This window comes from Perognathus longimembris, chromosome 15, assembly GCF_023159225.1.
Source record: "Perognathus longimembris pacificus isolate PPM17 chromosome 15, ASM2315922v1, whole genome shotgun sequence".
Classification (NCBI taxonomy): Eukaryota; Metazoa; Chordata; class Mammalia; order Rodentia; family Heteromyidae; genus Perognathus; species Perognathus longimembris.
Genome location: NC_063175.1, coordinates 828255 through 883680, shown reverse-complemented (window position 1 = coordinate 883680; position 55426 = coordinate 828255). Strand labels below are relative to the sequence as shown.

General features: G+C 40.4%; 2 protein-coding genes and 1 pseudogene across 2 annotated transcripts; 2 read left to right on the top strand and 1 right to left on the bottom strand.

The window, feature by feature from the left end:
* Positions 1–1662: 1662 nt before the first annotated feature.
* Positions 1663–47203, bottom strand: Usp14 (ubiquitin specific peptidase 14). Its single transcript, XM_048363758.1, has 16 exons — positions 46997–47203; positions 35805–35950; positions 33932–33964; positions 28844–28948; positions 26732–26835; positions 22568–22626; positions 14708–14838; positions 12371–12451; positions 11690–11775; positions 10987–11101; positions 8584–8649; positions 8338–8430; positions 6337–6465; positions 4174–4234; positions 3540–3647; positions 1663–2389 (listed from the first exon to the last, which is right to left on the bottom strand). The coding sequence occupies exons 1-16, from the start codon at positions 47010–47012 to the stop codon at positions 2238–2240; spliced, it is 1485 nt and encodes a 494-aa protein (XP_048219715.1). The 5' UTR covers positions 47013–47203; the 3' UTR covers positions 1663–2237.
* LOC125364271 (tripartite motif-containing protein 59-like) lies at positions 18701–20072 on the top strand. Its single transcript, XM_048363759.1, is given in 2 exon segments — positions 18701–19462; positions 19465–20072. Coding segments are annotated over 2 exon segments (1197 nt in total). The 5' UTR covers positions 18701–18864; the 3' UTR covers positions 20064–20072.
* On the top strand, positions 39227–41785 carry LOC125364272 (annotated as a pseudogene).
* Positions 47204–55426: the final 8223 nt, after the last annotated feature.

Here is a 55426-nt window from a genome sequence, read left to right as displayed (position 1 = left end):
AACTGTCCAATGACACCCGTCCCACTACTATAGCAAAGTAGTTGTGGCAGCTGGTGGCTTGCAAAGCCTAAAATATTTGATGCTCTGGCCCAATACATAAAATGTTTGTCAGCCCTCAACTTTAAATGACATCTAAAACTTCATTCTCTAAGCCTTACAAAAATCATCTGACCTCTTAAATCCTTAACTACACAACAGGGATTATTGTGAAGTTCAAATGAGATGTGCAAGCACCTGTACACAGTACAACACTTTGTAGAAATGGCTGGACAAAGGTAGTGCCATCTACTACTGCCCCTGTTCCACACACAGCTTCCTTCAGGATCCTACGCTCAGGCCAGGAAAGTCTACTGAGTGCAGACCACTGTACTGCTCGTTTGGGCCTCACTCCACCATAGCTCTAATGTTGAAGGGACCTCAGTGGTAATGGCACAGCAAATAAGGCACTTTCAGGAATCAAGATGACTTTTGCCTACTCTTACTTTCTCAAAGATCTATACAAGGCTGGACTCTAAAATAGCCTTAGTTTAAAACAACACTGATAAAAATCCAACATCCACTTTAAAAATGCCTTTGGAATAATAATTTTGTGCTAAAATGAAACAGCTTGGTAATGACAAGGAAAAGTAAATACAGTTGTTTTTTTTAATTGTTAACACTATCTATACAAGGCTTTTACATACTTTGTTCTAAGCCAGCTTCACCTGAACTAGTAACTTCGTTGTTACCTAGGAGGTTAAGAAAATCTGATTATAAATTGCTAAATTTACTTCTAAAACTATTCTGACCAAATGAGACAATGAGTAAAAGAGCTGTAAAGTTACAAGCTTGACATAAGTCATAATTCTTAGGGTCTCTCTCCATTTTACTTTTCACCATTCCTACCTCTTCCCAAGAGATTATCGATTGCCAAGTCAGTTCAGGTGAGGACTATTTACAAAGCAGTATCCCTGAAATGTTTATCCCCTAGTTTAGTTACCGATTTGAAAGGAAAATGGACATTATTCCCCTAGCAGTCTTAATGATTACCAGTGTTGTATTCTGCAGAGCATTAAAACAACATAAGCAAAAGTATGAGATGCATGATAACTTTAAATATGTAACTCAAGCCAGTTAGCTACTGATTGATCCTTTACTCTTTCCTTAGCAATCAAGGCTCCAGAAACAATCAGTAACTAGTTAGGATATATTATATTAAAATAAAAAGAGACCATCATCTTGGTGTTTTCATCATAACTTTAAAACCACTTGTAAATTTTAAGATGGGTGTTTTAAGGTTTTGGAACATACCAAATGAGTCAGGGAATTAATCTGATAACATCACTGCATTGGCATCCACAGAAATCCATTAGCAACTTTTGTTTCTTTTTAAGTGGGGTGAGAGCAGGCAAAGAAGTTACCTCTTAACAGCATAGTAATATTAATCTGAAGAAGTTTTATTAAACATGTCTGAATCTTCAGCTGAACTCCAGCACTAAAAAGACAAAGACTTCGGGTCAGAAACTATAAGCCCTCTTTGTTTTTTTATTAAATATCCTCATTTTCTAAAAATACGTAACCAGAGCTCAACATTTTTAAAGCTGATTACTACAAAACCATTGCAGAGTTAAATGTACAAACCATAGTACTTCAGAGAGACACAATAATAAATGTATAATCAAATATAATCTTATTGATCACAATTTATTTTAAGTCATGAAAAGCCAGAAACAATCAGGCTGGACAAATACTTGATTGCACCCATGTTTCCATGGGACATGGACCAGCACTGAGTTACACAATGAAAGCAACACTTCCTTTTCCATCATCCTGGAAAATTTTTTGTTAGATAAGGCAAATGATGGGCAGCTACTTACTGAATGGTAAAGTGAACCATGCAAGAACAAATAGTAGTAGGTAATAAGTGCAATAAACATCACTACTGAGTCTTGGGCTGAAAAAGGATAAAAATGATCACAGAATGTAATGGTTGAAATACATTTCAACTAAAATTTTTTTTTAAAGAATTACTGTAAGAAGTTTAAAGAATGTCTTCCAGCCACTTTTATACAGGGCAGCATATCCAAAGTCAATTTTCTATAATTTTCAGATTGATGCACAAGTGGTCTGATTCTGCTCTCTTGTTCCAAATGAGGAAAACGAAACCACCTAAAACACTTCCTTTAAAGCTCTGGATTATAGAAATGATCAACAAACAACATTATCTCACTTCTAAGCATAAATAGCTAAATTGAGGATTATTGTTCACTTTCATCTTCCATCACTTCAACTCTACGAGGCCCATAGAGTAGAACATAAGCAATGTGCCAGTCTCCACCACCAGACAGCCGCAGGATGTCTTCTGGTGTTACGATGCTGACCTTGTCATCATCAAACTTGATCCATTCATCTGAAAGCAAGAAAATGCAACTCTTCAAAGTTGTATTTGTTTCCAAAAAAAGGCTTGATGTACAGCAATACTCCCACCTGCCTACTAACAGCCCTCAAGGTATCACCCAGAGACCGCATGGCTTTGAGAATATTAGGGCTTCCATGATGACACAACTATTCCAATACTAACTACAGCATTATTTGCCTTTTCTACCTTCCTCCCAGAGCCTGCATGACATATGATACTGTAACAGAGATGTGAGAGAGGATTGTGGTATAGCTCAGTAGCAAAGCTTATCTGTTACACATGTACAAGACCATGGCTTCTATCCCCAGCACAAGAAGAAGGAGAGGGAGGAGAAGGGAAGAGGGGGAGGAAAGGATAAGAGATGCAAGGCAATATGCTTATCTGAACTAGGGAAGGGAAAGAAAAATGAGGGAGAGTGTAACAAGACAAGAAATGTACTACCTATTATGTAACTGTACCCCTCTGTACATCACCTTGTCAATAAAATTTAATTTTTAAAAATGCAAGGCAGATATAGAAATCCAGCTATTTTCTGTTAGGACAGATAACAGGAAGGCATAAAAATGTAAACCAGTACCATTTACCCCCTTTAGTTTTCTGGTGCTAGTACTGGGGCATAAACTCAGGACTCTGAGCTATTGTTCAGTTTTTTTGCTCACAACTGGCAGTACTTGAGCCATGGATCTACTAGCTTTTTGGGTTGGTTTCTTTTTTGTTGGGTGGGGGCACATTGCTGGTTAATTGGAGATGAGAGTCTCAAGAATTTGTGTGTCCAAGCTGGCTTCAAACCTCAATCCTCAGATCTCAGTCTCCTGAGTAGCTAGGATTGTAGGTATGAGCCACTGGCACCAGCTCACTAATTTTTTAATTATGAAAAACACCATTCTCCAAAAGAAGTTATTTCTATTAATATGTAACAGGTTTATTACTGGTAATTTTTAGCAAATTTAATTTCTCTGCCTTCAATGCTAGAAATACTAGAAATATTAAGAAATAGAGACTTCATAAAATCTCTAGTGCCAACAATGAGGGGCGAAAAAACAGAAAATATAAAAGTCCTACAAGAAAAAACTTACATTGCTATAAAAATATGTTAACAAAACAGTACTCAACAACTGAAAAACACTGCAGTATTCTTTACCTTGTTTTCTTTTCACCCATGATACATAATGACCCGATGAACTGGACCTTCCCTGATGCGTCAGCACTGCTTGTAAGTCATAATATCCACAATTATTGGAGCCAATATCTAAAGAAGTATGAATCCATTAGTATCAGACAATGAATACAAGTATGTTTTCCCAAGGGAGGTCACAATAAAAAATAATTCAAGTTCAGAATGATTAGCAATCTGCTTTCTTACAATCCAGGAAGACAACTGTCTAATTAGAATGAAGGCCTCCTGAATGCTATTCTTTTTTTTTTTTTTTGTCATTCCTGGGGCTTGAACTCAGAGCCCGAGCATTGTCCCTGGCTGCTTTTTGCTCAAGGCTAACACTCTTAAGCCCACAGCACCATTTCTGGCGTTTTCTGTTTATGTGGTGCTGAGAAATCAAACCCAGGGCTTCATGCATACGAGGCAAGCACTCTACAGCTACGCCATATTCACAGTCCCTGAATGCTATTTTTCAAAGAGTAATTATACTGTTTGCAATGTTAAGGCAAAATAGTCTTTCAAGAAACTACTTTAAAAAGTTTATCTAAGTAAAGGCATGGTAAGATGTACTTTTACAAACAAACATATACATAAAAACTCAAATGAAATGTTGACTTACCATCAGCAAATGAAAAGGGTTCATATTTAACTTCTTTCTGAGGACTGCCCTTCTTGTCACACTGAAGAAAAATATCTGAAATCATTATACTTGAAAATATTTACATTCTTGTTGCGTATTCAACTTTGCATATTTACAGGCTACAAAGTATTAAGACAAAATAACAACTTATAAATTATTGATATTTTGTCTGCATAGAAGAATCCTCTTTTCCTTCATTTATTAACTTTTCATCAGTTCTTATCCATGTGGACTCTATGCTGAGAACGTGGAGACAGTGGATAGGTCACCTACTGCCATAAAATGGAATATAAAATGGTACAGTCATTCTAGGAAAATGTTTGGCGTAATTGAAAAACTAAACAGCAACTAACACACTCAAAACTACATACTTACACTGAAATTCGCACATGAATATTTGAACCATACAAAACAGACAAAAACCAAAAACAATCCAGATGTTCTTTAACCAGTAGCATGGCTAAGCAAACTATGATATATCCATACCAGGAAGTACTACTAGACAAATCTGGGGAAAAGACAATCCCAAAAGGTTGTATTTTGCTTTATTTTTTGCCAGTCCTGGGGCTTGAACTCAGGGCTTGAGCACTGTCCCTGGCTTCTTTCTGCTCAAGGCTAGCACTCTACCACTTGAGCCACAGTGCCACTTCCAGCTTTTTCTATATATGTGGTGTTGAGGAATCGAACCCAGGGTTTCATGTATACTAGGTGAGCACTTTACCACTAGGCCATATTCCCAGCCCAAAAGGTTGTATTTTAAAATGGAAAATCTTCTATTTCATATAGTGTTTTGGAAATAACAAAATAAAAGGAAAAGTGATTAATGGTTACAAAGAATTGAGGGAAGAAGGAAAGTAAACCTGTGGCTACAAAAAGCAACTGCGAAGGATCTTTGTGGTAACAGAAATGTATCAATGTCAACAAACTGGCTGTGATCATTGCATTAGTGTACAGCATGCATATTACCAGAGGAAAACTAGGGAAAGGGGTCTTCAGATCTCTCAGTATTCTGATAACTGCATGTGATTATCCCAAAATAAATTTCAGTTTTTTAAGTGCTTTTACCTCATACATGCAAATAAATTTTAAGACTTGTAGTATTAGCTCGGTAACAATGGCTATGCTTGTAATCCTTGCTACTCAGGATGCTCAGATCTGAAGGATCTTGGCTCAAAACCAACCAAAGCAGAAAAATCTAAGAGACCTCACTTCCAATTAACCAACGAATAGCCAGGTGGGAGATGTAGTGCAGGTGGTAACAACCAGCAAAGAAGCAAGCTGTGCAAGGTTAAGGCTCTCAATTCAAGACCTGATAGCAGGGTTGTTGTTTTTTTAAGTGATATTAGAGTATTTTTCATTCCAAAGAAAAAAAATTCAACATATAATTCAGACCTCTTAAAACTAAAATAACATAATTTATAAAATGTTATAGCTACTATTTTAGTATTTCCAAGCATACAAGCAGCACCTACCAAGATGTTGTCACAGTACCCATTCAGGAACCAATATTGTGCACCTACAACAATCTCATCTAAAAATGGGAATGATTCTAAGCCTAACAAGGGACACAATCACATACAGTGAAATTGCTAAGTACAATTATATGTGCAGTGTTCTGTAGGCAAATATAAAAGAAATATAGTCTGCATGTTATAGCAGAAAAGAAAATATTAAATTTATTCCATGAAAGACTGATTTTCTACATAATAAGAATTCTTGTTTCTCATGCTAACTTTAGTTTTACATCTGAAACTTTAATAAAGGCCTATACCGGGCTGGGGATATAGCCTAGTGGCAAGAGTGCCTGCCTCGGATACACGAGGCCCTAGGTTCGATTCCCCAGCACCACATATACAGAAAACAGCCAGAAGCGGCACTGTGGCTCAAGTGGCAGAGTGCTAGCCTTGAGCGGGAAGAAGCCAGGGACAGTGCTCAGGCCCTGAGTCCAAGGCCCACGACTGGCCAAAAAAATAAATAAATAAAGGCCTATACCAAATATATGTAGGATGTGCATACTTCCTAATTAATATAGGGTCATCCATTTACACTAATAGATTAATAATACAAAGTAATTGTTCAGGACTGCTTAAAGATTAAAATATTAAAAAGTTGGTAATTAAAAAAAAGTTAATAAGAACCTACTACATTTGGCTGCTGATTCACTTTTTTATCTTCTAGATCCTTGAATTTTGATCGAAAAGAGATCATTTTCTCTTGCAGTTCTGGAGTACAGAGTTCATAAACATCCAACATGAGAGGAAATTTAACATCCTGTATACAAACAAAAAGAAGGAAAATTTGTAATCAGACACATGCATTGATATATGATACATACCACATTTCTGAAGTTAATGAATCAACTAAAATTGGAGATAAATCTTGTGCAAACCATATGGAATACTTTTCAATTGTAAACTCTTTAGACTTACTCTTAAAATGACCAGATTCTAAGTTTTCTAAGGTAAACACTTAAAATGTGTTCTCATTACATCAAACTGAACAGAGAGAAAGATATTTAAACACCATTCATGAGGCTGAGAGCTGAGGACTGAGATTCAAGTTCATCACGTCAGACAAATCTGAGAGACTCATAACCAATTAAGCAGCAAAAAGCCCTATTTAGAGGTATAGCTTAAGCAGTAGAGCACCAGCCTTGACCAAGAACACTAAGCAAGTGTGTAAGATCCTGTGTTCAAGCCCCAGTGCTAATCGCAGAAATTAATTAGACAGAAGCAGAAATTCAGCAATATTAGACTAGATGCTGTGAAAATAATGAATTCCCAATACTGGAATCAATTTAGAACTTTTTTAATGTAAAGTTTAACACACACAGCACTGATGTGCTCTCAAGAATTTACGTTACATAATCTGGGTGCTGGTGGCTCATGATTATATTCCTGGCTACTCCGGAGGCTGAGATCTGAGGATCACAGTTCAAAGACAGTCCAAGAAAGTCTGTAAGGCTGGTTAGTGTTCAATGCCAGAAATGGAAGTATGGCTCAAATGTGCAACAGTTTTGTTTTGTACCAGTCCTGGGGCTTGAACTCTGGGCCCAGGTGCTGTCCTTGGCTCCATTTGCTCAAGGCTAGTTAGTGCTCTAGAGTCACGAGAGCCTCAGAGCCACTGCCAGCTTTTTCTGTGGTTAATTGGAAGTAACAGTCTCATGGACTTTCCTGCCCAGGCTGGCTTTGAATCTTGATCCTCAAATCTCAGCCTCCTGAGTAGCTACGATTAAAGGCATGAGCCACCAACACCAGGCTAAAGCACCAATCTTGTGTGAAAAAGTTAAGGGACAACACCCAGACCCTGAGTTCAAGCTTTCAAACCATGTTTTTTAAAAGTAAGTACTAGTATAGACACTTAAACTACATAAACTACTTTTATCCTTTTTTATATAACTCTATAGCTATCAGAAGATGTGTTACAAATTTCAGCTCAAGAGGTCAGATCCTTCCCAAAGATCAGGAGTTCCAGGGACATAATAATAAGCAAAGCTACCACTCAACACAGTTAAGTTGTAATGCTACCTTCTAAATCAAGGAGTCACAAGAATTACCATTTCAGTACTCTCCAGGCTCCAGTGTTTAACTTTTATCACCCTCAGAAAAGCCACTACCTGGAATACAGTGCAGTGTGCTTTACTGAACTCATTCTCATGCAAACATACTCAGTATTTCGGAAACAAAGAATGTTACCTAGGGCAGTATTTCTGGAAAGAACAGATCTATCAGAATTATCTGTGAATCTTTGAAAACTCTAAGACCCTACCTAGGTCCAGCCTAAGACGTCATCAGATATTGGGGGCCAGGAAGAAGTCAGCACATATATAATTAAAAATGAATCAACAGGTAATTCTAGTACACATTTTAAATAAAGAATCACATGTCTAATTTATACACAATGACACATGCTTGTACTGATGGCAATAGGGAGAAACAGGTAGATCACAGGTTCTGAGTCAAGCCTCAGCTACACTGAAAGATCTTGTCTTAGAAATTAAAAAAAAAAAGCAACAGTGCTGATGACTCCCATACATATTTCAGACACTTAGCTATCTCTAAAAGGAATTAAGAAAACTATTTTACATTACAGATGAATTTCAAAGAACTGTATTTTATGTATAAGCTAAAGTTTATTACTAACCTTAAGAACTTTGGCATTCACAGATTCCTTCTCTTTATAAAAAAATCTAACCATCTGAATAGTTAGGTAAGCAGGTAGTCGGCTGATCTTCGACTGAGAAGAAAAAATGGGAAAAAATATTTAACATCCAAATATAACAGCTTTAAATGCCATGGTGATAAGAAAAAATAAAGATTAGTTAAAATTTGTGAACTGGAAAACTTTAAATGAAACAGAACTCAAATTCAAAACAAATGCACCACTTACAGATTTGATGTACAAAGCATTTCTCTGCAACGTTGGAGACTGTTTGGTAATTTCTTCCTGAAGTCGCTAAAAATTGACATGACAAAATGAGTTTCAAAAAGAGTTTTTTCCTGCAACAAAGAAGTTGCTAAAAATTGACATGACAAACAAAATGAGTTTCAAAAAGAGTTTTTCCTGCAACAAAGAACCACACCTCTGACTCTTTAAAACAAAAGAGACAAAATAACAGCACTACTACTACAATAGATAGTATATAATCAATCAATGGACTTACATTAGTGAGAAAAAAACTGTAATAAAAACAATATTAAAAACTTTTAGATGTTGTTCCAATTCTTAGAAGGCATTAATTTCTTTAAATATTGTGACTCAATTTTTTTAGTTATAATCCAAATGTTGCTCAGACATATATATGTACATATATGTATATATTTATGTGTATATATACTCCACTAGTTTTATATCTGAGAAACCACAACACAGAAAACTTTGCAAGTCTTTTGCCATTATACTTTTTGTCGGTTGTGAGGCTTGAACTCTGAGCCTGGGTGTGGTCCCTGAGTTCTTCAGCTCAAGGCTAGCACTCTACCAGTTGAGCCACAGAACCACTTCCAAGTTTCTGGTGGTTCACTGGAGATGAGTCTCACAGACTTTCCTGCTGGGCTGGCTTTGAACCATGGTACTCAGATCTCAGCCTCTTGAGTAGCTAGGATTACAGGTGTGAGCCACAGCACCTGCTCATTATACTTCCTATAATCGTCATAATCGCCTTTCTACTTCCTGCAGCCTATGTGACACCTGGCAATGTTTTCACCCCTGTAGAGAACATATCTTAAATATCATATCTTAATGTATATAATAAAATCTATATTATAGTGTTGTGATCTCAGTATATGAATCAATACATGTGGAAAATCCAGAAAACAATCGGACGTCTAGTCTGTGTTCAATAAAATTAGTTATTTCTAATATTACATAGAAAAAAATGAGCACTACTAAACAAAACAAAAAAAGCTGAATTACAATTATTGATCATGCTTAAGTATATTACATTTTTATAACTTTTTATATTTAATTTTTTAATTACTAATGGCATAAAAAGGAATCAACAGTGGGACCTAATAATTAACGAATTCATTATCAAAAGAGAAGATTTAACCAAAATTACTCAAGAATGGAAAAAAACAGGACAAAAATCTTTAAATTACTTTGAAAAAACTTTTTTACTTTCTTTTTTGAGTAAATGTATCAAACTCATGATCATCCTACCTCAGTCTCCTAAGTACTGGGGTATGGATATACACCACCACATCCAGCTAAAAACCATTACAGTTACAATGGAAATAAATACAGCTCAGGAATATATGTCTTTTTGTTTTGGGGTTTTTTTGCCAGTCCTGGGGCTTAAACTCAGGGCCTGAGCATTGTCCCTGGCTTCTTTTTGCTCAAGGCTAGCACTCTACCATGTGAGCCACAGTGCCACTTCCGTTTTTTTCTATATATGTGGTGCTGAGGAATTGAACCCAAGGCTTCATGTATACAAAACGAGCACTTTACCACTAGGCCATATTCCCAGCCCCAGGAATATGTCTTTAAAAAAAAGTTTAGCTGGAGAGTGACATAGCCTTGAGCAAAAGAAACTCAGTGACAGTGCTCAGGCTCTGAGTTCAAGGCCCATGACTGGCAAAAAGAAAAGTTTAGCCAGGCATTTGATTCATTAACATTAAACAAAACCAATATTACATATCTCTTGCCTAAATAATCTTTCTCTAGCACATGTATTTTCTTGGTAAGGAATATCAATCTTCCTGAACTTAGGAATACTACATTTTGAGGATCATTCTATATACCAGTATCACAAACAAAAAACACACATATACACACACAGCGAAACACTAAAATCAGTGTGCAAAAAACGGATGTAAACTGAAACAAGAAGACAGAGCACTGTCTTCCTTGACCTGTGTGAAACCATGCATGTATGAGGCTGTTCAGTAACATGTCTGCAAATGACTATTAAAGAGCACAGTGAGGCGAGGCAATGGTGTAATCACAGCTACTCAGAAGCTGAAATCTGAGGATTACCGCTCCAAGCCAGTCTAGTTAGGAAAGTCCATCAGACTCTTATCTCCAATTAATCAGTAAAAACCCAGAAGTGAAGCTGTGACTCAAGGGATAACAGCAACAACATTCAGGAAAAAAGCTGAGAGACAGCATCCAGGCCCTGAGTTTAAGCTCCAGTACTGGCATGCATGCAGACATACCAATAAATATACACTATATACACTATATATAAATATATAGTGAGTTTTGTCTTTAGGTTTACAAACAAATTTTAGCATGTACACATACAAATGTGAAATTTACAAATGATGATAATTAATTAGCCACTACTGTCCTTACCAATTTCAGTCCTGTAAAAAGATATTTGACTTCCTGATTAATAAAACAGCTAAGCTGAAGCTGGTTTTCCTTTCCTTTGGTGACCTCTTCTTCTTCAGATTCTGTACATTTCATGCTTTGAAAAATAAGATAAGGAATGGCAACAAATATTCAATTTTTTACTCTTGAATAGAATGAGTTATCCTAATGCTATTAAACAATCATTACTTGGTATTTGAAATATTACCTCCGCATAGAATTCATGTCAACATACTGACATGTGGATAGGTACAAACACAGTTATCCAAATTTAAAGAAAGATCATGCCAAATTAGTGTCTTTTTATTCTTTATTTCAATTACACATTTTTAGAAATAAAACTCATGGACAATTTTTTCTTCTGGAGCTGGGAATGTGGCCTAGTTGGTAGAGTGCTTGCCTAGCACACATGAAGCCCTGGGTTCAATTCCTGAGCACCACACAGAGAAAGCTAGAAGTGGCACTATGGTTCAAGAGGTAGAGTGCTAGCCTTGAGCTAAAAGAAGCCAGGGATGGTGCTCAGGCCCTGAGTTCAAGCCCAGGACTGGCAACAAGAAGAGGGAGAGACAAATTTTTCTTCTACCCTACCCACTATGCCCATCAGACAAATACACTACTTATGTCAATTTACACCTTATCAGTTATGAATATAATAATCTATGCAAATCTTGGCTTATAAGGATACGTAGTTTCAAACTCAAGACCGAAGAACTGGTCAATTAAGCTTTTCTTTTTAGAAGGTGGCACCGCTGATGCAGATGAAGAATCTGTCTGCAAAAATAAAATTCTAGTTTTACTCAATATAGATATTATGTATATCTTCTAATATACAAGCCAATTTGATAATATATATTCAAGGTTTTTTAGTGTAATCTTTTACTTTAAAATCCTCAATAATTAAAAAAACATTACCAAAAGATTACACATCCCCAACAATATCAACACATACAGACAGCAGGTGATTGTGGGCTCTTGAGGCTATGGTTTCAAAAAGGCAAGAAATGACCCCCCACCCCTCCTTCGCCAGGATCAGGAGGTACAGGTAGGTTGGAAAGTTGCTAGTTGTGGTGGACTGCAGTAAGGAGGCATATGGGATTCTCTAGCTGTTCTTATCCCGATCCCCTATTCCCCTACCTGCAGACAGCCTCTTGGGGAACAGGGGATCTTGTGACATTTAATAAATAAATAACACACTAAATGTCAAATGTAAGCTATCAAATTCCAACCCTTAAGTGAAACACATAAAGTAGAACATCTAAACTATGCAAATACAAATCTATTAAGATAAATTTACTTCAAACTCTTGTGAAGAAAATAAAAAATGGTAATTTATAATCAAAAAATTTTTTTAATATATTTCAATTACCTCTTTAACAGAATCATCCTCTATGGCTTCTAATTTCTGTTGTAATACTCGCATCATTTGTATCCAACATTCATTAGCATCCTGTAATTTGAAATGTAATAATTAGCTGGGTGCTGGTGCCTCATACCTGTCTGTATTCCCAGCTAATCAGGAAGGTGATATCTGAGGATCACAATTTGAAGCCAGCTATACAGGAAACTCCATGAGACTCCCATCTCCAATTAACCAATTAACCACCAAAAAGCTAGAAGTAGAGCTGTGCTCAAGTGGTTGAACACTTTGCTCAAGGACAGCATCAAAGTTCTAAGTTCAAGTTCCAGGACTGGCACCAAAAAAAAAAATAAAGAAAAGAAAAGAAAATCTTGGCAGAGACTGACAGGCAGTTTATAAAACACTTCCAAAATAATCTGCATTTCCTTACTAGTTAAAATATTCAATCAAGTTTGGCATCAGATCTTCAAAGAAATTGAATTCTAGAATAGTTATTCATTGATAGATAGTGAACTCCTACTTCTGCTAAACTGTGCTAGATAGTCAAAATACATAATGAGAAAGAAAAAAATGGGTCCCACTGGGCAATACAGATATAGAAAAATACAAATTCAGCCACAATTATGACTGGAGAGAAAAATCCAAAATAGGAACAGAGAAAGTGTGCTATTTCAATAATGTAATCAGGGACAGCCATAGACATGTGAAACCTGAGGAAACAAATTATATATACACGGGACAACCAAAGAAAAAGGGCAAAGGCACCACAGGAAGAAGGCACTTGAGGCATGAGCAAGACCAAAGAAGCCATGTGGTAGAAAGGGTGTCTGGCAGGAGTACATGATGAACTCAGTGGCAGCCAGAGGCTTAGTGGTTTTAAGCCTGGGGCAGAAAATTACTATGGGGTACCAAATAAAAGCCCAACTTAATCCTATTTATTAATAATTTATTAATAAATATACATGTATGTATGGTGTGTTTGTGTGTGTGTGTTGGTACTAGAACTAGAACTCAAGTTTTGTTTTGTTGTTGTTTTTTGCCAGTCCTGGGCTCAGGGCCTGAGCACTATTCCTGGCCTCTTTTTGCTCAAGGCTAGCACTCTGCCACTTGAGCCACAGCGCCACTTCTGGCCATTTTCTATATATGTGGTGCTGGGGAATCGAACCCAGGGCTTCATTTATACAAGACAAGCACTCTTGCCACTAGGCCATATTCCCAGCCCTATAACTCAAGTTTCACTCATACTAAGGGCATGCTCTAGCACTGGGCTACAAAGAGAGACCCTAGTTAAATGTATAATAGTGAGCTTTGAACTCAAGGCCTTCTACTTGCTTGACAAGTACTCTATTAGTTGAGCTGTGTCTCTACTCCTTTTATCCTTTAGGTTACTTTTCATACAGGATCCTAGGCTGGCATCCAACTCCCATTCTCCAGATCTTCATTTTTCTGAGTATCTAGAATTACAGTTATGAGCAATCATGCTAAGGCCTCCATTTACACTTTTTTAAAAAAAAACACTGGCGAGGGGCTAGGAATGTGGTTTGGCGGTAGAGAGCTTGCCTAGCATGCATGAAGCCCTGGGTTTGATTCCTCAGCACCACATAGACAGAAATACCTGGAAGTGGCACTGTGGCTGAAATGGTAGAGTGCTAGCCTTGAGCAAAAGAAGCTCAGGAGCTGAGTTCAAGGCTCAGGACTGGCAAAAAAAAAAACAAAACAAACACTGGCGCTGTGCATTGGTGGCTCATACCTATAATACTAGCTAGCTACTCAGGCTGATTTATAGAGAATTTTGGTTTAAGACTAGCTCACATGGAAAAGCACACTAGAATTCATCTCCCAAATAACCAACAAGGGCTGGGAATGGGCTTAGCCCTGGGTTTGATGCCTCAACACCACAAAAACAGAAAAAGCTAGAAGTGGCACTGTGGCTCAAGTGCTAGAGTGCTTGCCTTGAGCAACAAGAAGCCAGGGACAGTAATCAGGCCCTGAGTTCAAGCCCCAGGACTAAAAACAAAACAAAACAAAAATAACCAACAAAAAGCCAGACCATAGGCATAGCTCAAGTGGTAGAGCACCAGCTGTGAGCAAGTAATTAAGCAAGCCAATAAAGCATGAGGCCTTGAGTTCAAGCCCTGACATGCACACAGACACATACAACCCCCCCCACAATGGAAGCTGTGTGGAAAAATACTTGCAAAAGCAGAAGGAAGATGATCAATTAACAGACAACTGTCCCACAACTACAAGAGATTAAGTATTGTGAACAAAAGCAGACTTACATCTGTATTTCCAAATATATCCCAGTAACTATGTTAAATGTAGGAAAAAACCTTGCTTGCTTACCTGTTGAAGATATTGTCCTTGTTCACCCTTTTCTGCAAACTGTGGGAAAGCCATATGCAAAAATTGCAGTAGAATAATAGGTGGAATACTAGAAGAAGTTTTATCCATGGAATCAAACAAATCTCTAAGGGCTTAAGCACAAAACAAACACTGTCTTAGAAAACTATTTATTTAATACGTGCTACTATAAAGATTTGATTTTTACATTCACACAGACCTGCTTAACTTTCTTATGTATTTTGCTTTTAGTTTTTTTTTTTGTTTTGTTTTGTTTTTGCCAGTCCTGGGCCTTGGACTCAGGGCCTGAGCACTGTCCCTGGCTTCTTCCCGCTCAAGGCTAGCACTCTGCCACTTGAGCCACAGCGCCGCTTCTGGCCATTTTCTGTATATGTGGTGCTGGGGAATCGAACCTAGGGCCTCATGTATCCGAGGCAGGCACTCTTGCCACTAGGCTATATCCCCAGCCTGCTTTTAGTTTTTGAGAAAGGGTCTTAATATGCAGCCTACGCTGGACTGGAACTCACAATCTTCCTGGCTCTAACACCTGAGTACTAGGATTTTATGGCTATGCCAATACATCCAGCTTACATTTCTAAGTATACGTATCTTTTTCCAACTGTTCAATTTACAGTAAGAAAAATGAATCTCAAAGGACCAAATTACCTTACAACTCAAACCTTAGCTATAAATAACCTCTGACACCTGTCCCCCCCACACCCCCTTTTCCTTGCCAGTCTTTGTTTTTTTTAAACAAAGCAGGGTATATTACCTCAATACAGAGAACACACAACTATTGTCTAAGGGATCAAATGGACATAGTAACATCAATGTTCTGCCACTCTGCCAATTACCAGACCATCAGATTACCACATTCTATTTACCTTCCTTTAAACCAGTAATTGGTTCTCACCTACTGAACTACGGGATTCAAGAACTAAAACTTCCTCACATTTCCCCTACTTATCTCTTCCCCTTAAATCTCACAGTCGTAGACTGAGCTGTGCTCTCAGAACTCAGAATACTTTTCCTCTGCTGATTTCCTGGACATCCTATCTCATCATGGGTAGCCCAATTCTTTTTCTTTTCTTTTTTTTCTTTTTTTTGCCAGTCCTGGGCCTTGGACTCAGAGGAGCTGAGTGCTGTCCCTAGCTTCTTTTTGTTCAAGGCTAGCACTCTGCCACTTGAGCCACAGCGCCACTTCTGGCCATTTTCTATATATGTGGTGCTGAGGAATCGAACCCAGGGCTTCATGTATACAAGGCAAGCACTCTTGCCACTAGGCCATATTCCCAGCCCAGCACAATTCTTTATATGACCTGTTTTGTTTAAGAACTCTTTTTAAAAGAGACATAACTGAAATCTAGGAATCTCTATCAAGACAATCATGTTTTGAACACAAAACCTAAAATTTCAAATTAGTTTGAATGAAAATGTGATATCTTAATTTGTATACATGAAAATAGAAAAATGAAACCTGCTGAAATTGTTTTAAGAAAGGGGAGATAGGAAAGAAAGTGATACAGAAGGTGACGTTGGTTGGGAAACAGTATGTATGTAAAATGTCACAATGAAATGCCCCTGAGTAGCCCATATTTGCTAATAAAATTATTTTAAAACTTGTGAAAAAAAGTGGTTCATCTTAAACAACAAACTTTTTTAAAAAGAAAAATGTAGGGGCTGGGGATATAGCCTAGTGGCAAGAGTGCCTGCCTCGGATACACGAGGCCCTAGGTTCGATTCCCCAGCACCACATATACAGAAAACGGCCAGAAGCGGCGCTGAGTGCTAGCCTTGAGCGGGAAGAAGCCAGGGACGGTGCTCGGGCCCTGAGTCCAAGGCCCAGGAAAAAGAGCAAATAAAGTACAATATGTGATCCTAAAGTGGATTCTGAAGAAAACAGAAATTCCTTTTAAACAGGCAATAGTGGGACAAGTGCAAAATGTGACGATTGGCAAATGCTTTCTTTTAGAGTACTACACTAGGGCTCAACCCTAGATTGTGAAAATTGAGTGACTGGCTTATAGTTATTAAATCATACTTCAGTTCTTTGAAATTCAAAATGAATGTTCAGAAATAAAAGACATGATGGTATTGAAAAGCAAGAAACCAAGTGTGACAAAAAGAAAATAAGCCCAATGCTAGTGGCTCATGCCTATAACCCTAGCTACTCATAAGGCTGCGGATCTGGGGCTGGGGATTTAGCTCAGCAGAAGAGCGCCACCTGGAGAGCACAAGGTCCTGAGTTCAGTCCTCAGCAGGGGGGTGGGGTGGGCGGGGCACACAACAACTATAAAAGGCTGAGATCTGAGGCCTGTGATTCAAAGCCAGTTTGGGCAAGAAAATCCATGAGACTATGATCTCCAATTGGCCATCAGAAAGCTAGAAGTGGAGTTGTGGCTCAAGTGGTACAGCACTAAACCTTGAGTAAAAAAGGTAAGGAACAGCAAGCACCTAGGCTTTGAGTTCAAGCTTTAAGACCAGTTCAAAACAAAACAAAAAAGGAACAAATGTACATTTAAATTTATTTCAAAATAAAATGTCCGAATGTCAAGAAGTAAAACTTTAAAGTAGGGGCTTAAAATTTAGGGGTAGTAATGTGGCTTAACAGTAGTGTGCTTGCCTAGCATGCAACAAGCCCTGGGTTCAATTCCTCAGTACATTAACAGGAAAAACCAAAAATGGCACTGTGGCCCAAGAGGTAGAATGCAAGTCTTGAGCAAAAAGAAGCCAGGGACAGTAAAAGAAATGCAAATAAAAACAACCCTGAGATACCACCCTACCACAGTTAGAATGGCCTATACTCTGAACTCAGGCAACAAAAAGTGCTGGAGGGGATGCAGAGAAAGAGGAGCGCTTCTGCCCTGTTGGTGGGAGTGCAAACCAGTACAACTACTCTGGAGAACAGTATGGCGGTTCCTCAAACAACTCAGCGTAAACACACCATATGACCCAGCCACACCACTTCTAGGCACCTATCCAGAACAACAGGATCCAGGACACCACAAGAACACCTGCACATCCATGTTTATCGCTGAACAATTCACAATAGCCAAGATATGTAAACTGTTACGGGAGGAAGGAGATTCCATGTCCCTCCAAGAGTCCACCACTCAGAGACAGTTTCAAGCAAAAAGATGGACCTATTGGGGAATCAAAAGCAAACAGACCGGCCAGGGACACAGTGCAGACACAGGAGCTGACACTATGACCCCTAACAGGTCCTCCAGCTGGGGCTTAGCACAGATGTAGGGGGTTGACCCAGGGGGTAGGGCAAGCAACAAACAAGTTAAGCAAGCTATTTACAGAACCAGAATTTTGCAGTCAGGTTGACCTAATATTTAACTTCATTTAAACAATTGCTACCATGTTTCCTTAATCAAGATGGAGTCAGCTCTACTTCCTACAATATCAACAACCCAGATGCCCCACTACAGATGAATGGATCCAAAAAATGTGGTACCTGTACACAATGGAATTCTACACAGCGATTAGAAATGATAAAATAATGGCATTCGCAGGGAAATGGACAGGTCTTGAACAAATAATGTTGAGTGAGACAAGCCTAAAACATAGACAACAAAGGCACATGGTCTCCCCAATATATGGATGCTAGGGAAAAAAGAACAAAAAAAGAGACATGACAAAGAAAAGAAGGGAAAAAATTAGAGAAAAAGAAGGAACAGATTACACAAAGCAAAAAAAAAACAACCAAAAAAACAGCAAAACAAAACAACAACAACAAAAACCCAGATTGTATATATAAATATAGACACACACACACACACACACACACACACACACACACACACACACACCACCCCCCCCCCCAACTGGAAGGAACTGTTCTACAGTTACCAATCATAGAGGTCATAAGCACTGTAGACGAGAGGGACAATGGACATTAAGGATACGATCTCTGTTTATTTTATTTCATGTTTTGGTCTCTGAAAAAATAATTAAGAAACCAAGGGAGGGGGCGTCCCACCGCCCTCCGCCGCCGCCTGTGCGCCGCCCTGGAGCCCGCCTCGGACTCCGCTCCGCCGGCGCCCCGCGCTCCCCGCACGTCCGCCTCGTCGCGGAAAAGAATAAAAGAATCAGGAAAAGGTGGATATAAAGGATATTCAGTACCCAAGCCAGGAAATCGACACAAAAAGGAAATGCACAATTTTGAGGACGAGCTAACGTATCCCATTTGTTACAGTATTTCTGAAGATCCTCGTGTATTACCATGTTCTCATACATTTTGTAGAAATTGTTTGGAAAACGTTCTTCAGGCATCCGGTAATTTTTATATATGGAGACCTTTGCGAATTCCACTCAAGTGCCCTAATTGCAGAAGTATTATTGAAATTGCTCCAAGTGGAATTGAATCTTTACCTGTTAATTTTGCATTAAGGGCTATCATCGAAAAGTATCAGCAGGAAGACCATCCAGATATCGTCACCTGCCCTGAACACTATAGGCAACCACTGAATGTTTATTGTCTGCTGGATAAAAAATTAGTTTGTGGTCATTGCCTAACTATAGGTCAACATCATGGTCATCCTATAGATGACCTTCAGAGTGCTTATCTGAAAGAAAAGGACACACCACGAAGTTTGCTTAAGCAACTTACTGATGCACATTGGACAGATATTACTTGTCTTATTGAAAAGCTAGAACAGAAATCCCATTCAGAGAAAATGGTCCAAAGTGACAAGGAAGTTGTTCTCCAGTATTTTAAGGAGCTTACTGATATATTAGAACAGAAAAAAAGAATTTCCTAACCACTCTCTGTGATGTTGGCAATTTGATGAGTCAAGAATATACTCCACAGATCGAAAGATTGAAAGAAATACGAGAGCAGCAGCTTGAACTGGTTACCATGACCACATCTTTACAAGAAGAGTCTCCACTTAAATTTCTAGAAAAAATTGATGATGTTCGCCAACGTGTGCAGATGCTAAAAGAAAGACCACTTCCTGATGTCCAACCTGTTGAAATCCAGCCTCGGGTAAGCAAAGTGCTAAAAGAAGAATGGAACAGAACGGAAATTGGAAAAATTAGGAAAGCTTTTATTCCTGAAATGAAGATTTCTTCTAAAAGGGTGCCCTGTTCCTGGCCTGATAAGGATGAAAAAGAGATTGAGCTTTTTAAGATTTTAAATATTGCTATAGTCACTCTGATTTCAGTGATATTAATGTTGATACTCCTTTTCAACCACCACATAATAACCTTCTTAAATGAAATAACTTCAATATGTTTTTCTGAAGTCTCTTTGTCTATTTAACAAAGTTTATCTAACAATTTGCATGATTTACAAAATATACTATGTCACCCTTTTTATTTTTTAAAGGAATTCATGTGGGGGAAGTAGTTTATCATTGAAAACGTAAATATGATTTGTGAAATGAGTTTATTTGGGTACAGCAGAGGCTAACTACTGCTAAATGGAGACGAGGGTAGCTAAAGTAGCAAACTAAACTTTCATAGACTTGCAACAAATATAAATATATAGAAATACAAAAAAAAAAAAAAAGAAACCAAGGGAGGTGGGGTGCGGGGCTAGGGGGAGGAAAGAAAAGAGACAAACAAGGAGGGGGATAAGTGGTATGACAAGAAATGTATATGTATCAATACCTTATGTAGTTGTAACCCCTATGTACAGCATCCTGACAATTAAAAAAAAAGAAAAAAATTGTAAGCCAAAAAAAAAAAAAGATAAAAATAAAAAGGCTAACGTTTAGTAAAAAAAAAAAAAAGAAGAAGAAGAAGAAGCCAGGGATAGTACTCAGGCCTGAGTCCAAGCTGCAGGACTGGCAAAAAATAAATAAGCTAGCATTTATTACCCACCAATACTATATGCTGCTGGAAAGTTGCTGAAGTTCGGCATTAGTCTTAGACACAAAACAATCTAATGAACCACATATAAATGATCACAATTTCTCATTAAAAACGTCAACAAAGGGGCTGGGGATATGGCCTAGTGGCAAGAGTGCTTGCCTTGTATACATGAGGCCCTGGGTTCGATTCCCCAGCACCACATATACAGAAAACGGCCAGAAGTGGCGCTGTGGCTCAAGTGGCAGAGTGCTAGCCTTGAGCAAAAGGAAGCCAGGGACAGTGCTCAGGCCCTGAGTCCAAGGCCCAGGACTGGCCAAAAAAAAAACTTCAACAAAGAACAAATCTACTTTTAGGAAAAATTTTTTATATATATATATATATAATATTAGTTGGGTGCCAGTGGCTCACACAATAAATCCTGAAATCCCAGATTTCAAAAAGCTGAAATCTGAAAATTTTGGCTCAAACAGCAGCCTTGGTAGATAAATCCAACGGACTGTTATCCAATTAACTAGCAAAAACCTGTAAGTGTAAGTGTAACTCAAGTGGCAGAGTGTCAGCCTTCAGAAAAAAAGTCAGGAGAGAACTCCACTTCCTGAGTTCAAGCCCCAGTACTAGCACCAAAAAATAAAGTAAATAGTATTCAAAAGCAAAGCAAATGTTATGGTGATTCCCCCAAGCCAAAAATTGCATATAATGTGCTTAAACAACACAATGAAAATTGTAGATGAGTTCACAAGGGCATGTCTAGCAGAGTGGGACAGTATTGCAGGAAAAGTGAATCAAGCATCAGCTGTACAGTATTAAATCCTATGCATCCTAAGCAGTACCAAATTTTTCTCAGTGGTAATCTCCTAGGAACAATACACCTGCCAATGCCAATGGTCAAAGTGTGACAGGATATGGAAACACCAGACCCTCAAATCCTATTAAGATTTAAGATAGTATAATGCCTTTGGGGGATAATCTGGCAGTTTCCTCAGAATATTTAATATAAAGTAATAAGATAAGCTAACAATTCCACTCCTAGATATGTACCCAAGAGAAATGAAAACTTATGACCAAAGATTAAGAGTAAATGGTTAACATAGATGAGATAGTAGGTTCCATCTCCAGCACTACACACATGCAATAAAAAGTATTTCTCCTCCTCGGGCTGGGAATATGGCCTAATGGTAAGAGTGCTTGCCTCATATTCGTGAAGCCCTAGGTTCAATTCCTCAGCACCACATATATAGAAAAGGCCAGAAGTGGCACTATGGCTCAAGTGGTAGAATGCTAGCCTTGAGCAAAAAGAAGCCAGGGACAGTGCGCGGGCCCTGATTTCAAGCCCCAGGACTGGCCAAAAAATTCTCCTCATAAACATCACTACTTTACAAACACTACAACTTTTTACAGTGATCATAACACATAAACAAACTTATTTTCAGCTATTCCCAAATCGGTTGCTAACTCTAACAGAATCTAAGAATAAATCCCAAAAAAAAATCTATTTTTCAGAATACCAAATTGGAATTTGACCTTAAGATGCTTCTCTTTCAACCTCCTGAGTACTAGGATGACAGACATGGGCTCCCATACCCAAGTTCCACATATTATTCAAAATGAATATCCATCACTGGATTATTCAATGTTAAGTATAAAAGTACCCCAAATGTGCCAAGTGCTGGTGGCTTGTGCTTATAACCCTATCTAGTCAGAGGAAGGATACAATCTAAGGTAGCAGTGTGAAGCCAGCCTGGACAGAAAAGTCCGTGTGAAGCACTTAATCTTCAATGAACTAAAAAAAAAAAAAGCCAAAACTCAAAGTATGGCTCAAGTGGTACAGCACCAGCCTTGAGCAAAAACGCTAAGCAAGAATGTGAATCCTTGGAACTCAAGACCCACTACCAACACAAAAAAATAAATACCCCAACTTTAACAAGTTAATGTTGTACACATTTTATGAATTAAAATAATTACTAAACAGATTATAGAAGAACAGCTTGCACTGACTATTCAACACCTCCCCAAAAGTATTCTGCTTAATATACTCACCTGCAGTGATATACTGTGCTGAAGCCATTTCCCCAGAAGCTCTCAAGGCACCTGCATATCTAGGGACACAAGTAATAGGATAAAGTCATCCTGAATCTCAAATATGAGAAGAAATCAGCTATCCCAACGCCCTCAACTATAAGGTTCTCAGAGTATTTTCCTCTTCTAGTTTTGCTCATTTAAGCATTATAACAAAGCAAAAATGCTGAAGTCAAACTTCATGTACCACCAGGTAGTGGTGGTGAAAGCGTGTTTACATTCTACATATCTGTTATACGAACTAAAACAATAAAAATGGGTAAAACCCAACATTGGCAAAAACATAACACCAAAACTAGTAATACAGTAAAAACAAAAAAAGAACACTGATAAAACTCAACTTTTTGCTTAGTAAATATGCTAAACCAAAAATAAAAAAACTATATGATTTAACTTAACATCCAGAATACAATCAATATGAAATCAGAACTTGTCAGGGCTGATTGGAGGGCATGAAGATTGATAAATAGCACAAGGAAACTTTCCAGAATGATGGAAATGTTCTAGACTTTGATAGGGAAAACAGATCATACAGAACATTTGCATTTGTCAAAAACAAACCCAAGGACTGGTAATGTGGCCTAGTGGTAGAATGCTTGCCTAGCATGCATGAAGCCCTGGGTTCAATTCCTTAGTACCACATAAACAGAAAAAGCTGGAAGTGGCGCTGTGGCTGAGTGGTAGTGGTAGCCTTGAGCAAAACAAGCTCAGGAACAGTGTGCAGGCCTTGAGTTCAAGCCCCAGGTCTGGGGGGTGGCGGACAGAACAGGCTAGGAATGCTCAGTGTTACAGAACTGCCTACCATGTGCAAGGCCTAAGATTCAATGGTCGGTTAAAAAGCAAAAAAACAAGTCCAACAATCAATAAAAACTGTATACTGATGTAAATTATCCTACAATTTTAAAAGCAAAATCTCTATGCTTACATAAGTAGAACAGAAACAATTACAGAAAACATTATTCTGAATTACATCCAATAAGTTATTTTGTTCTACTTTGGTGACACCCTCCCAAAATTGTAGTGACTAAAAATAAAAAACTTCAACTTAGATTCAATGGACCAAATGAAGTTCTTCCCAACAGAGCCTTCATGGCCTCAGAAAACAAAAGGGTTCACATCCGGGCATTACAAATGAGATGGCAGAAAAACAGAAGGGGAGAAGAGGGGATAGAAAAAAAGGCAGAGGCAGAATGAAGGAAGGAGAGATGGTAGAAGGGAGGAGAAGGAAGAAGGCCATGGTAAATAATGAAACAACGTAGCTCATGTACAAAGCAATGATACCATGAAGCATTCTGTCAGAGCACAGCATATAATTAAAATATACATAAAAAGTTAAGATTGGAGCATAGCAAAGTAATATATAATTTGCCTAGCAAGCACAAGCTCTGAGTACACGGGAGTTCAAATATAGTCATATTTTTTTAATGTTCCAAAAGCACTATGTGGAAATACCACAAGGAAGCCTCCTTAGAATATAAATGTATACGAATTCAAAAATGATTAGCTTTAGACAAGTCAGGAGGCATAAAAAGTAGATCTAGAAGCTCTGATTTTAGTCCTCAAACTAAAAATGTTTACTGAGCACCAAAAATGAATATGAGAAAAACCCACATTAAATTCTTGAAAATTTTTGAAAAACAAAATAAGAAAGAGAAATCCCTAAAACTACTAATTATTTTTTTTTAAAAATCAAGGGGCTGGAAATGTGGCCTAGTGGTAGAGTACTTGCCTGGCATGCATGAAGCCCTGCATTCAATTCCTTAGCACCACAGAAAAAGCCAGAAGTGGCACTGTGGCTCACATGGTAGAGTGCTAGCCTTGAGCAAAAGGAAGCCAGGGACTGTGCTCAGGCCCTGAGTTCAAGCCCCAGGACTGGCAAAGCAAACAAACAAACAAAAAAATAACAAAACCCATCAATCAAGACCTCTCATCAGTAAGCATGGACACATAAAAATAGTGAAAAATAACTATGAACTATTAAAGCAAAACAACTTTAACCTAAGACTCTTCCACCAAGCAATATTATCTAGAATAAGATGAAATATGTAAAGTAACCCATTAATTTTAAGTATATTACAAAAGGTATTAGGGTACCAGGTAATTTTTGTAACCAAGAATAAAAAAAAAAAAGTACTAACAGAATATACCCAGAATTCAGGATAATTTAAATGTTAGAACTCCACTTAAAATCTTTCTATGACTCCATTTTGCCTTCATACAAAGTACATACACTTTAAAAAAAGACCCCATCATCTCTGGCTTGACCCTGCTCATCTCGCAAAGACCACATCTCTATGCCCACTCTTTTCCATGCACTGTTTACTCCTGTCTCACTGCATATGTTATCATCTATGGCCTCCAGAATAGCTTAAATACTCTTCCCCCACCCTCATCCTGACAAGGTTAATGCTTGCTTACTTTAAACACAAATTTCTGACTCTTTAACACCGTTATTTAGGTACGTTCTAAACTCTCTTCAAGGCAGTTCCACAGCATTACATGTTTCATGGACAGTTTTTCACTATAAGACTTGACAGTAGCTATTATGTTCTACTGTACTTATATCCACTGTAATACAGCATACTGTAATATATCCTCTATAATCTATGTACATTCTCACAAACTAGTCACTTCACAGAAATCTAGAAATCTTCAAAGCTACTTTTTTCACGTTTTTGTATGATTCTTCTCATTTCTACTAAATTCCATGAAAGCATTCTGCAAGCCATGTAAGAAGCCAGGCACTAGGTAGCTCACACCTGTAACTCTAGCAACTCAGGAGGCTGAGATCTGAGGATCAAGATTTGAAGCCAACACAGGCAAGAAAGTCTATGAGATTCTTATCTCCAAATGACTTCCAAAAAAGCTAGAAGTAAAACTGTGGCTCAGGTACTAGAGTGCTAGCCGTGAGCAGAAAAGTTTGGACAGTATCCAGGCCCTGATTTCAAGCTCTAGGACTCACACACACACAAAAAGGCAGGAACAACATTCATAAAGCTGGTTAAAATCAAAACTGTAATTTAGAATTCTATCATAGATTAAGAACTGATCATTTACGTATCAAGTCAGTTGTTATAACCAGCCACAGGGGCTCACACTTGTAATCCTACTTGGGAATCTGAGACTGGGAGAACTGAGGTCCAAGGTCAGCTCATGCATAATCCCCAAGTCCCTTCTCAACCAAACAGCTGGATGTGGTACTGGGCAAATGTTTTCCCAACTACCTGGGAGGCTGAGAAGGGGAAGATTAAAGAGGTTCTGACTAAAGTCAGATGGGACAGAAAAGTCCAAAAGACTCCATCCTCTACAGCAGAAGCTGTGCATGATGGAGCAGGGCTATAATCTCAGCTATAACAGACAGCCTAAAACTTGGCCCAGGTGAATGCCTGGGCAGGAAACGAGACTTTGTCAAAAATAACCAGTGCAAAAAAGGGCTGGAGATGTGACTGAGTAGCGAAGTCCCTGTGACTTGGCAGTGGAATTCTTGTCTAGCATGAGTGAAATCTAGACTTTAAAGTCCAGGAATAGCCCCCACTACTATTACCGCATACACTCCTCAAAATAGTAATGAAAGCAAAAGGGCTGAGAGTGGGATTCAAGTGGTACTGTGCCTACCTAGAAAAAGTAAAACTCTGAATTAAACCCTAGTACCATAGATTTAAAAAAAAAAAAACAGAATTAGGTTACTTCTTTACATTCATAGGTTCATTCATTCATTAATTCATAGCTTTTTGAGAAAAAGGAACTCCATACATTCCAGGCTGGCCTGAAAACTGCTATGTAATATAACCTGGCCTCAGTTTCACTATCTTTCGGCCTAAAAATCTATAGATTATCTATCTATCTGTCTGTCTATCTATCTATCTAATTAATATAATTTAAATATTTATATATGCAAATATATATATTTGGGGCGGCTAAAAGGGTAGGCAAGATGTAGGAAGTGATTACCACTAAGTATGAGGCTTGAGAGGTAAAACTATTCCACTGAACATGAACACTTTAAACATGGGTGAATCAGTATGAATTGTTATGCTAAAAAGCAAAACACTACTAATCACCTAAGAGGGAAAATTACCCAAAGATTTAAATCACCAGATTTAAATAATTTCTCTTTAGTCTTACCTTTTAAGGGCATCTTTGAGTTCAGGCACAGAACGAATACACTGCACTGTGGCATTCATGTAACAAGTGTTACCAAGGTTTGTCAATCCACATGGTAATTCCATCTTATTTTTTAAAAAGGAGAATGATTAACTCATTTATAAAATGACATGGCAAATATAAAAAATCAGTAAAGTTCACACTTTCAGTCAAGGGCCATTTACTTGCCCCTACCAATTTATATTCCACTTTTACCCTAAAGCAATGTTCTAATTCCCCCCCAAAAAACATTTCACTTGCATCACACTGACAAAAATTCTGTTTTAGTTCACTTTTTGAAAATAAGATGACAATTATCAGTTCTGCTTTTCTACAAGCTTACAAAGAGCAAGAAAACAGGGGCTGGGGATATAGCCTAGTGGTAAGAGTGCCTGCATCGGATACACGAGGCCCTAGGTTCGATTCCCCAGCACCACATATGCAGAAAACGGCCAGAAGCGGCGCTGTGGCTCAAGTGGCAGAGTGCTAGCCTTGAGCGGGAAGAAGCCAGGGACAGTGCTCAGGCCCTGAGTCCAAGGCCCAGGACTGGCCAAAAAAAAAAAAAAAAAGAGCAAGAAAACATGTATAATAGAAACACTTCATAGAAAACCTAAAACAATAAAAAAAAATTAGAGCATTCAGGAGGTTGAAGCAGATGGATTATGTATTTGAAATCAGCCTAGACTACATACATAGACTTTGTGTCATAAAAAACTAAACAGAATTTTACACAAAGCAGGAGCTGGTGGCTCATGCCTGTAATCCTAAGAACTGAGTATCAAGGTTAGAGGTAGCCCAAAAACCAAAAGTGGAGTTGTGGCTCCAAGTGTTGAATGTAAATTATGAATGAAAAAAAAAAGGATGAGGGCTGGGAATATGGCCTAATGGTACTTGCCTAGCATGCATGAAGCCCTGGGCTCAATTCCTTAGCACCACATGTGCAGAAAAAGCCAGAAGTGGCACTGTTGGCTTAAGTGGTAGAGTGCTAGCCATGAGCAAAAAGAAGCCAGGGACAGTGCTCATACTCTTGAGTTCAAGCTCCAGGACTGGTTAAAAAAAAAAAAAAGAGTAAACGAGAGCAAGAGGCCCTGAGTTCAAGCCCCAATACTGATACAAAAAGAAAGAATTACAATATTTAAGTGCTAGATGTTAAGAAATAAGTTTGGTTTTTTAAAAAACAACAAAAAAACAAAACAACAGATACATGTTAGCTGGGCACTGGTGGCTCACACCTGTAATCCTAGCTACTCAGGAGGTTGAGATCTGAGGATCGCAGGTGGAAGCCAGCTGGGGCATAACAGTCCCTGTGAGACTCTTATCTCCAATTAACCACTCAAAAACCGGAAGTGGTGCTGTGCCTCAAGTGGCAGAGTGCTAGCCTTGAGCACAAAGAGGCTCAGTGACAGCACCCAGGCTCTGAGTTCAAGCCCCACAACCAACAACAACAATCAAGACATGTTTGGCCAGTTTCTAAAGTTAGTTTGCACTTATAGTCAGGGTAGAAGCTGGGACATAGTTTAGTTGTGGAGCACTTGCCTAGCATGCTCAAAGGCCTGGGTTTGATCCCCCAAATCACCAAAAAACACCAACCAAAAGAACTACAGGATAAACTGTAAGATTTTAAAAACTGAAATATCCCAGTGTTTAAGTTATTTGATCTTCATTTCTCATTAAAAATGGCAAATTTTTCAATAGTACTAACAGCCAAATACATATTAGATAATAATTTATATTATTTGTGTCCTCGTGTGCACATCTTATAACATCATCATCTGTAAAATCAAGTTATAGTCTACAACATAGTTTTGAGGCTTAAAAGTACAAACTCTGAATTATGCACTTATACATTAATAAATATATAAATTCACTTAGAATTTAGAACAATAATTAAAATGTACACTGTCAAAAATGTCTTTTAGGATTAAGTACAAGGGCTCTCTTAAGCTAATCAAAAATAAAACAACTGCATTAACTGTTAAAAACACATTTTAATATAGACAATTGAAAGAAAATATTTGGATGTTATTTTCTAAGATATCTCAACAGAAGTACTTAATGAAGTAGTGAGGAAGCATAAAATGTGGCATGTCTTACAGCAGATGCTAACTGTTCTTCGGTCATGTCCTCTACGAAGACCGTTTTAGCTGAAGGTTCCTCCGGAAGAGCATCTGCTGACCCCATCATTAGTACAGTCATACCCTATTTTTAAAAGAAGTCATGAAAATCCCTAAAAGTTAATGATTTTTATGTCCAAAAATGAAGAGAGACACAAAAGAACACATTGCCCTAAGACCAAAAAATCTATAGAAAATAGATTCACAGTTAGAAAGGCCTAGAAGTGGGTACAGGGACTGACTTTAAATAAGCCCGAGTTTCTTTCTGAAGTAGTGATAATATTCCAACATTAGACTGTAATGAGTTCCAAAACTCTGTAAATATATTTGAATAAAATATTACCAAAGTTAAAATATATTGGGGTGGCTTGATGGGACTAGGAGTGACCTACTTATCTGCAAAAGGGCACATGGGAATATGGAAGAGTGAATCTTGGTTGTGGTGATAGTTACATAACTGTTATTAAAATTCATTAAGCTTTACACTGGAAATAGGTGATTTTACCATATACACCTAAAGTTGAAAGAAAAATACATAGTCATAATTTATATTTACATTATTAGAGAGGAAACAATTCATTAGAGAGGAAACTATCATTAACACAGCAATATTATTTCTATGAGTATCTACTGTGTAATTATTATAATAGTTGTTTTCATTTAAAGACAAATATTTTCAGAGCAATGAAATCTCCACAATTGGAAAATATTAAATTAGACATGTAGAATAGTCAAGCACCAGTGGCATGCCTATTATCCTAGCTACTATTGAGGTTGAGACATGAGGATCATGTTTTGAAGCCAGCCAGGACAGTTAAGTCTATGGGATTCATATCTCCAATTAACCACATTAAAAAGCAGGAAGTGGAATTGTGGCTCCAGTGGTAATGAGCTAGCCTTGAGCAAAAAAGTTCAGGGACAGAGGCTAGGCCCTATGGTCAAGTCCCAAAACCAGCACAAGAAGGGGAGGGGAGAGGAGGGAAAAGGGAGGAAGGGACGGAAAAAGAAAAAAAGGAAGAAAGGATGGAAGGAAGGGAGGGAGGGAGGGATAGAGGGAGGGAGAGAGGGAAACATAAATGTACTTATTCCATTCAGTAGAAAAACAATGAAGATTAATAATCATAAATGTGTAGTCTTTTTTTATCTTCTTGTTGGTCATGAGGCTTGAACTCTGGGTCTTGGGCACTGATCCTGAGCTTTTACGCTCAAGGCTAATGCTCCATAGATTTGAGCCATATTTCCACTTACAGTTTCTTGAGGTTAATTGGAGGTAAGAGTCTCATTGACTATCCTGCACTGGCTAGTTTCAAACCTCAGACCTCAGATCTCAGCCTCCTGAGTATGGATTACAGGTGTAAGCCACCAGCGCCCAGCTTAAATATCTAATCTTGATGTCTAAACACCATCTTACTCTCTTAACCCAATATATTCTATTACTTTGGCTTATGAATAATCTGCTCTGAATATTAATTATAAGCTTTTGTGTGGACAAACTGTTGTCCTACCTATCCCTTGCTTAGGTTCATAGGAGTGGATTGCTCAGTCATATTGTAACTGGTTTTTTTTTTTTTTTTTTTTTTTTTTTGCCAGTCCTGGGGCTTGAACTCAGGGCGGCTTCTTTTTGCTCAAGGCTAGCACGCTACCTCTTGAGCCACAGCTCCACCTCTAGGTTCTTCTACATATATGGTGCTGAAGAATCGAACCCAAGGCTTCATGTATATGAGGCAAGCATTCTACCACTTGGCCATATTCCCAGTCCTACTGTAACTGTTTCAACATTTTAAGAAACTTATAAACTGTATTTCAGATGGAAGACACAGATGCAGAAGATAAAGGAAACTGTAGGGCCAGAAGTAGACATTTTTAAAAAGGGAATGGGGGCTGGGAATATGGCCTAGTGGCAAGAGTGCTTGCCTCCCATACATGAAGCCCTGGGTTCAATTCCCCAGCACCACATATATAGAAAATGGCCAGAAGTGGTGCTGTGGCTCAAGTGGCAGAGTACTTAGCCTTGAGCAAAAAGAAGCCAGGGACAGTGCTCAGGCCCTGAGTCCAAGGCCCAGGACTGGCAAAAAAAAAAGTGAGAGACATTTTTAAAAAGGGAATGAGGGGTGAAGGCATGGGTCAAGCACCAGCTGTGAATGAAAAAGCCCAAGCAATAAAGGTGCTGAGTTCAAGCTCCAATGTTGTGCCCCTCTTAAAAAAAAAAAAAAAAAGTGAGGAATAAGAGCCACAGCAGATTCTTCACCTGGAATACTAGCTACTCAGGAGGCTGAGCTATAAGGCTCATGGTTTGAAGTGAGCCCCAGCAGTAAAGTCTATGAGACTCTTTTGTCCAATTAACCACCAAAAAAATCCAGAAATAGTGCATGGTCCAAGTGGTAAAGTGCTAACCTTGGGCAAAAACTCTCAGTGATAGGGTGTAGGCCTTGAGTTCAAGCCCTACGACACCCCCAAAAAAGATTTGAAGTGAAGTAGAGTGTTGGTGTCTCATGCCTGTAATCCTAGCTACTAAGGAGGCTGAGATCCAGAGGATAATACTTCAAAGTCAGCCTATGCAAAAAAAAAAAATCAAATCAGTGAGATTCTATTTCCAAAATAACCAGTAAAAAGTTTGGCTGGAGGAGTGACACAAGTGATCTATCACTCAAAGTACCAGCTACGTGAGCAAACCAAGCAAATATAATGCTCTAAACTCAAATCATGGTACTGGCGAGAGGGGGGGGAGGAAGGAAGGAAGGAAGGAAGGAAGGAAGGAAGGAAGGAAGGAAGGAAGGAAGGAAGGAAGGAAGGAAGGAAGGAAGGAAGGAAGGACAAACAGATGAGGGTCATAACTAGAAAGTCATAAGATCAAAATCTCAAGTCTTAATACCTACATGGATTCCAGTAACTTTCAACCTATTATCTTTTCTTTTTGCCTACAAATTTTGTAAGATCACAGCAAAATAGTATTCAGCTATCCCAAAGACAGCTTTCTAACTAACCAAATATTATCAGATGTTTGTGTTTCATTCCTGTAATTCTAGGTACTCATAAAGTTTGCAGTTTAAAGCCCAGGCAGCCAAGGCCATGAAACTCTAGTATTCAATTAACCACCAAAATGTCTGAAGTGGAAATGTGCCTCAAATGGTAGAACAGTAAAAATCTAGGGATGACACCTAGACCTTGAATTCAAGCCCCAGAACTGGCACAAAAATAGATAAATAAGGGGCTGGGAATATGGCCTAGTGGCAAGAGTGCTTGCCTCCTACACATGAAGCTCTCGGTTCGATTCCCCAGCACCAGTATATGGAAAACGGCCAGAAGGGGCGCTGTGGCTCAGGTGGCAGAGTGCTAGCCTTGAGCAGGAAGAAGCCAGGGAAGGTGCTCAGGCCCTGAGTCCAAGGCCCAGGACTGGCAAAAAAAAAAAAAAAATAGATAAATAAAAAGCAAGAAGATGTGGCTCAAGTTGATAGAGTGCCAGCTTGAATGGGGAGTGGAAGGAGAAGTGGTGGCAGAACGCACGCGCACGCACACACACACACACACACACACACACACACACACACACAGAGAAAATAGTCAAAGAACAGGCCAACAATGAGCAGTAAAAAAAAACTAAGAAAAAATACCATCTATCCAATAAGAGTAACACAAAAAGAAACAATATTTTAATGAGAATAGTATCAAGCTCCACTTAGGATTTTTTTTTTTTTTTGGAAACTTTTTTTAAGCCAGTCCTGAAGCTTAAACTCAGGGCCTGGGTGCTGTCCCTGAGCATTTTTGCTCTTGACTAGTGCTCTACCACTTGTGTGCCACTGCTCCACTTTTGGCTTTTTGGGTAGCTAACTGGAAACAAGGATCTGATAGGCTTTCCTGTCCAGGCTGCCTTTGAACCACAGTCCTCAGATCTCAGGTAAAATAACAGGTGTGAACCATCCATGCCTGGCTGTAATGTTTAAAAAGGGGGGAGGGGGAGAAGGAGGGGAAAAGTGAGGAGAAGAAAGAAACAGACAAAAAACAGGAGGGAGGGAGGGAAAAAGGGAGAGAAAGAGGGAGGGAAGGAGGGAGGGAGAGAAGGAGGGAGGGAGGGAGAGAAGGAGGAAGGGAAGGAAGGAAGGAAGGAAGGAAGGAAGGAAGGAAGGAAGGAAGGAAGGAAGGAAGGAAGGAAGGAAGGACTTAAATATATGCAAGGACATGACAAGAATTTCAAACTAGAATTTGAAATTACTGTAAGATATGACTACAAAACAGTTTATTAATGATACTGTTTGTAAGCTTTACAAAATCATTCAAAAATGCAATAAATTTCTATCCAAGAAAATAATAACTTTCACTTTATGCTGGTGCTCACCCCCACCCCACCCTCAATAATCTTAATCTTCCTTTTATGTTCTTGGCCTCCTTTACATATGATTCATGCTCTTTTCGGTCTCAATACCACATGACAAAAATTGAGCTATTTGTCATTCTCAGTCCACCATAATAATCTCCATTTCCATCCATTTTTCCTAGAAATGACAATTGCTTTCTTCTTTATGGCTAATACTTGATGTATAATTGTGTACATGTTTTTTTTACTCAGTCACCAGTTGATGGACATCCAGGCTGGCTTCCTACCTTAATTATTGTGGATAGTGCTACAGTAAACACAGTGTGTATACCAGCCTTGGATATATATTTTTTTTAATTCATTTGGAATTTACTTTGTTGTGACAATTAATATTATATTAAGTGTTCTTGATACAGTTTTTTGAAATTATGATTTATTTATTGACTGTTTTTGGGGGGGGCAGTCCTGGGGCTTGGACTCAGAGCCTGAGCACTGTCCCTGGCTTCTTTTTGCTTAAGGCTAGCACTCTGCCACTTGAGCCACAGCGCCCCTTCTGGCCATTTTCTGTATATGTGGTGCTGGGGAATTGAACCCAGGGCCTCATGTATATGAGGCAAGCACTCTTGCCATTAGGCCATATCTCCAGCCCTTATTGACTTTTTTTGTTTCTGTGGTACTGTGGAATTGAACCCAGGGCATCATGCATGCTAGGCAAACATTCTACCACTAAGGCACAATCCCAGCCCAGATACTTACAGTTTTAATTTTGATGTTTCCCCAATCATCATCCTATGTGAAAAACAAAAGATATTTAAGTACCTCTGCAAATATACTTATTGTTAAGCTACTTTAATATAAAACTTACTCTGTATGCTGATTTTATTCAAAATTACTAAAATCAAGAAATTATTTCCTAATATATATGTATAAATGCACATATATATTTACAATTCCACAGCTAGGAATTCTAACAATTGTTTAAATTGTTATAAGGTATCAATCTGGGGAGAACCAAGAACTAAAAGCACAATTAAGTGTTAAAAAACACTTAGAAAATACAACACACTTTACTGATAACAAATGGCAGATGCTAATCTTTTGCCAAGTTTGGAATTAGGGGACTAATGAGTAACCAACTTATATGACAAGAAAAAGCGCAATTTATATAAAAGAAAGTCTAAGCAACTAAGGTGAATAAGGAATCATTCAAACAAAGAGACTCTTGAGAATGCCAAATACTATTAAAAATTATACCTGGAGAGTAAACTAGACAACCTAAGGTAAACTAACTCATAATATCTGCATAATAACATGTTTCTCAAGTTCTAAATTTCAACTCTATAAAGCAATTACTAAATAAGTTTACTTCAATGTGTAAATAGGAATCAAGATCTTTTAACTGTCATCTGTCACTATTGCACAGATATTTTAACTTAAATGCAGCTAAGATCTTCCGTTCTGAGCATATGCATAAAGACATTTCTGTATTACTTCTTTTTTTTCAGTTCCAGAGGTACAAATCTAGGTTGTCATGCATATACACAAGCTCTTTGCCACTGAGCTATGCTCAGAGCCCACTCATTTCTTTTCTTTCTTTTTTTTTTTTTTTTTTTTTGGCCAGTCCTGGGCCTTGGACTCAGGGCCTGAGCACTGTCCTTGGCCTCTTCCCGCTCAAGGCTAGCACTCTGCCACTTGAGCCACAGCGCCGCTTCTGGCCATTTTCTGTGTATGTGGTGCTGGGGAATCGAACCTAGGGCCTCGTGTATCCGATGCAGGCACTCTTGCCACTAGGCTATATCCCCAGCCCCCCACTCATTTCTTTTGAAAGAGGGTACCAGGTACTTAAGTTTGTCTCCTTTTCATAGGTGCCGCTAATTCTCTCTAGACACTTTTCTTTAAAACAGAACAGTAATTTCCAAAAGGCCCTTCTAGATTAAGGGCCATTACTGTTAATTATATTGTTAATTATAAAGAATTTATCAAGGTCAGACATGGCTAGTAATTCAACTCAGACCTTGTAAATCCCATGTAATCCCAGCTATTTTCAAGGCTTGCCTAGCTAAAGAAGTTAGCAACAACTCATCTTAATCAGTAACGTGTGACAGCTATTCTAGAGGAGAAGTTATTAGGAAGTTATGTCCAAGCTTGCCCAGGTAAAAATGTAAAACTTTACCTAAAAATAACTTAAGCAAAAGAAGGACTGAAGATGTGACCCAAGCAATAGAGTGCCTACCTAACAAACATGAGGTCCTGAGTATCAAAACCACTAAATACAAATATGTCTTATATTCCAGGGGCGCTGTGGCTCAGGTGGCAGAGTGCTAGCCTTGAGCGGGAAGAAGCCAGGGACAGTGCTCAGGCCCTGAGTCCAAGGCCCAGGACTGGCCAAAAAAAAAAAAAAGTCTTATATTATTCTAAGCAAAACAAAATTAATACTTCTAATGCATCCTTACAAGAAAAAAATCCAAACATTACAGATAATTAATTTAAATGATTCTTTTATGTTTTGAAATAGGCACAACAGCCATTAGCAAATAAAAATATTCCAAATGCTACAATAACACTAAAACACATCTGCTGTTTTTACTATTTTGTAACCATACATAATAAAAATCCAGACTAACTTTACCTTCAATGTTCCTCCTTTCACCATAACTTTCTGTCTGGCTGGCTGCACTCCAGTCAGTGCAAAAAGCTGAGCCTTGAACACCATTGGAGGTTCATCAGTATTCAATTCTACGCCTTCAAATTTCTCCTTTCCCCATTTTACCGTAACTGCAAAACAAACCATAATGTTTTTCTTTCGTTTATAAAATAATACCTTGGACTTAGAAAAACCTTAAGAGATCACTTACTAGGCTAGTTATTGAAAGCCAAACTGTTCCTTTGATTTTTTTATGTGCCTGTCTACCCAGGGATAGGGATATGGTTCAAGTGTTAGAACACATGCCTAGTATGCTTCAAAGGCCTAGGTTCATGCCCAGTCCAGCCTTATGACCTCCAAAAAGTCTATCTAATCAAGAATAAGTATGCAATAGATTCTGAATAAAAATCTATTGGATGTAATTCAACTTAACTATTCAAATAAAGGAATCAAGACAAACGAAAGTGACTTAGTAATGTCACAAACTCAATGATAAATATCTAAATCTTTGAAATCCCATTCTGTTGGGGATTCATGCTGCCCTTCCCCAGCCCTGGGGCAGTGTGGGAGGGAGCCCCTCCCACCTTCCAGCCTCAACCAGAAGAGAAGCAAGCGGTGCCCGCCTCTCGGCTCAGCCAAGTGTCTAATGGCGGAGGCCTGGCCCTTGGGGGATTGTGATCTCTGCCCAGAGGAAGTTTCATGACATCACCTGATGGGCAGCCCAGCTCAGCCAATCAGCTAGTCACCCCAAGTCCTTCTCCTTCCCGCCTTTGTCACAGTAATAAATTCTTCTGCCCTCCTTCTGGATGGGTGAGACTCACGGACCATCGAATTGTCTCCCCAATGCCTCTCTCCACCGCCGTTCCTGACACGTGAGGGGACCGGGAAGGGGGGTCTCCGCAACCTTCTCCTCAACTCAGCGCAGTCCATAAGAACATGCTTTGTTCCTTCCGCGGGCGAGAGGGATAAAGCCCAGTGTTCTTTCATAGTTTGGGATTCAGGCATCCCAGGGGGATGTCAGGGGGAAGGGGGTCCAAAGCCCCCAACACCATTCCAATATTCTCTGCAAACTTCAGTGATCATGCCAAACTAACTACAAGAACAAAGTTTATGCACCATACTGTGATCAATCATTCAATTAATAAATACAACTGGAAGAAAAATCTTTGGGAAATAAAGCACAGATTAAAGAAATACTACAATTGAGAACAGATTTCTGAATTATAGAAAAGTTATTGTGAAGTCATTCTCTCCCTAGAGATGAAATGTTTTCAGTCTATCAAGTATAATTCTTTCCAATAAACTTTCCTATCGTTTTCACTACTCTTTGGTCTTGTAATGAGGTTGACAACTACACTGACTTTCAGTAACAAGTTAGAAAATAGTTTTACTGTTCCTGTTTATGAAGTCATCTGTGGGGAATCCTACTCTGATGTCACATTTACTGCTATCTGCCTGGCCTCAACCTACTGTTCTGTTTCCTTCCTTCTGAAGCACAACCACGGCTGATCATGATCCCCAAAATATGTACCTCTAGACTGTCCAAGACCCAAGATCATCTGTCCCCATTGACAATGCAAGGGCAAGAGAGTTACCACCTATACCAGCAAGAAGCAGTCAAAGGCTGACTTGGGACTTAAGATCTTGTTTCCACTGCCTGAAAGATTTCAAGGGTCTTAAGTCATTGAAGGGGGAATGAAGGTAGGAGCTAGCCATGAACAATAGGAAAATGTACAAGGAAAGTAAAATGTAGGCTAAGATTGTAAGGTTCTAGAGTTAACATTATTGAACTTTCCAAACAGCTGTCCCATCCTAACACCTATAAAATCATGAAATGTCAAAGTGGACTCTCCTAAGGATTAATGATAGGCTTCATTCCAGCCCAAGGTAAGTTAACAAATGGATCTTACCAGACTAGTAAAACAGCCCTACAGACAAGACATAGCTGAGTAAATCTCCTCAACCTTGGGACAAGGACTCTGTCTGCACATTGGTCCTGGGAAGGTCCAATAATTTCTCTCCTAAGAGATGACAATTTTCCACTTGTTGAAAGTCTGAAGAAAATAAAAAGGTGTGAGAAAAATGATAATGCTGCTTAAGATATATTTAAATCATTTAGAAATATTGCCCAGCCCTAGTGACTCATTCCTGTAATCCTAGCTACTCAGAAGACTTAAGATCTGAGGATTGCAGTTTAAAGCCAGCTTAAGCAGGAAAGTCCTTGAGACTCTTATCCTCAGCCAGCAAAAAGCTGGAGACAGAGATGTGGCTCAATAGTAAGGCACTAACCTTGAGCAAAAAAGCTCAAGGACAGTGCCTAGGCCCTATGTTCAAGCTCCTCTAGAATGGCTATTTATTTTGTTTGAGACAGGGACTCACCAGGTAGATGGGACTGGTCTCCAGCTAATGAACCTCCTGCCCCTCAGTCTCTCAAGGACTGGGATCACAGCATATATCACTATGCTCAGCTTTTAAGAAAAAATGGTTTAAAATAAAAACACAGAAAACAACAAATGTTGGTAAGGATGTGGGAAAAACCTCATATGCACTGCTGGTAAGAATGTAAAACGGTACCTGCTGTGGAGACAGTACAGCATCTCCTCAAAATATTAAACATAGGGGCTAGACACAGCTCAAGGGGTTCAACACTTGCCTAGCAAGCATGAAGTCCTGAGTTCAAGGCTGGGAATATGGCCTAGTGGCCTCGTATACATGAAGCCCTGGGTTCGATTCCTCAGCACCACATACATAGAAAACAGCCAGAAGTGATGCTGTGGCTCAAGTGGCAGAGAGCGTGCCTAGAGCAGAAACGAAGCTAGGGACGGGGCTCAGGCCCTGAGTTCAAGGCCAAGGACTGGCAAAATAAATAAATAAATAAATAGATAGATAGATAGATAGATAAATTAATTAATTAATTAATTAATTAATTAATTTTTTAAAAGTCCTGAGTTCTCTGCACCTCAGGCCCCCGCGGCGCCGACAGCTCCGCGCCGCCAGTGCCCTCTGCTCGGGCGGCAGTGGGCGAGCGCACACAGGTGGAAGGAGCGGCGTCCTCCTCCGGGTCAGGAGTCCGCGGAGTTGAGGAGTCTCCCCTTTGTCGCCGCCCACCGCGAGACCGTGACTGGAGCCGGGTGTCGGGCCGCCGCGGCTGGAGGCCAGCATTGGGCGAATCCGAGGCGGGTAACGGAGGCGCGGGGAGGAGCCGAGGGGGGCGGAGTCGAAGAGGAGGAGGGGTGGGAACGCTCGGGAGGACTCGGTGGCTGCACCGACCAAAGGGAAAAAAAAGAGAAAAAAAAAAACCACCCGAATGGCTGGAGAGCGTTCAACAGTGAGCAGGCCTTTGGGGCAGAGCTCAGATTTGAGCAGGCATGCAGAAAGGTAACTGAAGGCTGTAAAGGAAAATGAAGTGAGGTGGGATGGATTGTGCAGCCGAGATTCAACGACTAGAGAAGCGGCACTGGAACACATTACACAGATCGTTTTGAGGAAAACCTAGTATCTTCGTTCGCTGAAAGAGGCAACTTTCAGTCCATCAGACGGGCTTTCAAATGCTGTTTCTTTGGATGAGTTGAACAAGCTTCTTGCTCATCTGCTTATGCTCTCTAAGAGGTGTCCCTTTAAAGATGTAAGAGAGAAAAGCGAGTTTATCCTGAAGAGCGTCCAGGAACTTGGAATTAGAATTCCTCGACCACTAGGACACGGACCAAGCAGATTCATCCCAGAAAAGGAGATTCTCCAAGTGGGGAGAGAAGACGCACAAATGCATGCTTTATTTGCAGATACTTTTGCTGCTTTGGGTCGTTTGGATAACATTAGATTAGTGATGGTTTTCCACCCGCAATATTAAGAAAGTTTCTTAAAAACTCAACACTATGTACTGCAAATGGATGGGCCATTACCCCTACATTATCGGCACTACATTGGAATAATGGCTACAGCAAGACATCAGTGCTCCTACTTGATGAACCTGCACATAAATGATTTCCTTCATGTTGGTGGGGACACCAAGTGGCTCAATGGTTTAGAGAATGCTCCTCAAAAACTACAGAATTTGGGAGAACTCAACAAAGTATTATCCCATAGACCTTGGCTTATTACCAAAGAACACACTGAGGAGCTTTTAAAAGCTGAGCACAGCTGGTCTCTAGCGGAATTGGTGCATGCCATAGTTCTACTCACACACTATCATTCTCTTGCCTCATTCACATTTGGTTGTGGAATCAGTCCAGAAATTCATTGTGATGGTGGCCACACGTTCAGACCTCCTTCTGTTAGTAACTATTGCATCTGTGACATTACAAATGGCAATCACAACGTGGATGAGATGCAGGTCAACTCAGCAGGAAATATTACGGTACGTGATTCCTTCTTTGAGGTTGAAGCCCTCATGGAGAAGATGAAGCAGTTACAGGAATGTTGAGGTAAAGAAGAGGCAAGTCAAGAGGAGATGGCTTCACATTTTGAAATAGAAAAAAGAGAGAGCATGTTTGTATTTTCTTCAGATGATGAAGCAGTTACACCACCAAGAGATGTGTCTCGTCACTTTGAAGATACTAGTTATGGCTACGAGGATTTCTCAAGACATGGAATGCATATTCTAACATTTCGTGTTCAGGACTATTGCTGGGAAGACCATGGCTATTCTTTGGTAAATTGACTTTATCCAGATATGGGACAGCTGACTGATGAAAAATTTCACATTGCTTATAATCTTACTTACAATACAATGGCAATGCACAAAGATGTTGATACCTCAATGCTTAGACGGGCTATTTGGAACTATAGTCACTGCATGTTTGGAATACAATATGATGACTATGACTATGGTAAAATTAACCAGTTACGGGATCGTAGCTTTAAAGTTTATATTAAAACAGTTGTTTGCACTCCTGAAAAGGTTACCAAAAGAATGTATGACAGCCTCTGGAGGCAATTCAAGCACTCTGAGAAGGTTCATGTTATTCTGCTTCTTATAGAAGCTAGGATGCAAGCGGAACTCCTTTATGCTCTGAGAGCCATTACCCACTATATGACCTGATGCCTTTCCTCCATTAAAGATGATTCTGGAATGTTGAGCAAATAGTCTACAAGGGGAAGGTACCAAGCCCCAGGACCAATGGTAGATAAAAGAATTCAGAATCCATTGTGCCATGATTCCATTAGTTTCTGCTATTCTACTGTGGAAATGCCACTGCAGGCACAAGCAGCGAGTACTTGGCAACTTACGGTTTAGAGCCACAAAGAAGAGCTGCTGTTCATAGTATTCTGCTTTTTGACAGTACAGGATGCTGTATAATTGTTTTAATACAGCAACTAGTAATTCTCCAAATCCTGTTGCTTTTATGTTAAATAAGATAAGAATTGGAGCATGCAGAGAATGGGACTTGGATAATGACTAAGATTTATACATAAAGAATTTTAGAAGAACTTGGTGCTGCTATCCTGGCTGGTGGAATGAATAGATGGCTGTTATAGTTAAGCCAGTAGTGACTCAAGTGAATACTGCTACTATCTGAGCCTATGTACAAAATTTGTGTGGTTTCCAATTAAACTCGCATATGGGGGGGGTGCATCTAAAAAAACATAAAATTATTACAGCTAAGACTGTTTCGATTATAACAGATCTTTTCTTTCATTGTAGTTTTTAAACTCAAGAGTTATTGGATGATACTAAATTACAGAGGCATTGTTAAAAGATTTTCTTCAAAAAGCAATCTTAAATGAAATTGTGTGAATTGTAGAAAAACTGGCTGTGTTTTGATAAGCTGTTTCACAAGGTTCTCTGGCATTGGAGCAGCTGTCTGTGGGGAATGTCCCTAACTGCTGTGCAGTGCCGGTGCCATCACCCCGTGCTCCTGCCTGCCTCATGGTCCCTACTTCAAAGGATGTGCAGCTCCTGAAATAATAAAAGCTGGAAAATATTTTTAGTCAGGTTATCACATTTGATTTACAGAACTGCTAACTTTGAAATAAATGTATTTGAAAAAAATGTATTAAGGGGCTGTGGATATGGCCTAGTGGCAAGAGTGCCTGCCTCATATACATGAGGCCCTGGGTTCGATTCCCCAGCACCACATATACAGAAAATGGCCAGAAGTGGCGCTGTGGCTCAAGTGGCAGAGTGCTAGCCTTGAGCAAAAAGAAGCCAGGGACAGTGCTCAGGCCGAGTCCAAGGCCAAAAAAAAAAATGTATTAAGTACTTTGTATTCTGGAAGCGTGAACTTGCTTTTGAAGTCTGTCAGTATTCTTGGTATTTTTCAATAAAGAGTAATTTTCTCCCAAAAAATAAATAAATAAATAAAAGTCCTGAGTTCAAACCACAGTACCACCAAAAATAAATACATAGAAGTATTCATAATGGCCAAGCTATAGAAACAGCACAGATGCCCTTGCTCTACAATGGGCACATGGAACAAAAAGTTTATGTATATGTATGTATATGTATGTATGTATATATACATATATATGTACTATACACACAATGGAATTTTATTCAGCCATTTTAAGAATAAAATTAGGTCATTTGCAGGGAAATGGATGGATCTACAAAAAGAAAAAAAAGAAATCACACTGAGTGAAGTAAGCCATGCCCAGAAAGACAAAGGGTGAATGTTTCTCACCCAGATAAACACAAAGAAAGATATGCACATATATATGACCAAGTTGACTTTAGTATATGCAGGAGTGAAACTCCTTTATAAACTCTTTGAACAATTAACAGATAATTTAGCCAAATGCACAGTAGGAAACTCTAACAGGTTTTGAACTAGGGAGAAAGTAATGAAATGTAAATGTAAAAGGTGGACAACTACAGACATAATACTCAATGTACTCGTGATATAATACTCAACATACACATATACACATGTGAAAAAGGAAATGGGAAACTCCATGTGATTGGTAGAAGAAGGGGCAGGTAGGAAGGTGAGGCAGCATGATGAAAGGGGTGACTGATCAAGATGAACCTTAAATAATCATATTAAATTGTTAAATTGTAACCCTCTTGTACAATCAATCATTCATAGATAAATAAACACTGAATTATCTCAACTCCTCCCAAGATTATTCAATGTAGGGACTGTTACTGGGACTCTCATATTCACAGCAACAGTACAACAGACAAAAACTGCACTTTTGAATATTATTCAGTCTCAAGAAAATTCTTTGTTTATTGGTTTTGTTTTTGTTGCCAGTCCTGGGGCCATGGACTCAGGGCCTGAGCACTGTCCCTGGCTTCACCAATTCCGGCTTTTATCTACATATGTGGTGCTGGGGAATCGAACCCAGGGCCTCATGCATACGAGGCGAAAACACTTTACCACTAGGCCATATTCCCAGTCCTCAAGAAAATTCTTACAACACAATATGTCTGTATCTTACAGACATTATGTGAAATGAGATAAGCCAGTCACAAAAGGACAAATACCACAGGATTCCATTTATATGAGTTATCTAGTGTAGTCAAGTTTATGGGCACAAAAAGAATGTTGGTTACCTATAGGTAGGGTAAGCAGAAATGACAGTTCTGCTTAATGGACATAAATTTTAGTATGAGATCATGAAAAGTTCTGGAGATAGATGACAGTGATGACTGTAAACAAACAAAAAACCTTGCACATTCTTAATTACGCCAAACTGTACACTTAAAAAAATGATTAGGATAGTACCTGGAGGAGCTGTGGCACATGCTTATAACCTGAGCTAACTACTCAGATTGCTTGAATCTAGGAATTCAAGCCAGCCCAGACAATATACTCATATACTCAGATCCAGTCAAAATGGGGGGAGGGGGAGGCCTGTGGTGTCTGACCCATAAAATAGCTAACTTCTGAAATTTAAATAAGAAACCCAAGGATACCCATTGTTTCGCTCAACCTTGGGAATTAGGAATAGATAAGGGACAGTGACCAAGTCCTGAGTTCAAGCCCCTGTACCAGCACCAACAAAAAGCAATACATTTTTCCCCAATATTTTGAGGTAAGAATTTGAAAACACTGGGGGCTTGGGATATGGCCTAGTGGCAAGAGTGCTTGCCTCATATACATGAGGCCCTGGGTTCGGTTCCCCAGCACCACATATACAGAAAATGGCCAGAAGTGGTGCTGTGGCTCAAGTGGCAGAGTGCTAGCCTTGAGCAAGAAGAAGCCAGGGACAGTGCTCAGGCCCTGAGTCCAAGCCCAGGACTGGCCAAAAAAAAACAAAAAAAAAACACTGCCGTCAAATCACAATTTTGCCATCAGTTTAATAAAGGTGTTCAGTATTCATTTAATACAAGCACAGCATTGAACATTAGGAAGTCTCGAAAAAGTGATGGGGGATTATAATTAGCAATGTAATACAGGATACAGGAGCACTGAGAAAAGCTTCTGGAGTAAAACGAATTTCTTTGGAGAAAGGACAGGATAAATGAGGGAGCAGGTAACAAGTTGAACAAGAAATGTACTCACTGCCTTACATATGAAACTAACCCCTCTGTACTTCACTTTGACAATAATGGGGGAAAAAAAATGAGAGGAACTGAGACAAGATGTTATATGGCCAAGGCTGGCCTGGAATTCAAGCCTCCTGTCTCAATTTCTTGAATGCCTGAATGCTGAAATTATAAGGGTACACTACTACACCCAGCTAGGAAGACTTCTTGGAAGAAGTAATATATGAATGACGGCTATCAACTTTCTATTAAGTCTTACAGAAAAAATAAAGTGTTACCCAGAAAATAAAAGTATTCCTAAAACAGATAAGAGAAACATTCAACAAGCTGGGCATCAGTGGCTCACACCTATAATCCTAGCTACTCATAAGGCTAAGATCTGAGAATCCCAAATCATAGCCAGACTGGGCAGAGAAACCCAGGAGCCTCTTAGCTCCAACTAACCAAAAACCCATAAGTGGAGTAGTAGTGAATGTGGTTAAGCACTAGCCTTGAGTAAAAGGGCTCTTACTATGCCAGGAGAGTTCAAGCCTCTGAACTCTCTCTCTCTCCTCTCTCCCCTCCCCCCCCCCCACGAGCTTATCTCTGTTTTAATAACACAGTTTGTGTTCAATCTTCTTTTTGTTAGTCCTGGGGCTTAAACTCTGGGCCTGGGAGCTGTCCCTAAGCTTTTATGCTCAAGGCTAGTGTTCTACCACTTGAGCCACAACTCCACTTCAGGCTTTTTGTAGTTAACTGGAGCAAAAACTCTCATGAACAGTCCTACCTGGGCTGACTCTGAACCTTGATCCTCAGATCTCAGCCTCCTGAGTCACTAGGATTACAAGCATGGGCCACCAGCCCGAGCTTGTTCAATAATCTTTACTGCATTTATCCCTAATTTAAAATCTGGGAATACTTCTCTGCTAAAATGTATTATGTAGTAAAAATTTATGAAGTAGTACTTAAACTGTCCTCTTCATTTTCTTTTTTAATGGTGGGCCAGGGCCAGGGTTTGAACTGGGGGCCTTGCTCCTATCAGTTGTTGTACCACACCACCAGTTTTTCCCTTCACTTTAATATGAGGCCCCACCTTTTTTTAACTAACTCTGACAACTCAGATTGTTAATACAGAAATGTCAAAGGAGGGACCTTAAAATCTACTCCATGTTGGAGCTGGGAATATGACCTAGTGGTAGAGTGCTTGCCTCATATATATGAAGCCCTGGGTTCGATTCCTCAGTACCACATGAACAGAAAAAGCTGGAAGTAGCGCTGTGGCTCAAATGGTAAGAGTAACAGCCTTGAGCAAAAGAAGCTCAGGAACAGTACCCAGGCTCTGAGATCAAGCCCCACAACTGGCAAAAAAAAAAAAAAAAATCTACTCCAATGTCCTCAATCTGGAGAATGAGGAAACTATCTTACGGAATATTTAGTACAGATCTCAATTGTTAAGCTAAAACTTTGGTGACTGGTGGCAACAAAGAGAGGTTGGTTTGGCTGTACATGTGTCACTCTACCACTGCTTTATTAGCATACAACTTCTTTATTGCCATTATTTAATGTCCCCTCAGTGCCATATTGTATATAGAGTATTTCAAGAACCATTCAACTGTTAATTACTACAGCTTAAAAAAAAAAAAGTCGGGGCTGGGGATATGGCCCAGTGACAAGAGTGCTTGTCTCCTATACATGAGGCCCTGGGTTCAATTCCCCAGCACCACATATACAGAAAATGGCCAGAAGTTGCACTGTGGCTCAAGTGGCAGAGTACTAGCCTTGAGCAAAAAGAAGCCAGGGACAGTGCTCAGGCCCTGAGTCTAAGCCCCAGGACTGGCCAAAAAAAAAAAAAAAAAAAGTCAAGTAGTCATTAAAACACTGGATCCACAACTCTAGACCATCAAGAACCCACCCTCCTGCGATTAAGTATTATTCTTATGGTTCATATAATTCTTTGAAAATGATGAACCTTCAACACAGGAATGACATACAGGAGTGGTCAATGAATCAATCAACTGAATCAATCACACATCCATAGCCAACTGGGGCCACTGTACACCTTTTAGGTGCCATTTTGAGTTAAGAATGGGGTACACTGAAGCACACTAAGTAAAAATTTGATCGCTGCCACTACCTTGGACAGCCATCAAGCAAATGATCCCGGCCAAAAGCCAATCAAAAATAAACGATACTGGCGGTTATTTCTATTCATCTATCACTCATAACTATATGCTTAATACAATGTATAATGAAATTAAAACGAAAACAAAACAAAGAATGCTTCGCAATCTGTCTCGGGATAGAAGTGAAACTCGAGGTAAGCAAAGGCGCAATAGAGGCAAATGCTACAAGGGGTGAGTGAAGGAAAGCTGCTGAAGACAATCTCAGTCCCAGCTCCCTCCACCCCAGTCCTCCTTTATCGACGAAGCCCAGCGCCCAACGCCTACAGCCTGGTCACCCGGGACCCAGGACACACCCTCACCTTTCCCAGCACACCCGGATAACGATCCCAACTATTGTGCAGAGTCACGACTCCGAGGTGCTTCCCCATCCCCACTCAGGTTCCCACCCACCGGGCGGCGCCGCGGGAAAGTGGGGGAATCGTGACTCCCACTGAGGAGGGGGCCAAGGTGCCAGAGTGACTCCGCCTGCCACCACTCGATTCCGTATCCGGGCCCGAGCCCGGCGCGTGCCGCTGCAGGCCGGGCCTACGCGGAGGCCTAGCGTCGGCCAAGAAAGCGCGGCCCGAGGCGGGGACGAAGCTCACCAGAGTACAGAGGCATGGCGGGGCTCGAGGGGAGGCGGCGGTGCAGGAGGCTAGGCCTGGCAAAGACGAGGAAGGGACCAGAAGGAACTTGTGGCGGCAGAGGAAGCGAACGCGCGGCGACGGCGGTAGTAGTGGGGGCAGCACGGATGCGACGAGTCTCATTCAAACCGGCCACTGGCGATGACGCAGCAGCTCTGGGTTCGCCTGCCTGGCCACTGCTGTGAGGAGGCGCGGCGCTGGGGGGGGGGGGGAGGGAAGGCGGAGCCTGGAAAGTGGCGAGAGGCGGGGGAGCGGGGCCTGGATGGGGGCCCGGCAGGTAGAGAGTGGTAAGGGGGCGCGCGCGGCCGGCGCCAGTGTGCGCTTGCGCAGTCTACGTGGTCGGAGCACGGCCCGGCCTAGCCACGGACGCATTGGGAACTTGGCATCCGGCTAGTTAACTTCCAAGCTGATTTTGGCTTTTATATATTCTGTATCCAGTGGCTAGGAATATGGCCTAGTGGCAAGAGTACTTGCCTCCCATACATGAAGCCCTGGGTTCAATTCCCCAGCACCACATATACAGAAAACGGCCAGAAGTGGCGCTGTGGCTCAAGTGGCACAGTGCTAGCCTTGAGCAAAAAAAGCTAGGGACAGTGCTCAGGCCCTGAGTCCAAGCCCCAGGACTGGCAAAACAAAACACACACACATACACACAAATAAAAATATATGTACTGTATCCGCTGGGCATCGATGGCCCAAGTCTTTCATCCTAGCTAATCATGAAGCTGAGATCTGAGGATCATGGCTGGAAGCCAGTCCAGACATGCTTACTTCCAATTGTCCAGCAGAAAGCCTGAAGTAGAGATGTAGCCGCTAACCTTAAATGGGAAAAATGCTCAGGGACAGCGCCCAGGCCCTGAGTGTAAGTCCCCCCACACACCCCCCCCCCCACACACACAAAAGTATTGAGCCACTGGGATTAAGTACATAAAATTAGTGATCAGTGACCAACCTGTTTTGAATCCCAGCTGTTACTTATGATCTAACTGTATGACCCAGTCTGAACCCGTTTATCTACAAACTGAAGATGATAGCAAATACATTAATTTTAGGATTAAATAGATTATGTCTAGTGATTACATAGCATATGCAATAAATGATATCTATTATATATTATGCTATATATTATGCTACAAAGACTTGAAAGGAATTTTGTGGGGTGTAGTTGGATTAGGAAGCTACAGTTATGTATCTTTAATGATTCCTAGCATAGGACATCAGTGGGATGTAGTTGATAAAACCAGAGCAGGAGGCCTAAAGATTGCAAGTGAAAATCATCTGCTGAAATGCACTCTGATTGCACAGTGTGTAGCTTTCATCACACTTCTATTTCTTCAACATGTCTACCCCCACAACTGTAACAGGAGTGGTAGTTTTCAGGTACTCTGATATTATCTGATGCTGTGAGAACTAGAAGTCAAAGCAACATACTTTAACCTTGCTCAGTAAATGACCAAGTCTTTAGAATCAAGTTTTTCAGCACACACACACACACACACACACACACACACACACACACACACACCCTTGGTATGTCTTCCAGCCTCTCTTAATTTAAAACAAATGCAAGTATAATAAGCCTGTGGAACTACCCTAGCAACTGAAAAAAATAACATTAAAAAGAAGTTCACATCTGGCAGTAGTCTCACTCTACTTTGTTAGGTCCTCTCCCTGAGGGCTACATGCAGATGCCCCCACCTCATTAAGTCTCCACCCAGTTACCTGGGTAACCTGCAGACCTGGAGGCAGTTACCTCCCCTTTCCTTGAGGTGACATCCTAATCCACCTGGCCACACCCTTTGCCCCTGCCCTAGATATAAGGCGGGGCTGGGTGGGGGTCTCTCTCTCTCTCTCTCTCTCCCTTCTCTCTGGCCATGGATCATCTTGGCCACAGGCCAGCAGTTCGGTAATAAACGTTCTCTCCTGCCTGAATACCGCGTGGCGTTCTCCTTTACCGGCTACCTACTTTAAAAACCTAACATACTTCTAGCTACTAAGGAGACTGAGATCTGAGAATCAATTATTTGAAGCCAGCTCCAACAGATAAAGTCAACAGACTTGGATGTTTCTGCCCAGGCTGGCTTCAAAACTGCCATTCCCCAGATTTCATAGTCCTGAGTAGCTAGGGTTATGGGCATGAGCCACCAGCACTTATGAGCATGACCACTTGCCTATCAATCTCAGTCTTAAAAGTGTTGACAGTACTGTATCCATCTGGAGATACTAAAAGAGATTTAAAGCAGTATGGAGGTTCCTCAAAAGACTAAACATAGAACTACCCTATAGTTCAGCAATCCCACATCTGGCATTTACTTAAATGATCACAAACAAATTCTCATTAAAGCCACCAGCACAACTTTGTTCATTGCAGCATTATTTACCATAGCTAAGATATGGAAACAACTCAGATACCCCTCAGTAGATAAATGGATAAAAAAAAAAAATGTGGTATAGGCTGGGGATATGGCCTAGTGGCAAGAGTGCTTGACTCGTATACATGAGGCCCTGGGTTCAATTCCCCAGCACCACATATATAGAAAATGGCCAGAAGTGGCGCTGTGGCTCAAGTGGCAGAGTGCTAGCCTTGAATAAAAAGAAGCCAGGGACAGTGTTCAGGCCCTGAGTCTAAGGCCCAGAACTGGCAAAAAAAAGACGACCCCAAAATGTGGTATATACACACAATGGAATCCTATGCTTCCATCGAAAGAACATCATTGCCCCCATTCATAAGGAAATGGAAAGACTTGTAAAAAATAGCATTAGCTGAAGTAAGCTAGACCTAAAGAACCATAGGCTCCATGGTTTCCCTCATATGTAATAATTAGTTTAGGTCAAGGATAGTTCTAGCAGAGGATCACGAAAGCTCAATATAGAATATGCATATGATCATATAAAATGATCCTAAACAAGATGAACTCCAAGATATAGAAACAGGTTTTTCTTTGTTGTTATTGTTTTTAATGTACTGTGTGAAGTTATTTCTTTTTTTCTTTCATTTTTCCTTTGGTTTAACCCCAGTTGTCACTGTTCTTTATTTTGGTGCCCTGTGTCTTGTATATATGTTTATCTGATTGGGGAAGGGAAGGGGGATGATAAAAGAGATTTATTCCTTGCCTTTTCCAGATGCTAGGGCTGTCTACATTCCATGGCTGTTGATTGCATACCTGGAATACTCCAACTGATTCTGATCTCTGCCTCACATTTTATGAAGGCTCAAGGGATTACATTGGCCTCACTTGGTGCCAGGGCAGTTTTCTTACCTTAAAATCATTAATCCCACAAGCTAGTTCATTTTTTAGTTTCACAAGTGAAAAGAATTTTGTGTCTTACAAAGAGTACTGAGGTGCCAGACTTTGAAGTCAGGCCCCACCACGTGAACCCCATTTTAGAATCGAACCCTGAGCCAATCAGATTTGTACCTGTGTTCTAATCTTGCTTGCACAGCTGATTGTTGTAACCTTGTTCTTTGCCTTTATAAGCCCTGTGTAATCACAGCTCGGGGCTTCCTCCTAACCTCCGCTGTGTCTGTGGGTAGGACGAGGCCCGAGTTGGCAGCTCGTTAAATAAAGTCTTGCCTTGCTTTTGCATTTCAGAGTGTCTGAATCTCGGTGGTCTTCTAGGGGGTGGTCTTGCGACTTGGCACAACATTTGGGGGCTCGTCCGGGATAGCCCCAGAGACCCCGAGATCCCAGACTCCGAAGGTAAGAAAACAGCGCTGTTCATTTGTCTTGTCCTGTAATTTGTCTGTCTGTTTTGCTTTTGCTTATACTTGTAGGGCGCGAGTCAGTTTGGTTTTTGGCCGGAACTGACCAGGAGGGCCTCCTAAACGAGACTCAACCCGCCCAGCTTGTACTTGGGTCTGCTCCTTCTGCTTATCTAGCAGGAGGTTGTAGGCCAACTCGGGTCCACTCCTTCTGCACCCTTGCAGGAGGTTGTGGGCCAACTCGGGTCCACTCCTTCTGCACCCTTGCAGGAGGTTGTGGGCCAACTCGGGTCCACTCCTTCTTGCAGGAGGTTGTGGGCCAACTCGGGTCCATTCCTTCTGCACCCTTGTAGGAGGTTGTGGGCCAGCTTGGGAGATCTCCACTCGTAGCTTTTCTTAGGCCTGTGTGTTTTCCTCCTTTTGTATTAATTGTTTTGTTTTTTGTAGCCTTTTGGACTGAACATCTGATCAGAGCTATGGATAACGTTCTATCTTGAGGACCTCCATCCAGCCCCCTAGACTTGATCCTAGCTCACTGGAGGGAGGTTAAGGAGATAGCTCAGAACCAAGGTGTGGCCCTTAAGAAGGAAAAGTGGATCACCCTGTGCAAGTCAGAATGGCCCACCTTTGAGGGAGCTAATTGAGGGAGCTTTGACATAGGTAAGATCAGGACTTTGCAATGCCTAATCTACATCCCTCGTTCGGGCCATCCAGACAAGAGAGAAACCAAGAAGGAAGAGAAGAAATTGTACTCACCTGTCCTCCAGGGAGGAAGCACGGAGGAGGAAATGTTTCCCACTCCATACTTCCCACCCCAGTTAACTCTACAAGAGGAGGACTCTGAGGAAAATGTTTCAGCTGTGCCCTCCGCTCCGGAGGGTCCTGCCCAGTCAACTCGCCAGCGCCGACAGCCCAGGACACGGACGCATCAGCCCCAAGTCCAAGTCCTGACCCGCAGCCCCCGACAGGGTGGACGTAGGGCCAGCCCAAGCCACCCACAGGTGGCAGGGAGTGACCTCACCATGCCGCGCTGTCATCTCTGTGTTGTTTGTAAGTCTAACAGTCTCTTTTGTGTCAAACCTGCATAGCTCATTGGAAAGATGTACAGGCGATGGTTAACTCTGGGGGGGACCCCCACCCAGCCTTCTTAAGCAGAAAATTGTTTGGTGCGCTAAAATGTTTTACTAAGACTAAAAATGTTTTACTAAAACTATCAAGCCCTGGAAAATGAGGCTGGAGAATGCTAAAATCATTTGTTAAAGGTTTTTGTCTTAAAATGTACGGCCGATGCTTATTCAGCGCCCTTTAAGATCTTTTGAAATTGTATGTGTGTGTGCATGTGTGAGTGTGAACATGTTCAAGACTGCTAGTATGATGTAAAATTGAGTGAGTTTAAGTTTAAATTCAAATGGTCATCAAGTTCGGGCATTACCAAATGCTTTAAAGGATTATTGCATTGCATTAAAGAGGAACTATAGTTAAAAATGTTTAATTAAAAAAATCAGAGCTAAGTATCAGAAATTTGGATTTAAAAGGATATATATTAAACTAATGGCATAGAAGTAAACTCTCATTAACTCTATGTATGTAGGAAGAAATGGCAAAATGGGCCAATGTTTCTCACTAATATATTGGAAAGCTGAATGGATAAGTATTACTAATTGTAATTCTTGCAAAGAGGCTCTTTTGAAACAAGCAGTCTGTAGGCAAAGGGCAGCACCTGGTTTCATAATGCCTGTGAGCTTCAGTTTTTCCAATGCAGATAAAAGCTAAAATGTTGTGTTAGTGTTGGGTTAGTAAAAAGGCTTTGGAAATCAAGAATACATTTCTAGATAAGAAATTTGGAAGTAAAATTGTCCTAAATAATTATCGCAAAGTGAGAAAAGGAGAATTATGGCTACCAAAATGTTTAATTGCCACTCCAGCTTCTTTGTAGGTTTTTTGTAACAGTTTCCAGCAGGCCCACAGAGAAGCACGGGTGATTCCTACAAGTTTGTCAAGATCTAATACTGACCCTTAATAAGTTCCAGGTGAGAGAGCATGCTTAAAAACTACTTCTGTGTGGACCACCTTGTTGCTTATAATTGGAGTAAAGTGGCCCCTTATAAGACTCATTGATCTGAATCTGCAGTTCGAAGCCAGCCCGGGCAAAGAAAGGTCCCTGTGAGAGACTTGTCTCTACTCAGCCAGCAGAGTGCTGGGAACTGAGTGGTGTGGAGCTCAAAAGTGGTACGGTGCTAGTCTTGAGCTGGAGAGCTGAGGGACAGCACTCAGGCCCTGAGTCCAAGTCCAGTGGAAAGTCACTCCTCCTGGGACAAAAGTGATGGAGCATCCAGAGGCAGTAAGCCACTGCTTGGATGGCAGAGATGGTGTCAGATCCTAGAGTCACTACTGTTGGCCTTTCAAAAGTTAATCAAAGCCGGGAAGTCCTAGAAGAATAGTTCATAAGCATGCCTTTCCAATGCCCATGTCTGTCTACTGGGCAGGAATTTGCCAGTCATCTGTGATAGTGGTTAGGAAGGGTAAGTTTGTCAAATGAGAGGATAGATTAAAATCTCACCCCCCGCATTACTCAAAGCCCTGACTGGCAGTGAGAATTTTAAGCTCATACATCTGTTTAGTAAAGAAAGCTTGTAGACCTGAGATTGTGTCCTTATTGAGATCTGTTAAAGGCCTGCAAAGGTATATTGTTAAAAATTGCAAGACCTGTCAGCTTGCCAATGCCCCCAATCAACAGATTACTAAAGGAGCTCGCCTCTGTGGGAATAGGCCAGGTATGTATTGGGAAGTAGATTTCACAGAAATTACAAATATTTGCTAGTTTTTGTAGACACCTTTTCAGGATGGGTTGAAGCCTATCCAACAAAAGTTAGACTGAATATTGTTATAAATTTTTTTTGCCTTCTTTCCTTACTACCCTGGCTAGTGTTAATGTTATTTTGGCAGCTCACTCCAAAGTGAGGTGAATCCTGCAGTCCCTTGGTAAAGTAGACTAAGGTTATAGGTTCCTGACTAGGTAAGGTCAATGCCCCTGAGTCAGCCTGAAGAAATTACAGAAGATAGATGATCTTCACCCATCAGCCCCCCCTTTAAAACCGAGGGACCAGAGTTATTTTCGGATACTACTTTTGGCCCTACTGGCCCATGCCTTACCTCTATATCATCCCCTAGACATGCAAGCCATTGAAATGGACAGAATGGAGCCATGATTGGCTCCCAAGGTACCAAAAAGAAAAAGGGGGAAATGAGGTGCCAGACTTTGAAGTCAGGCCCCACCACGTGAACCCCATTTTAGAATCGAACCCTGAGCCAATCAGATTTGTACCTGTGTTCTAATCTTGCTTGCACAGCTGATTGTTGTAACCTTGTTCTTTGCCTTTATAAGCCCTGTGTATTCACAGCTCGGGGCTTCCTCCTAACCTCCGCTGTGTCGGTGGGTAGGACGAGGCCCGAGTTGGCAGCTCGTTAAATAAAGTCTTGCCTTGCTTTTGCATTTCAGAGTGTCTGAATCTCGGTGGTCTTCTAGGGGGTGGTCTTGCGACTTGGCACAACAGTACCACATGGGGCTGGGAATATGGCCTAGTGGCAAGAGCGCTTGTCTCGTACACATGAAGCCCTGGGTTCGATTCCCCAGCACCACATATATAGAAAATGGCCAGAAGTGGCGCTGTGGCTCAAGTGGCAGAGTGCTAGCCTTGAGCAAAAAGAAGCCGGGGACAGTGCTCAGGCCCTGAGTCCAAGCCCCAGGACTGGCCAAAAAAAAGAGTACCACATGCCAGGACTGGTGGCTCATGCCTGTAATCCTAGCCACTCAGGAGGGTGAGATCTGAGGATCATGGTTCTGAGCTAGCCCAGGCAGAAAAAGTCCCCGTGAGATTCTATCTCCAATTAACTACTCAAAACTTGAAGTGGTGCTGTGTTCAGGTGAGGTGCCAGACTTTGAAGTCAGGCCCCACCACGTGAACCCCATTTTAGAATCGAACCCTGAGCCAATCAGATTTGTACCTGTGTTCTAATCTTGCTTGCACAGCTGATTGTTGTAACCTTGTTCTTTGCCTTTATAAGCCCTGTGTATTCACAGCTCGGGGCTTCCTCCTAACCTCCGCTGTGTCTGTGGGTAGGACGAGGCCCGAGTTGGCAGCTCGTTAAATAAAACCTTGCCTTGCTTTTACATTTCGGAGTGTCTGAATCTCGGTGGTCTTCTTGGGGGTGGTCTTGCGACTTGGCACAACATTTGGGGTTTCATCCGGGATAGCCCCAGAGACCCCGAGATCCCAGACTCCATAGCTTTTAAAACAGCGCTGTTCATTTGTCTTGTCCTAGCTTTTAAAACAGCGCTGTTCATTTGTCTTGTCCTGTAATGTGCCTGTTTGTCTTGCTTTTGCTTATTTCTTGAAGGGGTTGTCGAAGCAGATGCACTTACTTGACAATCCTGGGGAGACTGGGGGATGTCCCAGACTCCTCACCCTTAAAGGGGAATCTCTGGAGTCCCGCTTTCAACTTGAATTCACTCTTTCTGCATCCTTGCAGGGGGATGTGTGGGCCAACTTGGGAAATCTCCAGTTTTTCTTGTTCTTGATCTTGCCTATGTTTTTTTCCTTCTGTATTAATTGTTTTGGTTTCTTTTCTTTTGTAGCCTTTTGGACTAAACATCTGATCAGAGCTATGGGTAACGTTCTATCTTGGGG

Bases quoted from the DNA above. Each gene is read 5' to 3' on its own strand.
- Usp14 (XM_048363758.1), bottom strand. The intron at 22,627-26,731 runs GTAAGACTAAAG...TTGTGTCCCTAG, and splicing joins CTCAAAGATGCCCTTAAAAG to ATATGCAGGTGCCTTGAGAG. The intron at 14,839-22,567 runs GTGAGTATATTA...TTTGTGCTTAAG, and splicing joins AGCACAGTATATCACTGCAG to CCCTTAGAGATTTGTTTGAT.